This window comes from Triticum urartu, chromosome 3A, assembly GCF_056163025.1.
Source record: "Triticum urartu cultivar PI428250 chromosome 3A, HENAU_Tu73, whole genome shotgun sequence".
Classification (NCBI taxonomy): Eukaryota; Viridiplantae; Streptophyta; class Magnoliopsida; order Poales; family Poaceae; genus Triticum; species Triticum urartu.
Window position 1 is genome coordinate 428,807,485 of NC_141875.1, and position 71,614 is coordinate 428,879,098.

Below are 71,614 nucleotides of genomic sequence, written 5' to 3' on the forward strand. Positions count from 1 at the left end.
GGATGAAATTAGAAAGCACAACTTTCTGTACCCTCCTTTTACTTTCTGTTATTTATATTAAATAAAGTAAAATAGTATTTTCTGTCTGTTTTTCTGAATTATCCTTGCAATAAAAAATACCCCAAAAATAAAAGTTCTCCAAATGCCCTGAAAATGAAATATGTTTTTTCCAGAATATGTGAGAATATCTCGCACTGAGAACACACCAAGGGGACCCACCACATGCCCACGAGGGTGGAGGGCGTGCCCCCCTGCCTCGTGGACCCCACGTGGGTCCCCTCCACTTATTCCAGCACCCACACTCTCCTTCTTCATCCAGAAAAAATCACTAGCCAGCTCAAACCCGAGTTCTAGCTCATCTTGCCGCCATTTTTGACCTCCTTGCTCAAAGCTCCATTCGCAAAACTGCTTTGGGGGATTGTTCTTCAATATGTGACTCCTCCAATGGTCCAATTAGTTTTTGTTCTAGTGCTTTATTTATTGCAAATTTTTGCTACTTAGGTGACCCTGTTCTTGAGATTGCATGTCAAATTTATGTGATCAAAAGTAGTTTTAATGCATGATATGGCCTCTAGGCACTTATGGGAGTAGTAGCTATCAATTTTGTTGAGTTTGGTTCACTTTATTTTTGAGTTACTAAAAATTTCAGAAATTTTCAGAAAAAGATGAAGAGATTCTTGAGGGGCTCATCGAGCCGAAGCTCTAAGGATAAGCAAAGTGAAGAGAATAAGAAGCCCAAGTATAATCTTCCTCGTACTGCGGAGGTTCGGCCATGTGAATGGCCTTGTGATGAGTTTTTGAAAGAGGTCGGGATTTATGAAGATCTTTATTATTTGGCTGAGAATGCAGGCATCACCGACTTCCTCCACGACCAGCGCGAATAGTATCTCTTACTCACCAATATTTTTGTGTAAAATTTTCATTTCCATGCTAGGAGATCACCACCTTTGATGGAATTTTATTTATATGATGAGCATAAGGAGATGTGACTTTATGATTTTTGCCGGGTTTGTAGGATACCCTTTGAGGGCAGCATAGAGGAACCACATCGTAATGATGTGGAGGGATTCATTGATGCAATTGATGTAGGGGAAACGAGGAAAGTTTCCGATGCAAGAATCACTAGCATACATTTTCCTGTTCTACGCAACTTTGCAATATTTGGTAGTAGATGCTTAATTGGTCGCGGGAACTATGGAAATCTTAGTGCCCCTGATATTGTTATTTTGCACCATGCTTTGTTTCGTGATACCACTTTCAGTTTAGGCGCTATTGTTGCTAAACGGTTAAATCTGAACCATACAAAGGGTCCCGTCTTGGGAGGCATCTTCGCCTCGCGCCTTGCTGCACACTTTAACATACCTATTAGGCATTATGAGAAGGAGGAAAAGTTGTTGCCTCATATTTTGCTAGATTATAAGAGCATGGTAGCACATGATTTTATTGTTAAGCATAAGAATAAGATGCTTAATTATAGATTTATATTTGATAAGAAAAACTTTCAGACTATTACCTTGCCTGCTCCCTCTTTGTTCAACATATTTTCAGGCACGTACCTTGTTTTGCCGAAGGCCGTTCAGGCATACCAGAGCCTGACATCAGCTCCAGAGCCGGAGCCACAATCTGATCCTCACCGTTAGTCTGTTTATCAGTGGGATCCGAAGGAGATCGCCAACCAGTGGCACACCGAAGACCCTCCTCAGTACACCGGAGAGGGCAGTTTTGATCCGTGGGCATAGACCAACTTAGGACAAAAGCCTAAGCTTGGGGGAGTACATATTTCTCACCGACATTACATTCATGTTCACACACTCATGCCAATTGTCGGTGCTCATACTTTTTCATTGTATCATCCATGCTAGTTTATTTTCTATTTTTAAGCTTTCTTCTTGTGCGTTTAAGCTTTCTTCTTGTGCGTTTAAGCTTTCTTCTTGTGCGTTTGAAAAACCTTAAGAAAAAACCAAAAAAAATTAGTTGTAGCTTTTAGCTAGTTTACTTTTCATGCCTGTAGCAGCAGTAATTAAAAACAAAACCGAAAAAGATTTCTCGTTCTTCTTTTGCTTGTTGGGAGCTTTCCCGTGTAAATAGTTTTGTTTCTTTTCTTTGGGGGTCGAGAGGAGAAGACCATAATGAAAATGTTGAGTGGCTCTCCTATGCATTATTGTTGATATAACCAAGATCCCATATTACCTTGTCTTCTCCTGTGTATTGAATGCTTGCAGATTCCAGCTTAGTCCAATGCACGTGCACTATTATTATTATCCACAATATTCGGTCGTGCAAGTGAAAGGCAATAATGACGATATATGATGTACTGATTGAGATGAGAGAAGCTGGTATGAATTCGACCTCTCTTGTTTTTGTAAATATGATTAGTTCATCGTTCCTGATTCAGCCTATTATGTATGAAACATGTTTGCAATGACAATTAGAGATTATGGTTGCTCATGTCATGCTTAATTTGCTAGGAGTTTATAATGGTTTACCTTGCGTGCCAACATGCTATTAAAATGGTTGTGATGTGGTATGATAGGATGGTATCCTCCTTTGAATGATTCGAGTGGCTTGACTTGGCACATGTTCACGCATGTAGTTGAAACAAAATCAACATAGCCTCCACGATGTTTATGTTCATGGTGAATTATATCCTACTCATGCTTGCATTCAGTGTTGATTAATTTTAATGCATGTTCATGACTGTTATCGCTCTCTAGCTGATCGCTTCCCAGTCTCTTTCTAGCCTTCACTTGTACTAAGCGGGAATACTGCTTGTGCATGCAACTCCATAAACCCCAAAATTTATTCCATATGAGTCCACCATACCTTCCTATATACGGTATCTACCTGCCGTTCCAAGTAAATTTGTATATGTCGGTGACACTGCTTCCTCCGGCTCCCCCATACTGGGCCTAGTGGCCACAGATAGTCCGGCGGGTTTGGAAATCCCGTCTTCGGTACTAGCGAGGCGCTCCGGCTCTAAGGCCAGAGCGGAGGTTGGGATCGTGAATCCTTGGAAGACCAAGTCTCCTCGGATATCAGCGACATAATCCAAGTTTTCAAAATTAATCTGGTGACCTGGGGCGTAGCTGTCGATCTGCTCCAGATGGCCAAGCGAGTTGGCCCGTAGTGCGAAGCCGCTGAATATGAAGATCTGGCCGGGGAGAAAACCTCCCCTGGGGCAGCATCATTGCAGATGATGGATGAAGCCATCGAACCTTCTGACGATGACACAGTGGAATTCTCAATGAAAGCACCAATGTCGGTGCCAAAACCGGCGGATCTCGGGTAGGGGGTCCCGAACTGTGCGTCTGAGGTTGATGGTAACAGGAGACAAGGGACACAAAGTTTTACCCAGGTTCGGGCCCTCTCGATGGAGGTAATACCCTACATCCTCCTTGATTAATATTGATGAGTATGGGGGTTACAAGATTTGATCTACCACGAGATCGTAATGGCTAAAAACCCTAGAAGTCTAGCCTATATGATTATGATTGCCTCTACGGACTAAACCCTCCGGTTTATATAGACACCGGAGGGGACTAGGGTTGTAAAAAGTCGGTTACAGAGAAAGGAATCTTCATATACGAACGCCAAGCTTGCCATCTGATGACCCACAAGTATAGGGGATCTATCGTAGTCCTTTCGATAAGTAAGAGTGTCGAACCCAACGAGGAGCAGAAGGAAATGATAAGCGGTTTTCAGCAAGGTATTCTCTGCAAGCACTCAAATTATATGTAACAGATAATTTTGTGATAAGATAATTGGTAACGAGCAACAAGTAACAAAAGTAAATAAAGTGCAGCAAGGTGGCTCAATCCTTTTTGTAGCAAAGGACAAGCGTGGACAAACTCTTATATGATGTAAAGCGCTCCCGAGGACACATGGGAATTATCGTCAAGCTAGTTTTCATCACGATCATATGATTCGCGTTCGGTACATTGATAATTTGGTATGTGGGTGGACCGGTGCTTGGGTACTATCCTTACTTGGACAAGTATCCCACTTATGATTAACCTCTATTGCAAGCATCCGCAACTACAACAAAAGTATTAAGGTAAATCTAACCATAGCATGAAACATATGGATCCAAATCAGCCCCTTACGAAGCAACGCATAAACTAGGGTTTAAGCTTCTGTCACTCTAGCAACCCATCATCTACTTATTACTTCCCAATGCCTTCCTCTAGGCCCAAATAATGGTGAAGTGTCATGTAGTCGACATTCACATAACACCACTAGAGGAGAGACAACATACATCTCATCAAAATATCAAACGAATACCAAATTCACATGACTACTAATAGCAACACTTCTCCCACGTCCTCAGGAACAAACGTAACTACTCACAAAGCATATTCATGTTCATAATCAGAGGGCTATTAATATGCATATAGGATCTGAACATATGATCTTCCACAAAATAAACCAACTAGCATCAACTACAAGGAGTAATTAACACTACTAGCAACCCACAGGTACCAATCTCAGACTTGGAGACAAGAATTGGATACAAGAGATGAACTAGGGTTTTGAGAGGAGATGGTGCTGGTGAAGATGTTGATGGAGATTGACCCCCTCCCGATGAGAGGATCGTTGGTGATGACGATGGCGATGATTTCCCCCTCCCGGAGGGATGTTTCCCCGGCAGAATAGCTCCGCCAGAGCCCTAGATTGGTTCCGCCAAGGTTCCGCCTCATGGCGGCGGAGTCTCGTCCGGAAAGATGGCTTATGATTTTTTCCTCATCGAAAGACTCCATATAGCAGAAGATGGGAATCGGAGGGCCACCAGGGGCCCACGAGGTAGGGGGCGCGCCCCCATCCTCGTGGGCAGGGTGTGGCCCCCCTGGTGAACTTATTGTGCTCGGTATTTTTTATATATTCTGAAAATGACTTCTGTGAAGTTTCAGGACTTTTTGAGCTGTGCAGAATAGGTCTCTAATATTTGCTCCTTTTCTAGCCCGGAATCCCAGCTGCCGGCATTCTCCCTCTTTATGTAAACCTTGTAAAATAAGAGAGAATAGGCATAAGTATTGTGGCATAATGTGTAATAACAGCCCATAATGCAATAAATATTGATATAAAAGCATGATGCAAAATGGATGTATCACCATCCACGCCAAGGAGAGTCCCATCCGGACACATGTGAGAGAATCTTTAGTCTTGTATCTTCATGGCCCAACAATCTGGCCCATGTCCAACAGGCCGGACGCCCGAGGACCCCTTAGTCCAGGATTCCCTCGGCGATAGAGACGCGGAGGGCCAGAGAACTTCTTCAGACAGCACTAGCTCAACAGGCGGCTTATTCGTACAGTTGTGAAACGATTCACTCAACCCCTCGTCCAAGCCGGAGTTATTGTAGACATATTGACTCGCCATCAGTTTCAAGTAGTGAGCAACACCATAACCAGCCTCGTAGGCACGACCCGGCACACGGTGGTGTCGATGCTCAGACTTTGGTGGATCAGGGCAGGGCACGTTAGGAGGTTGAGCTGGTGGCTCAGCTAGCGGCTCAACAACAATCTCTGGTTTATCCATCAGCATCTCTGGAGGCAGGAGTGACCTCTAGAACCTTGGGAGTGCCATGTTTAGTGCCGGCTCTACGCAACGAGCGTTTGCCTAAGGATTTCAATGGCCCTCGTAAGGTGCCTAGTCACACAGCGGATCAGCCCCCAGAGGATTGGATTGAGAGCTATGAGATGGCTATGGAGATGTTGGATGTTAGTGATGTTGCATGTGCTAAGTATTTCATCATGATGTTGGATGGGCTGGCTCGTACTTGGTTAAAAGGGTTGTCCGCTAACTCCATTAGGTCATGGGCGGAGTTGAAAAAGTGTTTTATCCAAAAATTTAAAGACACATGCAAGCAACCTATGTCGATTCTGGATTTAGACTCTCGTGTCCAAGGTGAGGGCAATTCAACACCAATTGGGCGCGCCGGATCTCAACGTTATACACTCATTGGATAGTATCAACGCCGGTTCAGCAGTCCTAATGTTGGAGAAGAATTGTCATTTCGTTCCTCTTAAGCAGAAACCGGGGTGGCTTAAACGCCACTGCAATGACATGGGGGAGCTTATGGTGGCTCTCGTCAAATACGCCGACTCTGATAGTACCAAAGAACCTGAGTCTGATGAGGAGAAGGCTGGTAAGGGGAAGAAGAGCGGCAATGCGAAAGGACAACAACATAATACGGCAGGTCAAAGTGGAAACGGTAAGCGCAAAGCTGATGGCGGTTTAGACTTTGTAGCTAACACCAATACACAGAACAATAATCAGCGTCGTAGAGGAAAGCCACCCCAGTTGGAGGGCCAAAGTTTAACATTGAGGTGATGATGAATCAGCCTTGTCCAAAGCATGGTTCGCAAGAGAAGCCGTCCAAATATATGTGCAAGGATTGCTTCATCATGAGGGAGTATAGGAATTCCAATTTTTTCCAGAATAATCATGGCCCGAATGGCAGCTCAGGATCCGGCTCTCACGGGCCTGGCTTTGGTGGTGGCGGCTCAAACTCTGGTTTCCAGGGCCAAGGCGATCAAGGGCGATTTCAATCAACAATCTGGTCAAGGGAATCAGCAGCAGCAGTCTGGTTATCAGAGTAATCCAAAGCAATTGAATAGTGGTTAGCACAATGTGTTTACCATAAGTTTATGTAAATGGGACCATAAGGTTCATAAGAGGGCAGTCAACGCGGTTGAGCCGGCGATCCCTTGATACTTGTGATGGTCCGAACATGCTATTGTGTGGAGCCGTGAGGATCACCCGCCCTGGGTTGACAATCCGAGTCACTTGGCTTTGATGGTTGCGCCTTAGGTTGGAGATTACAAGTTCACTGAAGTGCTCATGGATGGAGCAGCAGCATCAATATCCTTTATTATGATACTTCCCGTCGTATGAATTTAACTAATAAGGATCTTATGTCGTCCTCTACTGCTTTTCATGGAGTGGTACTCGGTAAGTCGGCGTATCCAGTGGGTAAGATAGCTTTGGAAGTGGCCTTTGGAGATGATAATGATTTCAGAGCTGAGACGCTGACTTTTGAAGTGGTCTAGATCAGAAGCCCTTACCATGCCCTGTTTGGACGACCGGCTTATGCTAAATTTATGGCATGACCTTGTTACATTTATCTGTAGCTTAAGATGTCGGGTCATAAGGGTACCATCATTGTGCATGGCAACAGGAAGATAGCTTTGGAGTGTGAAGAGGGCGATGCTGCTTATGCTGAGATTGCATGTGCAACAGAGGAGTTGAAGTTTTACAAAGATAATGTTGACCCGACAAATATGACGCCTTTGAAGAAGCCAACCACAGAGCATGACCCTCTGTTGAAATTTAAGTCGGCAGATGACTCTAAGCTGGTTGACTTTGTTCCTGGCGAATCATCATAGCAGTTCAGTATCAGTGCTAATATGGATCCAAAATAGGAAAGCGCGCTCATCGAGTTCATCCATGAGAACCCGGACATCTTTGCATTTAAACCTTCTGACATGCCAGGTGTACCGAGGGAACTCGCTGAGCACACTCTTAATGTTGATCCAAAGTTTAAACCGGTCAAGCAATTTCTTCGTCATTTTAATGAAGAGAGGCGCAAGGCCATTGGTGAAGAAGTGGCCTGGCTCTTGGCGGGCAGGGTTTATCATTGAAGTTTTTCATCCTGAGTGGTTGGCTAACTCGGTGCTAGTGCTTAAGAAGAACGACACTTGGCGGATGTGTGTGGATTACACAGACCTTAACAAAGCCTATACGGCTGATCCTTTCACTCTCCCTCATATTGATCAGATCATTGATGCTACGGCAAGTTGTGAGCGTTTGAGTTTTTGGATGCTTACTCCGCTTATCATCAGATCAAGATGGCAGTTAAGGACCAGGAGAAGACGGCTTTTGTCACCCCCTTTGGAGCCTTATATTATGTGTCTATGCCTTTTGGGCTCAAAAGTGCCCAGGCGACTTATCGGTTGTGTGTCCAGAATTGCCTCCATGACCAGATTGGACGTAATGTTCATGCTTATGTAGATGATATTGTTGTGAAATCCGGGAAGAAGGAAACCTTGATAGATGATTTGAAAGAGACCTTTGACAATCTTCGGTTCTACAAAACGATGCTTAACCCAACCAAGTGTGTCTTTGGGGTGCCAGCAGGCAAGCTCTTGGGTTTTTTAGTTTCTGAAAGGGGCCTTGAAGCTAACCCAGAGAAAATAAAGGCTATCACTTCATTGGCAAAGCCGGCGTGTATTAATGATGTTCAGCGTCTGGCGGGTCATATTACGACCTTAAGCTGATTCATAAGCCGACTGGGCGAGAAGGCTACCCCTCTGTATCAGATGATGAAGAAAACAGATCACTTTGTCTGGAGTGATGCTGCTATTCAGGCGTTTGAGGCCTTGAAAAAATAGTTAGCTGAGCCGCCAATCCTTGCTGCTCCTATTGATAAGGAGCCCTTGTTGTTATATGTGGCTACTAATAGTCGAGCAATCAGTGTGGCAATTGTTGTGGAAAGAAAGGAAACGGGAAAGGAGTATCCGGTTCAGCGGTCGGTTTATTATGTCGGTGAGGTACTCATTGAATCCAAGCAGAGATACCCACATTGGCAAAAGCTGGTTTATGGGGTGTTCATGGCTAGTCGTAAATTGAAGCAGTATTTCTTTGTTCATCCCATCACTATGGTTAATTCTGCTCCCTTGGGGGATATTATTAAAAATAGAGAAGCCACAGGTTGGGTAGCCAAATGGGCCATTGAGCTTGGACCCCATGGTTTGAAGTATATGCCTCGGACAGCTATCAACTCTCAAGCACTTGTGAATTTTATTAATGACTGGACTGAGTTGCAGATGCCTGAGGAGAAGCCGGATAGCACATATTGGACTATTCACTTTGATGGATTCAGGCAGTTGGAAGGCTCGGAGGTTGGAGTTATCTTGACTTCCCCACAAGGTGATAAATTTTGTTATGTTTTGAGGTTGATGTTCCCTTATACTAATAATGCAGCTAAGTATGAGGCCTTGCTCCATGGTCTTCGGATGGCTAAAGATATGAATCTAAGTCGGGTGAGGTGTTTTAGCGACACAGATTTGGTGGCTCGGCAAGTTTCAGGCACTTGGGATTCTAAAGATCCACTTATGGCGGCTTATCGCCGCGAGGTTGATACTATTGCTGGTCATTTCAAAGGTTATCAAGTGGAACATGTTGATCGCAGGACAAATGAGGCGGCCGATGCTTTAAGCCGGCTAGGGTCTCAGTGTAAGCCGGTACCACCTAATGTTTTCCTTGATATTCTGCATAAGCCTTTAGTAAAAATTCCTACGGAGGAAGATCTTGCTGTTCCTGACCCAGAGGCGCAGTTGGTGGCGTCTCTTCATGCTATTCCTGATTGGACAGTTCCATATTTGGCTTATATGACCTGGGGCGAGTAGCCTTGAGATGAAACTTTGGCTAGGCAGATAACCCAGCGGTCTAAGTCAATGACTATTGTCAATGGAGAGTTGCACCGATGCAGTTTCATAGGGGTGTTTCAATGTTGTGTTTTTCCTGAGGAAGGTCGTGAGATTCTCCGAGAGATTCATGAAGGAGATTGTGGTCATCATGCCGGCTCTAAGTCTCTCGTGGCCAAGGCTTTTCTTCATGGGTTTTACTGGCTGACGGTTAATGCTGATGCAGAGGATTTGGTCAATAAATGTGATGGTCGTCAGAAATTTTCAAGACGAGCTCATGTGCCGGCTCAAGAATTGAGGATGATTCCAATTACTTGGCAGTTTGCAGTCTGGGGGCTGGATATGGTTGGACCTTTTAAAAGATCCAAGGATAAAAAGACCCACCTCTTGGTAGCGGTTGACAAATTTACAAAGTGGGTTGATGAAGAGCCGGTCAGTAAGTGTGATGCGGCGACGGTGATTCAATCATCAAAAAGGTGATTTTCCGTTTTGGCTACCCTCACAGCATTATAACTGGTAATGGCACTAATCTTTCTAAAGGTGCTATCAAAGAATTCTGTCAACGAGAGTATATTCGTCTTGATGTGTCATCAGTCGCTCACCCCCAGTCCAATGGTCAAGCTGAAAGAGCCAATCAAGAAATTTTGAGAGGCATAGATCCCTAGCTTATGGTCCCTTTGCAGAGGACACCGGATTGTTGGGTGGAGGAGTTGCCTTCAGTGCTATGGAGTATCAATACTACCCCCAACAGATCTGCGGGTTACACGCCTTTCTTCATGGTTTACGGAGCAGAGGTCGTTCTCCCTAGTGACATCAGTCACGACTCGTCCCGTGTGGCGGCTTATGTTGAAGTTGATAATGAAAAAGCACATCAGGATGCTCTTGACCTATTGGATGAGGAGCGTGACCTTGCAGCGGCTCGTTCGGCGATTTACCAGCAAGATCTGCGTCGTTATCATAGCTGTCGGGTTAAAATTGGGACTTTTCAAGAAGGAGATTTGGTGCTCCGGTTCATCTAGGATCAAGCTGACATGCACAAGCTATCCCCACCTTGGGAAGGGCCCTTTATGGTCAGCAAAAATTTGAACAACGGGTCATACTACCTTATCGATATTCGAGACCACAAGGACTCAGGCACGTCGGAGGAGGAGACCTGTCGGCCGTGGAATATTGCTCATCTTCGGCCTTATTACACCTGAGCCACCGGCTCTTGTGATGTACATATTTCTACCAATGTATATATTTATAACTAGTGTAATAAAGCCGGCATCCTGATATTTTAGGGCCTTTGTCGTTTCATTTCTGAGAATCTCAGTCTTTATTGTCTCTTCATAAGATCACTTGGGGGCTTCCTGCTCATTGAGCATAGCTATGACTACCCTCTTGATCTAGATTTATGCCTTGGTTGCAAAATGCTTGGGGGATTCCTGCTCATTGAGCATAGCTATGACTACCCTATTGATCCGGCTTATACACCTGGAATGAAATATTACTTGGGGGCTCCTTGTTAATGAACAGAGCTTTGTTGTCCCTTGTAATAAATATTGTCATTATTGCCTTTCACTTGCACGACCGAACAATATGAAAATAATAATAGTGCAAGAGTGTCGTGGACTGAGCTGGAATCTGCAAACATTTTATTCAACGGGAGAAGACAAGATAATATGGGCTCTTTGTTAGATCAACAATTATGCATATGAGAGCCACTCAACATTTTCATCGTGGTCTTCTCCTCGGTATGACTCAATAAAAAGAAAAGAAATTCAGAGAAACACACTGAAATATTTTTGAAGTTTTTGGTTTTTTTGAACAAGCAAATGAAAGGGAAAAGCAAAAAACAAGAAAAATTGTTTACACGGGAAAGCTCCCAACAAGCAAAAGAAGAACAAGGAAATATTTTTGGATTTTATTTTTAGTGCTACAACTAACTATTCTACAAAGAAAAATAAAAAAGAAGCAGGAAATATTTTTGTATTTTCTCAAGGTTTTTCAAACACACAAGAAGAAAGCGAGAAAACAAATTTAACATGGATAATACAATGAAAAAGTATGGACACCGACAACTGGAATGAAATGTGTAAACATGAATGTGATGTTGGTGGGAATATGTACTCCCCCAAGCTTAGGCTTTTGGCCTAACTTGGTAATCAGTCAGTAGTCAAAGAAACCATGGGGTCCCATGTCGAACTGCTGAGGAGCGGGCAAGTGTGGATCCCACTGCTGAGGCTCCTCCTATGCTGCAGCCTGGTTGTTCCGGTAGGCGATGATATCCGCAGGCATAATCCTGTATCCACCCCTGGCAATAGGATCAGACAAAGCAGGTGTAGGCAATGGAATAATATCATGAGTTCTCACACTGAAAACCAGCTTATACGGAATAGGGATGTTAGGGTAATCGGCAGAAATAAACTAGTGGTGTTCCATGGCCGTGCGATCTGGGTAAAACTTGGGCAAAGGATAACCATGCAAGCGTATCTGAACGTTAAAGCGAGCCGCCAAACGAGTGGCATAAATACCACCATGTATTTTACCCTTGGATTTATTAATGTGAAGGCGACGTGCCACAGTAACCCCCAAGCTATCAGTGTTGTCGCCTTGAAGTGCACGGCATAAAACAGCAAGGTCTGGGGCACTGAGTGCACCCACCTTCTCTCTAGAAAGCAAGCATTTTGCAATGAAAAGAGTAAAATAATGAACAACAGGAAAATCCAAGCCAACGACGGTGATACTCGACACCCCTCTCTCATCACCCATTGTCAGATTACGATAAAAGCCTTCAAACTCCGTAGGCCTAGGTTCTACCAAACCACCATCAGAAGGAAGCAAGCATATTTCACAGAACTCAGTAAGCGGTATCTGATGGGGTTCAACGTATAAATTAAACTGCACCTCAGGAGGATTATTCCTAGGAAGGAAATTAAAACTTTGCACAAAAGTGTTTGTGAGGAGATGATACTGTTCACATTCATCTGCGATGAAGTCGGTGAGGCCGGCATTAGCAGCATATTGTGCAAACTCTTGAAGGATTCCGTCCCCTTCCATGAACGGAGTATGCGGCCATTCGTACGGCCGTACTTCTGCCAATCCCCGGGTATGGAGATCACTGTCAGACGACTCCCCAATAACTCCCTTGGAGTTTTTCTTGGAAGGAAACTTCCTAAAGATACTCATCTTTTTCCTATGAAAAAAATTCTGAAATTTTTAGTCCACAAAATTTTCTCAACAAAATTGGTAGCAACTACTCATAGGGATACATAGAGGCCATATCAAGCATTGAAACTACTTAGAACTCTAAGAATTAAACATGCAAGCTCATCTACAACAGCACCAAGAGTAGCTAATTATTCAAAATATAAACCACTAAAGCCAAAACTAATTGGACAAACGGAGGAGTCACATACCAAGCAACAATCCCCCGAAACAGTTTCGGAAATGGAGCTTCGAGCAAAGAGATCGAAATCCGCGGGTTTGAGAGCAAGAACGCGAGTGAGAGAGAGAGGGAGAGAGAGAGAGAGAGCAATGGTGATTTTTTCTGGAGGTAGGTGGTGAAGTGGTATGAAGAGATAAGTGAGGAGGCCCACGTGGGGACCACAACCCACCAGGGCGCGCCTAGGGATCCTGGCGGGCCCAGGTGGGTTATGCCCACCTAGTGCACCTCCCTCTGATATTATTTGCACCAGAAATCCTTAAATATTAAGAAAAAATGTATTAGAGTTTTATAGCATTCTGAGAACTTTTATTTTTGGGTCATTTTTTTACTGCGTGGGAAATTCAGAAAATAGACAAAACATGGCATTTTATTTTATTTAACTAATAAAAATAGAAAACAAAAGGTAGGGACAGAAGGTAGTGCTTACTAAATTCATCAACTTCATACCTCTCAAAAATGATCCATTAATAAGGTTGATCAAGTCTTATTAGCAACCACTTTAGATTAGCATGAAACCGAAGAACTTTTGTAAATCACTAAGTTACCTCAACAGGGATATGAATGTCCCCAACAATAAGCATTTCATATTTCTTTTTAACAGTAGGTAGAGGTAGTTGAAAACTTCCAATAGTGATTGTCGGAGATTTTGCAATAACATTAATACCATTCACTTGGAATTGTTTCTTCAGAAAATGCACCGTATGCTCATTGCCATTGATATGAAAAGTGACATTGCTTATTACAATCAATAACAGCCCCTGCAGTATTTAAGAATGGTCTACCAAGGATAATCGACATGTTGTCGTCCTCGAGCATCTCAAGTATAACAAAGTCAGTCAAAATAGTAACATTAGCAACAACAACGGGCACATCCTCACAGATACTAATGGGTATGATAGTTGATTTATCAGTCATTTGCAAAGATATTTCAGTAGGTGTGAGTTTATTCAAATCAAGTCTTTTATATAAAGATAAAGGCATAACACTAACACCAGCTCCCAAATCACATAAAGCAGTTTTCACATAATTTCTTTTGATGGAGCAAGGTATAGTTGGTATTCCCGGATCTCCAAGTTTTTTAGGTACTCCATCTTTAAAAGTATAATTAGCAAGCATGGTGGAGATTTCAGCTTCCGGTATTTTTCTCTTATTGGTGATGATGTCTTTCATGTACTTTGCATAAGCAGTTATTTAAAGGATATCAGTCAAGCGAGTACGCAAAAAGACTGGCCTCAGCATTTCAGCAAAGCGTTCAAATTCTTCATCATCTTTCTTTTTAGTTGACTTAGGTGGAAAGGGCATAGGTTTTTGAACCCACTGTTCTTTTTCTTTACCGTGTTTTCTAGCAATAAAGTCTCTTTTATCATATCGTGTATTCTTGGGTTGTCGGTTATCAAGATCAACTAGTGGTTCTATCTCAACATCATTTTCTAGTTCTTTACTATTTTTTTGGGTATTTTCATGAACCTCGTCGTTATATCAGAAGGTGAGTGTTCATTACTAGACTGAGTTTCAGCATCAGAGATAGAAATTTCATTATCATTATCAGGAGGTTTTTCTACTTCAGGTTCACTAGGGGCATGCAAAGTCATATCATTTTTCTTCTTCTTTTTGTTTTTAGAAGGACTACGTGCATCAGTGTTAACTCTTTGAGAGTCTTGTTCAATTCTTTTTGGGTGTCCCTCAGGATAAAGTGGTTCCTGAGTCATTTTACCTCCTCTAGTTACTACTCTAACAGCAAAGTCACATATATTATTATTCATTTCATCTAACAACTCTCTTTGAGATTTAGCAACTTGTTCTAACTGAGTTTGAACCATAGAAGCATGCTTCCCCACACCTCTAACATCATTTGAGATTCTAAATAACAAGTCACTTAAGCGAGCAATCATATCAGAATTGTATTTCAATTGTTTCATAACATTTGCATTGAAGTGATCTTGCTTTCTAATGTAATTTTCAAACTCATAAAGGCATTGGCTAGGGTGCATATTGTGAGGATTGTCATTATTATTGAACTTCATTAGAGAATTTACCTCTACCACCTTAGGTGGTGGCGGTGTATCAAGCCCATGTATTTCTTCGATAGGAGGTAAATTTTTGACATCCTCAGCTTTAATACCTTTTCCTTCATAGATTTCTTTGCCTCTTGCATATCTTCTTCAGAGTGGGTTTAGGCGGTGGTTCAAGAAGAGTCCAATCATCATAATTTTTCAATATGTTATTCAATAATTCTTCAGCTTTCCTAATAGTTCGTTCCCTGAAAACACAACCAGCACAATTATCTAGGAAATCCCTAGAAGCATCGATTAGTCCATTATAGAAGATATCAAGTATTTCATTTTTCTTAAGAGGATGATCAGGCAAAGCATTAAGCAATTGGCAAAGCCTCCCCCAAGCTTGTGGGAGACTCTCTTCTTCAATTTGCACAAAGTTAAATATTTCCTGTAAGGCAGCTTGTTTCTTATGAGGAGGAAAATATTTTTCAAAGAAGTAATAAATCATATCCTGGAGACTACGCACACAACCCGGAGCAAGAGTATCGTACCAAGCTTTAGCATCACCCTTTAATGAGAATAGAAATAATTTGAGAATATAGTAATAGCGAGTTTTCTTATCATGAGTAAAAGGGGTGGCTATGTCATTCAACTTAGTAAGATGTGCGACAACGGTTTCAGTTTCATAACCATGGAAATGATCAGATTCAACCAAAGTAATTAACTCTGGGTCGACAGAGAATTCATAATGCTTATCATCAATAAAGATAGGTGAAGTAGCAAACTTAGGATCATATTGCATTTTAGCATTCAAGGATTTTTATTTATACTTGCATAATAATTTCTCTAGATCATCTCTACCTTTACAAGCAAGAATATCTCTAGTTGTCTCCTCATTCATAACATAACCTTCCGGTACCTTTGGCAATTCACATCTAGGAGGGCTAGTTCTAGTAGGTGTTTCAAGATTTTCAGTTTCAAGCTCATCGTCAGTTTCAACAATATCGTGTTGTCTTACTATAGCAATTTGTTCATCAAGAAAGTCACCTAGTGGCACATCATCATCATTAAGCAAGGTACTAACATCATCATAAGTATCATTCATAGCAGAAGTAGCATCGTCAATGACTTGCGACATATCAGGATTAATAGCATGTGGTGGTGTTGCAAGTTTACTTATAACAGAAGGTGAATCTAAAGCAGAGCTAGATGGTAGTTCCTTACCTCCCCTCGCCTTAGAGGGATACATCTTAGTCTTAGCATCCTTCAGATTCTTCATATTGATAAATTGATAATAATCCCAAGTGACTCAACAAATATAGCTATGCTCCACGGCAACGGGGCCAGAAAAAGGTCTTGATAACCCACAAGTATAGGGGATCGCACAGTTTTCGAGGGTAGATTATTCAACCCAAATTTATAGATTCGACACAAGGGGAGCCAAAGAATATTTGCAAGTATTAGCAGCTGAGTTGTCAATTCAACCACACATGGAGATTAATTATCTGCAACAAAGTGATCAGTATCAAAGTAATATGATAGTTTTGATAGTAGTAGTGACACCAATGGTAACGGTAACAGTGATAGCAGTAGTTTTGTAACAAGTGCAACACTAACGATAGCAGTGGTAACTTGGCAGAAAAAATATAAGAGAAATTCGTAGGCATTGGATCGGTAATTTATTGCATGATATTCATCATGTGACAGTCATAACCTAGGGCGATACAGCACTAGCTCCAGTTCATAAATATAATGTAGGCATGTATTTCCTAAATAGTCATACGTGCTTATGGAAAGAACTTGCATGACATCTTTTGTCCTACACTCCCGTGGCAGTGGGGTCCAATTGGAAACTAAGGGATATTAGGGCCTCCTTTTAATAGAGAACCGTAACAAAGCATTAACACACGGTGAATACATGAACTCCTCAAACTACGGTCATCACCGGGAGTGGTCCCGACTATTGTCACTCTAGGGTTGCCGGACCATAACACGTAGTAGGTGACTATAACTTGCAAGATCGGATCTAGAACATGGATATAATGGTGATAACATAAACGGTTCAGATCTAAAATCATGGCACCCGGGCCCAAAGTGACAAGCATTAAACATGGCAAAGTCATAGCAACATCAATCTCGGAACATAGTGGATACTAGGGATCAGGCCCTAACAAAACTAACTAGATTACATGATGAATATCATCCAACTCCTTACCGACCAGCGAGCCTATGAAGGAATTACTCACTCCCGATGGGGAGCATCATGGAATTAGCGATGGAGAAGGGTTGGTGGTGACGAAGATCGAAGATCCCCCTCTCCGGAGCCCCAAACGGACTCTAGATCTGGCCTCCAGATGAAGAATAGGAGGTGGCGGCGGCTTCGTCTCGTGGAACGCGATAATTCTTTCTCCTTAATTTTTTCTGTAAAAATAAGATTTTATAGCGTTGGTTTTAGGGTCTGCGGGGCCACCAGGTGGGGACAACCCACCTGGGCATGCCTGGGGGGGCGCAGGCGTGCCCTGGTGGGTTGTGCCCACCCAGGTGCCCCCCTTTGATGGTTCTTGGCTCTAGAAATTCTCTTTTATTATGTAAAAAATCCTCACAAAGTTTCGTTCCATTCCGAGAACTTTTATTTCTGCACAAAAACAACACCATGATAGTTCTGCTGAAAACAACGTCAGTCCGGGGTTAGTTTTATTCAAATCATGCAAATTAGAGTCCAAAATAAGAGGAAAAACATTAGGAAAAATATATACGTTGAAGACGTATCAGGGTGTTGCCAATCTTCAATCCTCCACACCCAACAACCTTGCAACTTCGCTAGTTGAACGGAATGCAATGACAGCCATGATAAGAGACCATCTGTTGAGAGCTCCACAATGGATGAAGACCCTAGAAGACAAACATCGATCTGAACATGTGTTTCAAGCAGGCGACTGGGTCTTTCTAAAGCTCTAACCGTACATGCAACAATTGGTGGCCCGACGTACCAATCACAAATTGGGGTTCAAGTATTTTGGGCATTTTCAGGTCTTGGAACAGGTGAGAGAGGTTGCCTATCATCTACAACTTCTTAAATCTATATTATCTCAGCATCTCAGGAAGAGTTAAAATATGCTCAAAAGCTGGTACACTCGACTAAACACGCTCAAGTGCTGGAACCATGACTGGTCAAATTTGGAGGGCGCACTCGCAAGTAGTACAAGATCGTGTGGAGGGGTCTTCCCATATCCATGACAACATGGGAATGGTCTAGCATGCTCTCTGAAAACCCTACAACTTGAGGCCAAGCTGCATTTCATGGAGAGGGGAGTGCTATGCTCCTATCTTCTATTGGGTCATCTGCTGGTCTAGTTGTACTCAAGCCGAGCGTCGTAGCTTATATAGTTATTAGCTGTGTTTGTGCAGCGCATTCAAGATCATTTGTATCCACTAAACTCTTATACTCCTCCCATAGAGCTTCTTCCTCAAGCTAACTCTCCCCCTTCCTCTGTGTCACTCATGTACATTGTTGATTCCATGAGTTCAAAGATCCACACCCTGGCAATTGTGGGGAATGCTATCAGGTGTGTAGCATTTGGTATATCTAGAGTGGCCGAGACAGTGCGAGGCAAGGGAAAAAGATGGGGAAAGCGAGTCAATGACATGTATACACCTAGGTAAGGACATGTGAGGGGATCTAAATCGAAATGACAAAATGAATCAGTAGCCTCAATCGCTTCCTAGGAGTTTTATCCCTAGGGAGCTTAGTGATTTAGAAGATTTTGTTCGTCTCTTTACATCAGTTCAGATTTTTGATGAACTTACAAATTTTCCTCCCCGTGAAAAAAACTTTCGGCCTTTAAAAGAGAACTGTTAACTTCTGAGAAGGCACGCCCTGAACTCGGATACATATGAATCCGGTTTAAAAAATGCATTTTAAGCATGTTTTAAAATGTAAAAAAAGTCAAAATGAAATTTCACGTGAACATGTTCACAAAATATGTGTGCAGCACAACGTTCTTCGGAAAAATATCTTTTTATTTTGCCTCTATAAAAAAGACAAATTTTAGTGCTTCTAAATAAAGTTCAACGACACACTCTTTTTGTATGTTTTTTGCACAGGCCAAACGAGAAGTTGTTTTTTCGCGAAACTTTCTGACCGTACATAGAACATGAAAATGTACGTGCGCAACTTTTTTTTAGAATTTTTTGTGTTTAGAAATGTGTTTTTTTAAGTGGGTTCATATGTTTCTGGATTCATCCATGTATTTTCCTTTAACTTGTATCCTTCAAATAACACAGATATGTGTCAGGTATATATGACAACCCACACCACCGACAGTTTTCTACCGAAGCCACTGCTGTCCACCGATCCAAGGCTTGGTCATGAAGCGGGCTGCTTCGGAAGCCACTGCTGTCCATCGATCCAGGCCTTGGTCATGAAGGGGGCTGCTTCGGTTGGCGAGAGGTTGCGAGCCCACTTAACCCTGCCATCAGTTTTCGCCCCTTGGCCGTAGCATTGGTACTGCCCGTAGAACGCCGTCCTGCATGCAATGCAAAGTTGCAAACCCAGGCCAAAGCGCGTTATATATTGGTCTTCCTTTGGCGGGAAAATGGCAGCGGAGCAAGACTAAGGGCTCCTTTGATTCAAAAGAATTGTATAGGATTTTTTAAGGATTTAAACTCTTAGGAATTTTTTTTGTGATGCTCGTTTGATTTATGGATTGGCATTCTTAGGAATTTTTCCATATAATCCATTTGTACTACATTTTGGAGGAAAATTTCCATCCACTCAAACCTCTTTATAGAATTCCTTTGTTTTTTTAATGCTATCAAAAATTCTTTCAAATCCTGTAGGATACTATGGGACATGTCACCCTATTCCGGCATTTTTCCTATTCTTTCATTTTGAAAATCATGTGAATCAAAGAGGCCCTAAGTTTACCTCTGGTTGGCGGTGTGGTTCCAGTCATTCCAGCCTCGAGGGCTCACCGCTGCGGACATGTAGGTGAGAGCGAACACGACGCGGGAGTAGGGCTCCCATGGACGCCCCAGGATGGAGGTGCTGACCCCGACGCCGGTCAGCTTGCACCCGACGAAGCTGTATCCCGTGTAGTTTGACTCGGACGCCCGCTTCTGCGCCGTGAAGGCGCCGCCCGTGAGCGAGGTGGAGTGCAGGTGGCATTTCTGCACACGAACTATATATTGTTAGCTGATCTTGGCAGCAAAGCAACCTCTCGTGCGTTTTTTTTTTCTTTTTTTCAAAAAGAGGATTTACCCCAGCCTCTGCATCAGAAAGATGCATACGGCTCATATTATTAAAATTATAATCCAGTAACAAAGTCGCTAAGTATCAAGGTGCGAAAATAAACAATAAGCTCGAAAGAGCTAAAACTCAAAGCCACAACCGGCTGGCAAACACAATAGGAGCACTACATGTCTATCCTATTACATAACCGTCATTCAAACCTCTCTCGTGCGTACGGAGTAAGTACGTATGATCTATCTATGCGCACGGGTTTGCTGGTGAGAACGGTGAACATGTAGTACTTACTTCAAAGAGAGCCCGGCCGTTCCCGCATATGAAGTCGGTGCCACCTTCGATGTAGCACCCGCAGTAGTAATGGCGCCCGTTGTCGTCGAGGAGCGTGTCTTGGAACGACGAGAAGCTGCACCCGTAGAACGCCGCCCTGTCTCCGGCGACTCTCACCGCGATGGCCTGCTTGCTGGTCCCGAACGTGTTCTAAAACCCCGAGAAAATCAGCAAGAAACAGTCAACACGCGCACCTCGCTCTCTGTGTGCAAGCACGAACCATGGATGGCAGACTTACCCGGAACGTTAAGCGGCTGGCGACGAAGTCGGAGGCCCGAACGGTCACGGTAGGGGAAGTGTCGGTCGAGAGCCAGGGCTCGTTCCAGGTGATGACGGTCGTGTTGGCGCTGGTGCCGAAAAGTGTTATGTTGGGCTTGTCCACGGGGACGACGATCTTCTCCCTGCAACGAAAGATTACAGGCGATCAGGCATGCACCACACCACGTACTGTCTACTAGTACTCCCGTATCAGAATTCAGAAGGAAACTTACTTGTAGACTCCGGGCTTGATGAGGATGACAGTGCGGGCGGAGCTGTTCACCGGGGCGGCGGCGATCGCCTCGTGGATCTTCCTGTAATCGCCTTTGCCGGATTGGTCGACCGTGAGGAGATTACCCGGACCCGGCATCGCCATGCCACTCGCACCGGCACAGGCCGCGTCGTCGGGGAAAGAGTAGGAAGAGGTGGCAGAGCAAAAGCAGAGCAGAGCCAGCAGTATGGCGACCCTGGCCGCCGAGTTGACGCGATCTAACATCTCCCGATGATTCAACATCCCGATCGATTTCGCGCCATTCGGTGCAGGCGGGATGGGATTTATATAGTGGAGTGGAGGGTGCGTCAACGGATCGGTGCAAGCTCACTCTCATGTGATCCTTTTTGTGGTCTTTCAGTAACTTTGGAACAAAGAAAACCCATCCATCACGAGAAATTGGCTCGTGAATGTCTCACAAGTAGACATGCACATAAACAGTTGTCCTAAATGTAAAGGGTGTGTATAATGTGGTTGGTGGCTTTAACCTTATCTTCAGAAAAGAAATCACGTAAGATAATTGCTAATTGCTGACCTGGAAGAGAAGAAAAGGGTGTTTGCTTTCTCCTATACATTGCTCAGATGGCACATTGTTTTCCATAACCATCGACACATGTGAAGGACAGCTCCAAGAGCTCAAGAAATCCATACAAGGAAAGCTAACAAACTATCTGACCAGTTTCAAACTGCCCCTAGGGTGTGTATCGTTCATGCACTCCATCTGATCATGGTGTATGGGAAATAAATTTGACGATGGATTGAACTTTGGATATCTCATGCTTGATGATCTTAGTAATCTTGTTATATGCTGCACTGCACTGTTAGATTGAACGGGACGGGAGATGGTCGGTGAGATTCGCCTTTTATTTGCCACTTTGCCAGGTCTGGAATTTAGTTTTCTTCTTCATTTTTTTGAGGGTCCAACCAATAGAGATCCAACGTCTCACACAGAGAACAAACACTCTCGGTTACTACGCTAGGCTGCTTACAAGTTGATGCCTGACTGCTCGTCGACGATCGGCTGTCACCGTGCTTCCCCTGACAAAATGACTGCTGAGAGGCCACATAATTTACTCTTAATTATTGTTCATCACCATAAGCGAAGACCCAAAAACATATTAAGAAATCCATCGAGGGAGGGAAAGATGACAAAGCTTTCTGACGAAGGCTTTCCGGTTTGAGACTGCACTACCGTGCCACCTTCATGCACTGCGCGCACTTGTACAATCTTTGTTGTTTATCACAAGCAGGGAAAGGCTGGCAGCTGGCAGTGGACGTCTGGGCAGCAAAGCTGCAAACTTATAGTATATCAAGCAAACCATATTTTATTTTTCGTCAAAATTGAGATAATCCCACTGCCTCAGCAAGGATTGGTGCACGCATCAATATTTGTCTTCAAACTATATTGGCTACCAACAGCCGAAAATGAATGCGGGTGGTGGTCTAGCAATAAGGCAACTTAATTTGAGAGGAACCGTTTCGCCTGAGATTAAGATATTTGTAAGGGTTCGGGTTCATGTGACATGAGTACTTAAATTTATTTCTGGTTTCCATAGTTGATTTGTCTATGAGGTTTCACTTTTTTACTTTATTGTATTATTTATATTTATATTTTATTTGTGACAGTGGAAGTAATTATGTTGTGATTGCTTTGTTCTCTAGCCAAAAGAAAAAAGATAGCACAAATTGCTTTGTTTATAGGAATATATAGCAAATATCACCCTCGGTATCAGATATGGCCCCCTTTTTACAAGCCACGAAACGTTTCCTCGTTGCTCCTCCCATGAGCAACACCCACGCTAGAGTCCCCCCCCCTTCTGGCGCTGCCCCGATTTGCCTCGTATCATGTGTCCTTAGGGTCATGAAGACGTGGTGGATCCCGGCTCTTGCCGGTGTGAGAGCTCCGGCTTTGTTATTAGGTGTTTTTTTAGTTCATTTAGAGTTTGTGTCTTGCTTAGCAAGACGAGGCGGCGGTTGCTCCCTGAAGATGGAATAAGATTCTTCATGCCTATCCTCCGTCCCGGCAATGCGTCAAGCGTCGCCGGAGGGCGTGAGGAGGTGTCTCTGACGAATCTCGCGGGATTCACTCGATGTTTCTCTTCGGTAGAACTGCTTGGATCGGGTTTTTGTTCGTTTGTGTTCGCGTGTTACAAGTTGGGTCCTTTCGTTCTACACTTTTCTTCATCGGCGACGGTTGTTGTTTTGGTTTGCTGGTTCCTTGGGGCCCGAGCATGACGATTTTCTGACTGTCTATTACAATAAGGTTTGCCATGTTCTGATGAGGGAGGAGTGATGGCGACAGCATGCCTTTGGCTCGCCCAGTGCGTGTAATCATCGCTAGATGGTCTACAAACAAAGATGTGATCTTTATTGCTTCTCAGGGCAACTCCAACACTAACCTGCAAACCAGATATTGCATCCATCCACGGACCGAGGTGGTGTCCCTGGATATTGATGCGGAAGTCAGCCATGTAACCGTTGCCGAAAATGTCCGCCGCTATTAACATCTTCCGCGAAATATGTATGACTCGCTATGGTACCAATCCATGGATTAGTAGGCTCCACCAAGCACGAAGAAAGGCTTTCGCCAAAACATGTGTAATTACTGAGTAGCTTCCGCCAAAGGTCAAATACTTGCATGCATGGATTAAAGTTTGCTTACGCGAAACAATTGGATGATTAAGTTTGCTTACACGAGGGGCAGGGAGCCCCCTTCAGAGGTGGAGGAGGGCGACATCGACTGCCAAAGCCCATGGAGCTGACAACGGAGCTCCTCCAACTAATGTTTGTTTCTTCCTCAAGCTTTGTTGGTGCCCTGCGTCGTGTTCTGCTCGCTGTGGAGGGCTTCTTCGACTTCTAGCTGGACTTGTGTTTTAGTTTCCATATTTTTGCTAGTAGTTTGTAGTAGCCTAATAGCTTTTATACAGCACCATGTATCGGCTTGCTGTTTTGTTCTTTGTTTCCTTTGTTTGTTCGATGTAATCCTGACCGGTTGATGGCTTTATTAATTTAAAACCGGATTTTTCTTGAGCCTTCGTTCTAATAAAAAAATACTTTCAGCACCAAATTAGTGAACCTTCCGCCAAATGCATGCTTTGATAGGCAAACCTTTTGTTAAATGCAATACTAATTAGTAGCTTACCAAACGCCAATGCTAATTGCCAGCCTTCCATCATCGGAACGGAGAGAGAAGGGTGTGTGGTGGCATTTGATTGGATACGAGGATATCCGGACTCTTGCAAAGTTTTCTTGGTTTGGTTTCAGTTTGCTGAAAAACGGATGTTTAGACCGCTCTGTGGATTGATGGGTACTGTGTTGGATGGCAAACTGTGCCCGAACAGCATGTTGCAGACGGATGCGGGTGATTTGAGGGTCCGCTTTGGAGATGTCCTTATCTTCTTTGTACTGCAATGATGTTATGAATAGATTGATTTTTTTTTTCAAAAGAAGCTTTTTTACAAGATGCATTTCATTGCATCTATCTATTCTACTCCCTTCATTCCACAATGTAATGCTTCCTCTATCCACGTGCTTCAACTTTGACTGTAAATTTAACTATCAAGACCGATTGTGGTGGGAGCAAAAATTATATCAGTGAATTTGTATTCGAATAAAGTTTTCAATTATATAATTTTTTCTCTCGCCGCAGTTGGTCTCGTTGGTTAAATTTATGGTCAAAGATGAACCTCGGGAAGCGCGGACGCATTATATTTTGGAATGAAGAGAGTACTTATTAGGCCAACTTCAACAGGCGACCCCGTTTCGTCCGTCTCAATCCGTTTGGGTCAAAACGATAAATGGGACGGCCCAACGAGCGAGAGCAAGACCAAATCTTGTCCGCATTGTGTCCATCTCGACCCAAATCTAGAGAAAATCTAGGATGGATTTGTGCCAAACCGGATAATGAATGGGCGCGCACGCGGCTTCTCATTGTCCGCCTCGGTCCCGCATGCTGCCACCCAACCACTTCCCACCACCCACATTTAAGCTGCACGCACGGGGTGGGACCGCCTATCGGACACCAAGGCTCCCACAAACGTCCTTTTTAAGGCCGAAGCCGTAGAACGGCCGTCCACATCCTCTTCCCCACGAGCTGAGCGCCCCCCCCCCCCCCCCCGCCCCAACTTTATGTAGGTTTTCTTCTACCACGGCATTGAAAATCTTTTGAGAACTAATAAATTCTTTAATGTTGTTTTCAGGTTCAGTAGGTACCCCATCATTATCATAGGAATTACCATAATTATTAGAGGAATTTCTGGGATACAGTCTAGCATTGAAATTCCCTCTATAAGCATTGTTGTTGAAATTATTTCTAGCGACAAAATTCACACCAATAGCATCATTATTTTGCTCAATAAAAGTAGATAGTGGCACATCATTAGGATCAACTTGAGCATTTTTGCTAATAAGCATATTCATAAGAGCATCCATTTTATCACTGAAAGTAGTAGTTTCTTTGACAGAGTTTACCTTCTTACCAGTTGGAGCTTGTTTGGTATGTCATTGAGAATAATTTTTCATCATATTATCAAGAAGCTTTGTAGCCTCTCCCAATGTAATTCTCATAAAAGTACCTCCTGCAGCAGAGTCTAGAAGATTTCTCGGAACAAAGTTTAGCTCCGCATAGAAATTTTGCATAATGATCCATAAGCTTAAACCATGAGTGGGGCAATTCTTAATCATTAGTTTCATTATCTCTCAAGATTGTGCAACATGTTCTTGCTCAAGTTGCTTAAAATTCATGATTTGATTTCTAATAGAAATAATCTTAGTGGGAGGAAAATACTTGGCAATAAAAGCATCCTTATATTTATCCCATGAATCATTATAAATTTGAGGCAAGGATAAAAACCAAGTTTTAGAACGGTCTCTTAGTGAGAAAAGAAATAATTTCAACTTAATAATATCATTATTCACATCTTTTTTTCTTTTGCATATCACATAATTCAGTGAAGATATTAAGATGGGATGCAACATCTTCATTGTGATTTTCAGAAAATTATTCTTTTATAACAAGATTTAGCAAAGCAACATTAATATCATATGACTTCGTACTAGTGGCGGGGGGTGCAATTGGAGTACTAATAAAATCATTATTATTAGTATCTGAAAATCACACAACTTAGTGTTCTCTTGAGACATAGTGACCAAGCAAGCAAACGAGCAAACAAAAATATTTTTTGTGTTTTTCGATTTTTAGAGAAGTGGAGAGAGATGAAAATGAGAGACAAAGGCAAATAAAAAGTAGAGCAAGTAGATGATAGTTTGAGTGAAGGTACGTAGTGATTTGATGATGTCTCCCCGGCAACGACGCCAGAAATTATTTCTGCTACTTGTGAGCTGCAATGAGATTTTCCTCGAAGAAGAAGGGTGAAGCAATATAGTAGCTGATAAGTATTTTCCTCAATGAGAACCGAGATTTATCAAACTAATAAGAGAATCACACAAACCCTAATGAACAACACTTGCACACACAAAAGCAAACACTTGCACTCATCGTTGGCAAGAGGGTTGTCAATCCCCTTAAACTTGTTACTTGCAAGGATTAAATCATGTAGTACTAGATAGATAAATTGCAAAACAAAAAAAGTAAATAAATTACAACAAGGTATTTTTGGTTTTTTATAATATGATTAAGTAGACTCGGGGCCATAGTTGTCACTAGAGGCTTCTCTGTCGAAACAATATCATATGATGGGTAGACAAATTATTGTTGGGCAACTGATAAAAATGCGCATAGTTATGATGTTATTTATGACAATGATCATGTATATAAGCATCACGTCCGTGAAAAGTAGACCGACTCCTGCTACTACTATTACTCCACCAATCGACCGATATCCAGCATGCATTTATGGTATTAAGTTCATGACAAATATAGTAACGTTGTAAGCAAGATGCCATGATATAGATAAAGTAAACACAAGCAATATGAATAAACTCCATCGTTTTACCCTTAATTGCAACAACACAAATACGTGTCTCGCTACCCTTTCTATCACCGAGTGAGGACACCGTAAGATTGAAGCCATCACAAAGCACCTATCCCGTTGAAGATAAATCAGTCTAGTTGGCCAAACCAAACGGATAGGTCGGAGAGAAATACAAAGTTATAACAATCATGCATAATAAATTTCATAAAATACTCAATTACTTTCAATGAATAATCTGATCATAAACCCACAATTCATCGGATCCCAACAAACACACCACAAAATAAGATTACATCGGATAGAACTCCAAGAAGATCGATGAGAACATGGTATTGTAGATCAAAGAGAGAGAAGAAGTCATCTACTCCCCCCGTTCCTAAATATTTGTCTTTTTAGAGATTTCAAATGGACTACCACATACAGATGTATATAGACATATTTTAGAGTGTAGATTCGCTTATTTTGCTCCGTATGTAGCCACTTGTTGAAATCTCTAGAAAGACAAATATTTAGGAACAGAGGGAGTGGCTACTAGCTATGGACCCATAGGTTGGTCATGAACTACTCACGCATCATCGGTAGGGAAACAAGGTTGATGTAGTGGCCCTCCGTGATCAATTCCCCCTCCAGCAGAGTACCGAAAAAGGCCTCCAGATGGGATCACGGAAGAATAGAAGCTTGCAGCGGTGACAAAAGTGTTTCAGGTGTCTCTCTGCTGATTTGGGAATATTTGGGAATTTATAGAGGTGAAATTAGGTTAAACGGAGTTGTGTGAGAGTCACGAGCTCAAAGGGCACGCCTGGTGAGCTCATGGCTCTCCCGTAAGTCTTTTGGCCTCCTCTGAAACCTTCTAGGGTCCCTTCTGGTCCAAAATCACCATAAAGTTTCATCGTGTTTGGACTTCGTTTGGTATTGATTTTCTGAAAAGTTAAAAATAAGCAAATAACAGGAACTAGCACTAGGCGCTGAGTTAATAGGTTAGTCCCAAAATAATAATATAAAATAGCATATAAAGCATCCAAGATTGATAATATAATAGCATGAAACAATTAAAATTATAGATGCGCTCGAGACGTATCACGCCACCGTCTTCACCATTGCCCTGCGCAACGCAACGACGTGGATTTGCCTGTGCGTGAAGGGGGGGGGTGTGCCAGCACTACTAGGACACTTCCACCCGATGCAGTGGTCGGACGCCCACCTACAGACTGGCTGGCATATGAGCCCAGATCGGGTGCCAATGCCTACCATTCCGGAGAGCGGTTGCGCATGGCTTCTCGAGATCAACCGTCGTCGGGCCTCGTTGCAGCCGGACCTCATCAATGATCCCAAGTACGCCGTCACGTCATCGCTTTGGGACACTTGGTTCCGGGATGAGCACGACGTGCGCCGGCAGACATTTTTTGCTGGTCGTGCTAGCCCGGCATCGACGTGATCTAGGGCACCGCGTCCTCCAAGACCTCCCCGCCCGCGCTCTAGAGACAAGTGAGCAGACGTACACCCTCGCCGCCCCTGCCACCACCAGATCCACATCAGCCCATGATGGCCGAAGAGGAGGAGGAGCTGGTGAGGAAGGTGATGGTGGACTCGGCGATGGAGTTCGTATGCCCAGTTGGACGGCCTGGAGGTGCAGATGGCACTTTCGGCCGCCAGGGACGTGGCCATCCTCGAGCTCGAGGGAGTGGAGGATCTAGATGATGCGGAGCCCCGATGGAACATGGCGGCTGTGGGCCAGTCCTGGTGGTGGACTTCGACCCTGTCGTGTATGTCGGAGTTGGTGTCTACGATGGCCTTGTGGGTTGGCGCCGATACATGGTCACCACTGTTGGAAATATGCCCTAGAGGCAATAATAAATTGATTATTATTATATTTCCTTGTTCATGATAATCGTTTATTATCCATGCTATAATTGTATTGATAGGAAACTCAGATACATGTGTGGATACATAGACAACGCCATGTCCCTAGTAAGCCTCTAGTTGACTAGCTCGTTGATCAATAGATGGTTACGGTTTCCTGACCATGGACATTGGATGTCGTTGATAACGGGATCACATCATTAGGAGAATGATGTGATGGACAAGACCCAATCCTGAGCCTAGCACAAAGGTCGTGTAGTTCGTATGCTAAAGCTTTTCTAATGTCAAGTATCATTTCCTTAGACCATGAGATTGTGCAACTCCCGGATACCGTAGGAATGCTTTGGGTGTATCAAACGTCACAACGTAACTGGGTGACTATAAAGGTGCATTACAGGTATCTCCGAAAGTGTCTGTTGGGTTGGCACGAATCGAGACTGGGATTTGTCACTCCGTGTAAGCGGAGAGGTATCTCTGGGCCCACTCGGTAGGACATCATCATATGCGCAATGTGACCAAAGAGTTGATCATGGGATGATGTGTTACGGAACGAGTAAAGAGACTTGCCGGTAACGAGATTGAACTAGGTATTGGATTCCGACGATCGAATCTCGGGCAAGTAACATACCGATAGACAAAGGGAATTGTAGACGGGATTGATTGAGTCCTTGACATCGTGGTTCATCCGATGAGATCATCGTGGAACATGTGGGAGCCAACATGGGTATCCAGATCCCGCTGTTGGTTATTGACCGGAGAACGTCTCGGTCATGTCTGCATGTCTCCCGAACCCGTAGGGTCTACACACTTAAGGTTCGATGACGCTAGGGTTATAAAGGAAGCTTGTATGTGGTTACTGAATGTTGTTCGGAGTCCCGGATGAGATCCCGGACGTCACGAGGAGTTCCGGAATGGTCCGGAGGTAAAGATTTATATATAGGAAGTCCTGTTTCGGCCATCGGGACAAGTTTCGGGGTCATCGGTATTGTACCGGGACCACCGGAAGGGTCCCGGGGGCCCACCGGGTGGGGCCACCTACCCCGGGGGGCACATGGGCTGTAGGGGGTGCGCCTTGGCCTACATGGGCCAAGGGCACCAGCCCCAAGAGGCCCATGCGCCTGGGAAAACCCTAAAGGAAGAGTCCCAGCAGGGGAAGGCACCTCCTAGGTGCCTTGGGGGGGAAGGACTCCTCCCCTGGCCGCCGCCCCCTTGGAGATTGGATCTCCTAGGGGCTGGCGCACCCCCCCCCCTTGGGATCCCTATATATAGTGGGGTAGGAGGGCCTCTCAAACACACCTTTTGCCTTTGGTGCAGCCCCTCCCTCTCCCCCAAGTTCTTCTCCTCTTCTGCGGTGCTTGGCGAAGCCCTGCAGGATTGCCACGCTCATCCATCACCACCACGCCGTTGTGCTGCTGCTGGATGGAGTCTTCCTCAACCTCTCCCTCTCTCCTTGCTGGATCAAGGCATGGGAGACATCACCGGGCTGTACGTGTGTTGAACGCGGAGGTGTTGTCCGTTCGGCACTAGGATCATCGGTGATTTGAATCACGACGAGTACGACTCCATCAACCCCGTTCACTTGAACGCTTCCGCTTAGCGATCTACAAGGGTATGTAGATGCACTCTCCTTCCCCTCGTTGCTGGTTTCTCCATAGATAGATCTTGGTGACACGTAGGAAAATTTTGAATTTATGCTACGTTCCCCAACAGTGGCATCATGAGCTAGGTCTATTGCGTAGATTCTATGCACGAGTAGAACACAAAGTAGTTGTGGACGTTGATTTTGTTCAATATGCTTGCCGTTACTAGTCTTATCTTGATTCGGCGGCATCGTGGGATGAAGCGGCCCGGACCGACCTTACACGTACTCTTATGTGAGACTGGTTCCACCGACTGACATGCACTAGATGCATAAGGTGGCTAGCGGGTGTCTGTCTCTCCTACTTTAGTCGGATCGGATTCGATGAAAAGGGTCCTTATGAAGGGTAAATAGCAATTGGCATATCACGTTGTGGTTTTTGCGTAGGTAAGAAACGTTCTTGCTAGAAACCCATAGCAGCCACGTAAAACATGCAAACAACAATTAGAGGACGTCTAACTTGTTTTTGCAGGGTATGCTATGTGATGTGATATGGCCAAAAGGATGTGATGAATGATATATGTGATGTATGAGATTGATCATGTTCTTGTCAAGGGAATCACGACTTGCATGTCAATGACGAGACAACTTCAAGGAGATCATGATGATGGAGATCATGGTGTCGTGCCGGTGACGATGATGATCATGGAGCCCCGAAGATGGAGATCAAAAGGAGCAATATGATATTGGCCATATCATGTCACTATTATTTGATTGCATATGATGTTTATCATGTTTATACATCTTATTTGCTTAGAACGACGGTAGTAAATAAGATGATCCCTCATTAAAATTTCAAGAAGTGTTCTCCCCTAACTGTGCACCGTTGCTACAGTTCGTCGTTTCTAAGCACCACGTGTTAATCGGGTGTGATGGATCCTTACGTTCACATACAACGGGTGTAAGACAGTTTTACACATGCAAAAACACTTAGGGTTAACTTGACGAGCCTAGCATGTACAGACATGGCCTCGGAACACAGAAGACCGAAAGGTCGAGCATGAGTCGTATAGAAGATACGATCAACATGAAGATGTTCACCGACGTTGACTAGTCCGTCTCACGCACAGATCGGACACGGCCTAGTTGACTCGGATCATGTAATCACTTAGATGACTAGAGGGATGTCTATCTGAGTGGGAGTTCATAAGATGAACTTAATTATCCTGAACATAGTCAAAAAGGATTTTGCAAATTATGTCGTAGCTCGCGTTTCAGTTCTACTGTTTAGATATGTTCCTAGAGAAAAATTAGTTGAAAGTTGATAGTAGCAATTATGCGGACTAGGTCCGTAAACTGAGGATTGTCCTCATTGCTTCTTAGAAGGCTTATGTTCTTAATGCACCGCTCAGTGTGCTAAACCTCGAACGTTGTCTGTGGATGTTGCGAACATCTGACATACACGTTTTGATAACTACATGATAGTTCAGTTAAACGGTTTAGAGTTGAGGCACCAAAGACGTTTTTGAAACGTCACGAAACATATGAGATGTTTTGAGGGCTGAAATTGGAATTTCAGGCTCGTGCCCACGTCAAGAGGTATAAGACCTCCGACGATTTTCTTAACCTGCAAACTAAGGAGAAAAGCTCAATTGTTGAGCTTGTGCTCAGATTGTCTGAGTACAACAATCATTTGAATCAAGTGGGATTTGATCTTCCAGATAAGATAGTGATGTTTCTCTGAAGTCATTACCACCAAGCTGCTAGAGCTTCGTGATGAACTATAATATATCGGGGACATGTATGATGATCTTTGAGATATTCGTGATGTTTGACACCACAAAAGTAGAAATCAAGAAGGAGCATCAATTGTTGATGGTTGGTGAAACCACTAGTTTCAAGAAGGGCAAGGGCACGAAGGGATACTTCATAAAACGGCAATTCAGCTGCTGCTCTAGTGAAGAAACCCAAGGTTGAACCCAAACCCGAGACTAAGTGCTTCTGTAATAAAGGGAACAGCCACTGGAGCAGAATTACCCTAGATACTTGGTAGATTAGAAGGCTGGCAAGGTCGATAGAAGTATATTGGATATACATTATGTTAATGTGTACTTTACTAGTACTCCTAGTAGCACCAGGGTATTAGATACCGGTTCGGTTGCTAAGTGTTAGTAACTCGAAATAAAAGCTACGGAATAAACGGAGACTAGCTAAAGGTGAGCTGACGATATGTGTTGGAAGTGTTTCCAATGTTGATATGATCAAGCATCGCAAGCTCCCTCTACCATCGAGATTGGTGTTTGCGTTGAGCATAGACATGATTGGATTATGTCTATCGCAATACGGTTATTCATTTAAGGAGAATAATGGTTACTCTGTTTATTTGAATAATACCTTCAATGGTCTTACACCTAAAATGAATGGTTTATTGAATCTCGATCGTAGTGATACACATGTTCATGCCAAAAGATAGTAATTATAGTACCACCTACTTGTGGCACTGCCACATAAGTCATATCGGTATAAAACGCATGAAGAAGCTCCATGTTGATGGATCTTTGGGCTCACTCGTTTTGAAAAGTTTGAGACATGCGAACCATGTTTGTTGGTAGATATGCATGAAGAAACTCTATACAGATGGATCGTTTGGACTCACTTGATTTTGAATCACTTGAGACATGCAAATCATACCACATGGGCAAGATGACTGAAAGCCTCGTTTGCAGTAAAATGGAACTAGAAAGCAACTTGTTGGAAGTAATACATTTTGATGTGTGCAGTCCAATGAGTGCTGAGGCATGTAGTGGATATCGTTATGTTCTTACTTCACAGATGATTTGAGTAGATGTTGAGTATATTTACTTGATGAATCACGAGTCTGAATTATTGAAAGGTTCAAGTAATTTCAGGGTGAAGTTGAAAGATCGTCGTGACAAGAGGATAAAATATCTATGATATGATCATAGAGATGAATATCTGAATTACGAGTTTGGCACAGAATTAAGACATTGTGGAAATTGTTTCACAACTGATACAGCCTGGAACACCATAGTGTGATGGTGTGTCCGAACATCATAACTGCACCCTATTGGATATGATGCATACCATGATGTCTCTTATCAAATTACCACAATAGTTTATGGGTTAGGCATTAAAGACAACCACATTCACTTTAAATAGGGCACCACGTAATCCCGATGAGATGACACCGTATGTACTATGGTTTAGAGAAACCTAAGCTGTCATTTCTTAAAAGTTTGGGGCTGCGACGCTTATGTGAAAAAGTTTCAGGCTGATAAGCTCGAACCCAAAGCGGATAAATGCATCTTCATAGGACACCCAAAACAGTTGGGTATACCTCCTGTCTCAGATTCGAAAGCAATAAGGGATTGTTTCTAGAATCGGGTTCTTTCTCGAGGAAAAGTTTCTCTCGAAAGAATTGAGTGGGAGGATGGTGGAGACTTGATGAGGTTATTGAACCGTCTCTTCAATTAGTGTGTGGCAGGGCACTGGAAGTTGTTCCTGTGGCACCTACACCAATTGAAGTGGAAGCTTATGACAGTGATCATGAAACTTCAGATCAAGTCACTACCAAACATCGTAGGATGACAAGGATGCGTACTACTTCAGAGTGGTACGTAACCTGTCTTGGAAGTCATGTTGCTAGACAACAATGAACCTACGAGCTATGGAGAAGCGATGGTGGGCCTGGATTCCGATAAATGGCTCGAGGCCATAAAATCCCGAGAGAGGATCCATGTATGAAAACAAAGTGTAGACTTTGGCAGTATGGCTCGATGGTCGTAAGGCTGTTGAGTACAGATGGATTTTAAAAGGAAGACGGACAATGATGGTAAATGTCACCATTAAGAAAGCTCGACTTGTCGTTAAGATGTTTTCCGACAAGTTCAAAGAGTTGACTACGATGAGACTTTCTCACTTGTAGCGATGCTAAGAGTCTGTTGGAATTATATCAGCGATTACTGCATTATTTATGAAATCTTGCAGATAGGATGTCAAAACATTGTTTCCTCGACGATTTTCTTGAGGAAAGGTTGTATGTGATACAACCGGAAGGTTTTGTCAATCCTGGAAGATGCTAATAAGTATGCAAAGCTCCAGCAATCCTTCTAAGGACTGGAGTAAGCATCTCGGAGTTGGAATGTATGCTTTGATGAGATGGTCAAAGATTTTGGGTTTATACAAAGTTTATGAGAAACTTGTATTTCCAAAGAAGTGAGTGGGAGCACTATAGAATTTCCGATGAGTATGTGTTGTTAACATGTTGTTGATCGGAAATGATGTAGAATTTCTAGAAAGCATGTAGGGTTATTTGGAAAGTGTTTTTCAATGGAAAGCCTGGATTAAGCTACTTGAACATTGAGCATCAAGATCTATAAGGATAGATCAAAACGCTTAATAGTACTTCCAAATGAGCACATACCTTGACATGATCTTGAAGGTGTTCAATATGGATCAGTCAAAGAAGGAGTTCTTGCCTGAGTTATAAGGTATGAAGTTAAGACTTAAAGCTCGACCACGGCAGAATAGAGAGAAAAGACGAAGGTCGTCCCCTATGCTTAAGACGTAGGCTCTACAGTATGCTATGTTGTGTACCGCACCTGAAGTGTGCCTTGCCATGAGTCGGTCAAGGGGTCCAAGAGTGATCCATGAATGGATCACAGGACAGCGATCAAAGTTATCGTTAGTAACTGGTGGACTAAGGAAGTTTCTCGGTTATGGAGGTGGTAAAAAGAGTTCGTCGTAAAGGGTTACGTCGATGCAAGCTTAACACCTATCCGGATAGCTCTGAGTAGAGATATCGGATGCATATAATGGAGCAACAATTTAGAATAGCTCCAAGTAGAACAGTTATTTGGAATAGCTCCAAATAGAGCGTGGTAGCTGCATCTAGGAGATGACATAGAGATTTGTAAAGCACACACGGATCTGAAAGGTTCAGACCCGTTGACTAAAACCTCTCTCACAAGCAACATGATCAAACCTAGAACTCATTGAGTGTTAATCACATAGTGATGTGAGCTAGACTACTGACTCTAGTAAACTCTTGGGTGTTAGTCACATGGTGATGTGACCTGTGAATGTTAATCACATGGCGATGTGAACTAGATTATTGACTCTAGTGCAAGTGGGAGACTGTTGGAAATATGCCCTAGAGGCAATAATAAATTGATTATTATTATATTTCCTTGTTCATGATAATCGTTTATTATCCATGCTATAATTGTATTGATAGGAAACTCAGATACATGTGTGGATACATAGACAACGCCATGTCCCTAGTAAGCCTCTAGTTGACTAGCTCGTTGATCAATAGATGGTTACGGTTTCCTGACCATGGACATTGGATGTCGTTGATAACGGGATCACATCATTAGGAGAATGATGTGATGGACAAGACCCAATCCTGAGCCTAGCACAAAGGTCGTGTAGTTCGTATGCTAAAGCTTTTCTAATGTCAAATATCATTTCCTTAGACCATGAGATTGTGCAACTCCCGGATACCGTAGGAATGCTTTGGGTGTATCAAACGTCACAACGTAACTGGGTGACTATAAAGGTGCATTACAGGTATCTCCGAAAGTGTCTGTTGGGTTGGCACGAATCGAGACTGGGATTTGTCACTCCGTGTAAGCGGAGAGGTATCTCTGGGCCCACTCGGTAGGACATCATCATATGCGCAATGTGACCAAAGAGTTGATCACGGGATGATGTGTTACGGAACGAGTAAAGAAACTTGCCGGTAACGAGATTGAACTAGGTATTGGATTCCGACGATCGAATCTCGGGCAAGTAACATACCGATAGACAAAGGGAATTGTATACGGGATTGATTGAGTCCTTGACATCGTGGTTCATCCGATGAGATCATCGTGGAACATGTGGGAGCCAACATGGGTATCCAGATCCCGCTGTTGGTTATTGACCGGAGAACGTCTCGGTCATGTCTGCATGTCTCCCGAACCCGTAGGGTCTACACACTTAAGGTTCGATGACGCTAGGGTTATAAAGGAAGCTTGTATGTGGTACCGAATGTTGTTCGGAGTCCCGGATGAGATCCCGGACGTCACGAGGAGTTCCGGAATGGTCCGGAGGTAAAGATTTATATATAGGAAGTCCTGTTTCGGCCATCGGGACAAGTTTCGGGGTCATCGGTATTGTATGGGGACCACCGGAAGGGTCCCGGGGGCCCACCGGGTGGGGCCACCTACCCCGGGGGCCACATGGCTGTAGGGGGTGCGCCTTGGCCTACATGGGCCAAGGGCACCAGCCCCAAGAGGCCCATGCGCCTGGGGAAACCCTAAAGGAAGAGTCCCAGCAGGGGAAGGCACCTCCTAGGTGCCTTGGGGGGGAAGGACTCTTCCCCTGGCCGCCGCCCCCTTGGAGATTGAATCTCCTAGGGGCTGGCGCACCCCCCCTTGGGATCCCTATATATAGTGGGGTAGGAGGGCCTCTCAAACACACCTTTTGCCTTTGGTGCAGCCCCTCCCTCTCTCCCAAGTTCTTCTCCTCTTCTGCGGTGCTTGGCGAAGCCCTGCAGGATTGCCACGCTCATCCATCACCACCACGCCGTTGTGCTGCTGCTGGATGGAGTCTTCCTCAACCTCTCCCTCTCTCCTTGCTGGATCAAGGCATGGGAGACGTCACCGGGCTGTACGTGTGTTGAACGCGGAGGTGTTGTCCGTTCGGCACTAGGATCATCGGTGATTTGAATCACGACGAGTACGACTCCATCAACCCCGTTCACTTGAACGCTTCCGCTTAGCGATCTACAAGGGTATGTAGATGCACTCTCCTTCCCCTCGTTGCTGGTTTCTCCATAGATAGATCTTGGTGACACGTAGGAAAATTTTGAATTTATGCTATGTTCCCCAACAACCACCCCCCACCCCCACCCCCATGTAGCGTAGGCGCCACCAACCTACCCGTGGCAGCCGCCTCCCTTCGTCAACCTCGGGGCAGACGAGGAAGACGGCAATGATGGCATGTAGTGAAGACGCCGGCCATGACGGGGCGACGGCTTGTTTCCTTTTGATAAAAAGTTTTAAGTTTAAGTTTAATGCATGTTGAACGTTGGTCGTGACTTTTAGATGTTTAATGTAGCATGTAGTTATCTTTTAAATTACTTTTGATGTGTTTTTATTTGAATTTTAGTTAAATTTGTATGCTCTTGCCGATTGCGTCGGGCCGTTGGGTGCGACAACGCACGGACGACCACAAACGGGCACTCTTGTCCGTTTTATCAACCCAAACAGACAGAGTCTGAACAAAACGAACGTCCATTTACGATCATGCAATGGAGTTGGCCTTAACCATGATCACCGCAAGAGCTTTTTTTTTTGCGAATTACCACAAGAGAAACTTAATTTACCAAAGACCATTTTGTTTGGTGTCGATCCACTTGTTCAGTTAAAAAAGAAGCATGTGTACTTTGAATAAAAACTAATGTAGTGTCAAAAACGCTCTTATATTATGAAACAGAGTGATCAGTTATTGAGCCCAATAAACACTCGGACAAAATTAAATTAGGAATTATTTTGGAAAACGAAAAGATGCCACGAATTCACTTTACTGTGCTCCGATTATAAGCTTCTGATCTGACACCAGGATCTCATTTTCGCTAGTAGCGCTTGTTACACGATTATGAGTCCGCCAAACAAGTGCTTTTCTTTTGTTTCTCCTAAAGATTAACACCTCACTGTGAGATTATATTCAGCAAAAACTTACTCCACAGTGTAGACATGGGCTTTGCTACATGTACGTAGAGTTTGTATGTAAACCTACTTAAAAGCTGACTTGTCAAGATTTACGTAGGTGTAGGATTATTCGTGTACACACTAGCGATGAAATTCCCCATAATTTGATTATTACTTTCTCTCTCCCCGTCTCTCTTTTATTCTTCTCTCCTCGACGACTTCGCACGGGCGTCCATCCTCTACAAATACGCCCGGCCATTGCGCTGCGCGGACACTCGCGCCCACCTCGCTCGCTCGCTCCACCGGGACAAACTACAAAGTCAAGTAGTCAACCACAATGGCAACTCCGGCAGCCACCTCTTTGGCCCTCACCGTCGTCCTCCTCCTGGTGGCCTTCACGGCAGGCGCCGGCGCAGCCACCTTCAGCATCACCAACCGGTGCCCCTTCCCAGTGTGCGCGGCCGCGATGCCGGTGAGCGGCGGCGGCGGCGCGCAGCTGGCGCCCGGCGAGACGTGGACCCTGACGTTCGCGGCCGGCGGGACGGGCGGCAGGATCTGGCCGCGCACGGGCTGCGCCTTCGACCCCGCCACGGGCCGCGGGGGCTGCCAGACCGGCGACTGCGGCGGCGCCCTGCGCTGCGTGCTCTCGGGCAAGCCCCCCGCGACGCTGGCCGAGTTCAACCTCGCGAACGGCGGCGCCCCGGGCAGGTACGGCATATCGGTCGTCGACGGCTTCACCCTGCCCATGGACTTCTCCTGCAGCGGAGCTGGGGACGGCGGCGTGATCCGGTGCAGGGACCCCGGCTGCCCCGACGGAAACCACCGCCCCGGCGAGGGCAAGTACCGCGCCTGCCCGGCCTACAGCGACTACCAGGTCGTCTTCTGCCCATGATCGAGCTCCCACTCCCACGGATCTCTGCGTCCGTGCATGGGCATGGGATGCACCACGAACTCTTACCTCGTAGCCAACTGATCGTCGTTGTCACGTACTTAGTACGTATGGTTGTAAACATGGGAGAATAAACTGATGAACAGAAAGGTTGTGTTGGAGTATCAGCATGAGTGTTCTTGTGTTTGTTTGGCGTCTTGGAGCTCATGTTCCTTCTCATCGATGAGTTTCAGTTAATTTTTTCCTTCTTTTTGATTGATGGCTTAGAAGAGAACCAACGGCTCACGTACTAGTAGACTCATAGATCTCGATTACTTACTCCGTCCGTGCTTAAAAAGATTTGTTTTTACCACTCTAATTTTTGCCCACTTTACTTATGCCACTCTAAAATTTAATATTTCATTTTTGCCCCTCTTAGTTTTTGACAATATATCAATTTTGCCATTCAGTGGCAAAAGCAAAATTTTCAGAGTGGCAATTATGATACATTGCAAAACCTAAGAGTGGCAAAAGTGAAATGAAAAATTATCGTTTTTGCCACTAAATGGCATTTGTGATGTATTGTCAAAAGCTAAGAGTGGCATAAACAAAGTGGGCAAAAACTAGAGTGGCAAAAACAAAGTTTTCCCTAAAAAGAAGGTGCAAACTTCAACCAAGTTACTTGAACGGTTTGAATTTTTATTACAAAAAAAAACGGTTTGAATTCAGACAAAATTTATACACCTTATTTTCAAGCAGGGATGGAGGGTACTTACACTGTTCGATTTTGGTACACCGTCCACTGTTCAACCGTTTGAATCAAGTGTGACATCGATCAGCCAAATGTGAATGGCAGGTCTAAAGAACAGATGAAGAATTCCATGGAAGGGAAGTTAACAAACTTTCTGAAGAAGGCTTTTCCAGCTTCAGACAGTAGGCCGGCCCTATACCCTACTGCGTCTCTGCCCATTCCTGCACTCCAGTTGTACAACCTTGGTGTTGTCTATCAAAAGCAGGAAAGAACGGCAAATGGAGGAAAACCAAATGGTTCGCTCAAAACTAGCAAAACTTACAAAATTATACTGGCCTCAAATGAACGACGCTGGTGCTACATTAGGCTATGTTGGCGATGCGTCAAGGACGTGACAAAAGCGCCCTCCAGTGACATCTCCGATCAATTGTTCGTCCGTTGAATCCGTCCATCATCAGCAATGGACAATCTAAGTCCTATCTATCTTTGTTTGGCGAATGCGGCCCCCGCGTCACCTAGGGTAGGCGATTCGGGCGGCAGCCCCCAACCGCGCCGCCGCCGGGCCCCCCTTCTCCAGCTAATCCCCTCGCCGCCGCCGGAGGCCACAACCGGGCGAAGCCCGCGTCGTGGCGGCGGCGGCGGGGTCTTCCCCCGTGGCGCGGCTCTCCTCTCCCGCGGGGCCCTGCGGCTGGCGGCCTGCCTGCGGCTCGGATCCATGGCGGCGGCCATGGCTGGTGGCACGCGGCGCTGCTTGGCGGCGGGCGGTGCCGGCGTGGTCAGGTGGGCCACTTTCCTGGCTATGTGGATGACGGGGAGGTGGTGAGCTTCGGCTGCGGCTGCGGTTCCTCGCTGGATGTTGGTGGCCATGGTGATGTTCGTCCTCGACCCCGATCTACTTCGATCTGCAGCAGATCCGGCCCTTGGTGGCTTCGGTCACCGTTCTTGGGTGTTGGCCTTGCAGATCCGGTGGCTGGAAGGGTTCCGGGGGAATCTCTTGGTCGGCGTGGCGGCCACTCCGATGGCAGTGCCTTTGGGTGTTGCTTCCCTCGTTGGAGGCTTCGGAGAGGATCTCCTTCCTTCCACCCCTCCCAGGAGCTCAGGTGAAAACCTCAGACCTCCCCTGTTCCAAGCGACGACGACACCACGATGGCGTGCTCCTTCCTGAAGGCGTTGCTCGGGGGCTGCTCAAGCGGCGGTGGAAGTGGCGGCGGTTCGGTGTCGACACATGCATTCTGGTCAGCTTCATCTTGGAGGCTGCGGCGACGTAGGCGACGCTCGTCTAGTGGAGCTACTGTCGATGGTCGAGGCATCGTTGGCAGTCTGCGCCATCAAGTTCGGGGTGCTCAGGGGGAAACCCCAGATCTGGGTCTTCCGGATCGGATGATGATGGCGTTCTATCGCTTTCCCTTTTGGGGGCATCGTTTTGGAGCAAGTGCTGGCTGGAGGGATGGTGGAGCGGTGTTTCATCCCAAACTTTGATGGCGGCGGAGATCGATGGCATGGCGCTGTGGAGACTCGGCGTCCGACGTGCGGAGATGGGCTCGCGCAGGAGGAGGTTGTTGTCTGGCGTCATGGTGACGTCGATGGCAGAGTGGCCAGACAAGGTAGAAGGCTCAATATAATCTGAAGACCCGTGGAAGATGGCAGCGACGACACACGAGTGCGTCTGACCGGATTGTGCCCCAGACCCGGTATGTGGCTCGGCTGGGGCTTCCGAATGAGTTTCAGCTTTCAGCTTTTGATGTTAGGCTTAGGTGAGTGGTTTGGGTAGTGGCCCAGCTAGCACCCCTTCATCATTTTGGATAGAAGTAGCGGCATATGTTGCCAAGATGGTGAATTCAGGCACATTATTGTAATACTTTGTAAGGTCCTCGAAAATAATCAATAAAGTGACCGTATGCATCTCCCAGATGCAGCGGCCAGGGATCATCCTTCTTTTCTAAAAAAAAAAGTAATACTGTAGTAGTCTTCATTTACCTTCGGGTAAGACAGCCGAGGTCAGTAGAAGAATGGAATGTAGTGTGAGGAAGTAGAAACATTGAAATTGTGTGAGACTGACCTTGATATACATCATTGCAAGGCAGTAGATGCGGTACAACTCAAGTTCTTTTATTGGTGGTTTTTGTTGAAGGCACGTAGTCCCATGGGACAGAAGTTGTTCATGAAGTTTCATGCAGTAGCCAACGTAACCAAATTCAAGGCTTATGCATGGACATAGAGAGAACAAAAACATTTTTTTTGAAAAATAAATGCAAAAATTAAGACTTGAAACACGTCAGGAATGGTGGATCTCGTAGTGAAGGACTTGACAAAATTCCAGAACTAGATGGAGAGAGCAGAAGAACATCATTAAAAAATAATACTGTATGGTAAAAAATGAAAAGTTTAATACAGGTATTTTATATAAAAGCCAAAAAATGTAGAACAAATAAATGACACAAAGTACTCTCTTCGTCCCAAAATATAAGAACGTTTCTAACACTAGTATAGTGTCAAAAACGTTCTTATATTCTGGGACAGAGGAAGTACATTCAAATCCATCCATGACAATCAATCAGAAAAAAAAAATCCATCCAAGACAAGATAAACCCAACCAGTGGCGGAGCCAGGAATATTTTTTAGGTGTGGCAGAGTTTGTGAGGGGAAAAAACAATGTAGTAACATATAACTATGTGACTTTCCTGCTTGCTGCCTCTCTTGACGGTGGTTGCTGCCATGCCCACCACGCTGACTAAAGATCGCGTGGTTGCTCTGTAATCGCTGCCTCTATTGCATGCCTTAGGGGTTAGCCGACTAGGGGTCGGTCGGTCGGTCGGCAGTAGGGACAAATATCACAACAAGACATACATTGTCATGAGTTTGGAGGAGTAGCTGTTGCTCCTAGTTGTATATTGTAATACCTCAAGACGATTTGAGTCCAATTAGATCTAGTTTCTTCACCGGAGAGACGGAAAGCGGTGAGGCTCTGGGTTTCGCGGAGTTGGCACTGCTCATCACACAGCTAGAGACAAGCTTGAGCGGCGGCTGCAAGGCGATTCCTGATCAACCGTGCTTGAACGAAACAGCTCCTGTATCTCCAATCAACTAGTACATTTTTTTAGCATGTCCAATCAACTGGAGTACATGTGAATTGATTTGCAATTGACTGCCAATGGTGTCCTCGTTTAGAAGATGGGCTTGTGGGTCATGGGCTTATGTGATGCAAGTCACCTATTGCTTAATTCTCTCCTTCAGCGGCAGTTAGGCCTCTAATGAGGCAGAAACACGTAGGTAACACACAACTACCTGGCGAAATACATTCGAGGCCATGAGTTGCCTGCCCCCTGCGAGTATTCATCCTCCAAATTGACGAAACTGACCAAAAATCCATTGACTCAGCTCAAAGCTTCATACATACAGTATATATATACAATACTTTTGCCAAATTTTAGGTATGGCAGCTGCCAAACCTCGCCATATAGCTGGATCCGCCCCTGAACCCAACTATGCATGGACATGGCCGGTTGCGCACCTAAGCGGGAGGGGTGCCTAGGACGCATTTGCTTTTTTTTTTTTGAGAAGAGGACGCATTTGCGAGACGGAATTGGAGCTCGCCTACGCGAGCCCATTCGTGCAGCCCAATCAAGTGGCCGCAGGGGTGGAGTTGCCCGGTTTATTTTCCCGTTTTCCATACGATACGAGATCACTCCTACTGTACCAGTATGTCAGGAGGTCCCCTAAAAAAGCTAGTATGCCAGGAATTTTTTTGGCTTTTCTGTTTTGCTTTTTCTGTTTCACTTTTTTTCTGTTCTTCATCGTGTTTAAAAAACCGTAGTGTACTTAAATATTCAGAATGTGTTCTAAAAATGATCATCGCGTATTTTGGAGAAAAACGTCTGGTGCATGCTTAAAAGTATTCATCATGCATTAAAAACTTTGATTGAATTTGAAAAATTATACTTCTTTTATTTACAATGTTCATGTATCTTATAAATGCATATTTTTTAAAATTTTATAAATGCATATATGGATTTTCAAAATATATATATATATATATAAACTAATTATTCATATATATAATATATGTTTCATATTTTCGTAAATGTTCACAGGTATGAAAGAGGTGTTCATGTATTACGTGTAAATTCAAAAACAAACAACAACAAAAACCAAAAAACTGGTGTAGATTTTTTTAGAGACACCCAGAATGGCATCTTATATTTGTTATTTATCAAGAAAGAAAAAAAACACAATGGAAAGACAATTGGACGTAGATCGACCAGTACAAAATGAAATTACATTGCAAAATATACTAGGCTTCTTCTTCCCCTGATTGTACACTTCATCCAATTGAAGGGCAACAAATTTTATGGTGCTCATGAGAATGTCACTGGCCGGCCCGTGAGTGGCATTGGCATCAAAGACATGGTATATGCTTCCTTCCCTTGTTCATATGAGCATATATCGTGCTCCTATGCACGTAAATCTATCTTGTTGGTTTTCATCTCTATATGTAGGCGTTTCAAGCTTTGGATTCCTTCAAGGTCCAAAATGCGGGGAAGCCATTCACCTTCAGTCATTGTTGAAGGAAAATTCACAATTGCCAAAAGTATAAGGAGCAACATGCGGCACAAAAAAGAGGTGGGGGCCTAGTCGTCGACCCAAGTGAAAGTGAGAAGGGGCCAAGGAGGAAGTGGAGATCATGGCGGCCGACATGAGCAAAAGTTCATCCAAGACCGAGATGTGTGGTCATCTTTTAGTTGCTTCTCTTTTCATGAACTATGACTGTAACACATGAACTATAGTTATGGCGATCCTTTTGGTGCACTGTAGTACATGCTACGTGATGATGAAAATATATTTGTTGAAAATAAACGACCGAGACGGAACGAATGGGTCAGGCTGATGCACTGCCAGATTGGCGTGGACAAGGGGGTGGATGCCGGCCAAACTGACGACCTAATCGGAAAAAAAAAATATTGCGTGTCCATTTGACTCGGTCGGTTCGAGTTGGTCTCAGCCCAATCCCAAGCCCAAACTCTTCTCCCCAAAGCGTCAACCCAACGCGACCACCTGCTGGTCTGGGACTTTTGGCGTCCATCCGACGCGATTTTGCCCTTAGATAAAAGCAAAACCCTCCCCACAAACCGCAAACCCCGCCCCGCCCCTTCCCTCCCTCCCCCAAATTCGCCCAACACCTTCGGAAACCCAATGGCGAGCTTTAACGCCGCCGGCGCCGGCGCCGCCAACCCCAACCCTAACAAATCCCTCGAGGTGCGTGCGCTTGGCGAATACTGTTGCCCTTGATCTAAATGGCTAAAACCTAATGTATGTGTCGATTCGACCGGGGACTGCCTTCGTTTCGTGCAGGTGAATCCGTCGCCCGGGGACTCGGTTTCCAGCCTCAGCTTCAGCCCCAAGGCGAACCACCTGATTGCCACCTCCTGGGACAACCAGGTGAGCTCACCGCGGCCGTCCGAGGCCTAATGTGTGCGGATAATCGTTTTCTGTTTTGGTGAATCGGTGAGTGAAATACTGAGATGCGATTGGGCTGTTTGGTTTTGGACGCAGGTTCGGTGCTGGGAGGTTCAGCCTGGCGGCCAATGCCAGGCGAAGGCGTCTATTTCGCACGATCAGCCAGTACTTTGCCCTTCTTATCATTTCCTTATATTAGCTCAGCATGGATCTTCAATTTTAGCCTTTGTGGACTGCTAGGTCGCTCTGTCCATGTCTAAATTATCTGTGACCACTAAGCTAGGTTGTTTGGTGTAGGTCCTGTGCTCTGCCTGGAAGGATGACGGGACTACTGTTTTTTCGGGAGGTTGTGACAAAGTGGTGAAGATGTGGCCGCTGCTGTCTGGCGGCCAGGCCACGGCCTTCTCAGGGCACGAGGCGCCGGTCAAAGAACTCGCCTGGATACCACAGATGAGCCTTCTTGTCAGTGGGTCTTGGGATAAGACTCTGAGGTGATCAAATGTGCACAAACCTCAAGTTACATTGATTCCTTTAGAATTAGCTGCGACTCAAATATTTGGTGTTTTCTGTCCAATTTCACATGATATGTTGCATCATAACAGTGGATGCAGTGTCCAGTTAGATAGTTTGTAAAGGACCATGCTACATTATCTTCAAGCACCATGCTGATATACGTACAAACACAATGGACCTACAAAGTTGACTTTGTTAACATGATTGCTGATCATTTTGTTCGGTCCAACCTTATGTCTATCAAGGTACTGGGACATTCGACAACCTAATCCAGCGCACGTTCAGCAACTTCCGGAGCGCTGCTATGCACTCTCACTTAGTTATCCTCTAATGGCGGTCGGTACTGCTGATCGCAACGTAGTTATCTTCAATCTGCAGAACCCACAGGTAAATTATTTCTCTTTACGTTGTATATCTGGTTGTTTACATGGATGCAGTGGAGTTGTACACACTTTATTTTTAATCCATCGTTCTTGTACAGCATTTACACATGTTCTGTTTCTCAACTCAATTGCTAGCTACCATTGTTTAGTGTCCAAGTACGTAGTTTATGGCTTTCCGTAACGCCTACTTCCACTGTTTCCCCCCCAATGATATTTTCACTGTTTTTCAGTGCTATTACAACGAAGTCTTACTCTAGCGGGCAGATATCCATTATAGCGATTGCCCTAGAGGGAAGATATCATTGTGAAATTGACATTTTTCATTGTGTGAAGTGTTTTCAGTGGTATGCTAAATGGTGTTAGCAAATAGCTTGCCTCTCTTAGTTGTTAAAATTTTCAAGGTTTGGAAAAAAAATAGCTTGCCTCTCTTAGTTGTTAAAATTTTCAAGGTTTGGAAAAAAAATAGCTTGCCTCTCTTAGTTGTTTAAAGGTTAAAATTCAAACTGCGATAATTCCCCTAATGTGGTTGAGATTTTAAAATTTCTCAACCATCGCGGTGTTGGCTTATTCCTGGCCTGATGAACATTTAGTTGGAGTTAAGTCTTTGAAGGTGAAAAATCGTCAAGGTGGCAATTTCTTTCCTCAACCTGTAGCAAGAGTAAATAAGCAATGATTTGCTGTGGGTTGAGAGAGGCAAGCTATTTGCTAACAGCATTCAAAATTTCTCAACCATCGTGGTGTTGGCTTATTCCTGGCCTGATGAACATTTAGTTGGAGTAAAGTGTTTGAAGGTGAAAAATCATCAAGGTGACAATTTCTTTCCTCAACCTGTAGCAAGAGTAAATAAGCAATGATTTGCTGTGGGTTGTCCTGTCCAACTGAATTTCCACATGTTTGCTACTGGAATAATAGTGTACATATGTTTTTTAGATGCTCTAAGTCTTACTTGCATATTTGACAATCTCATACTTTTAACAGGCTGAATTCAAGAGGATCGTGTCACCTTTGAAATTCCAGACAAGGTGTATCGCCGCCTTCCCTGATCAACAAGGATTCTTGGTAGTGCCACTTCTTGTGTTTCATCCAAATGTGTGGCCCAGTTTGCTGGGTTCTTCCAGTGAATTTAGCTCTTATTCATCATCTCTTTAATGACTTATGTGGCTAACTAGTTAACACACCTTCTATCCTGAGAAAAATAAACAAACCCTAACTAGGTCTTCTGCACAAGTTTGGCCATTTGTGTCCTCCAACCTAATACATGATAAAACCCACTAAGCTGTAGAGTCCAAATTTAAAACTATATTTGGTGAGCATTCAGAAAAACAAGTAAACACTATAAGTATTTCGTTAGCATTTATTAGAATATAGAAATATCATGAATTGTTGAATGCTATGTTAATTGTGTCACCATTCAATTGTCCTGGATGCATCATCACTCAATTTCTCTGTTTCAAAATTTTATATCTGCAGAAATTCCGCACTTTAGGATTGTTGAAGAAAACGACCTTGTTATGAGAAATTAATGCTTATTTCTCCTTTTTTGTGACTGAATGCTTATTTCTCATTGTATGTTCCACCTTTCCTGGCAAAATCACTCCACCCAATGTTTTAAGTCCATGGATTTTGTTATTCTAAGTCCACTGTAAAAATTGTTCCCAGTTCTTGTAAAATTTCACCGTTTTGTCAACTGCTTATGTTTTGTGTTATAGTTAGGCAATACTGTTTTGAAGCCATTGTACTGGAGGTAGCAGATAAACGGTTTACTGTTTTTATTTTTCATGAGCATTTGATTAACCTATGGCTTGTTCCGAAGGTTGGATCAATAGAGGGACGCGTTGGTGTTCATCATGTGGATGATTCTAATCAAAGCAAGAATTTCACATTCAAATGTCACCGTGAGGGCAGTGATATATTCTCTGTTAACTCGCTGAACTTTCATCCTGTAAGATAATTTCTTCATACCATTTGAATTATTTTGTTGTCTATTTCCTGAGATTGTAGGACGATATTTTTTAAAAAATTTGGAGAAGAAAATTGCTTTCACTCACTATGAACATTCATTCGAATTCAAATATCTGAATACCTGCTGATTGTCCTATGATCAGCAATTATCAGGAACTGTCTTGAACTAAGCAATTCAAATTGCTGTGCTTTGCATTCCTTTCAGGTGCACCATACATTTGCTACTGCAGGCTCTGATGGAGGTTTCAACTTTTGGGACAAGGACAGTAAACAAAGACTGAAGGTCACCCCCCCCCCCCTCTAATTATTTAAGTGATTCTCCCATTGTCTATTGGTGCAGAGTAATTAATGCTGTGATTTCTAATGTGTATTTTCAACTAGATTAGTTATGGTAAACAGAATTAGGACAAATTGTAATGCAACAGCTGGAAAATGTTGTTAGGGCATGTACAATGGTGCTATCTTAGGAGTGCCACCTAGGATAAATGATGAGGTGGAGGAGAGAGAATTCATAAGAAAAGGCTTGTCTTCTCTTATTTAAGAGAAGACAAGAGATGATCTCTTAGCACAATATGTCTCACCACGTTTTTAGGAGATGCTAGTTATTGAAGATAAGGCTAAGAGATTACCCATTGTAGACAATTTTGTTTGTCATCTCTAAATTACAGGCAAGACTTAAGATAAGACCGTCTTATCAACCATTGTACATGCCCTTATATTTCTTTGTGAAATATTAGTTTCTCAAAGAGAAATCATCATTTCCTCGTTTTCCAAAGAATTTGTTTATTGATCACATTTGCTTACGTAGTAAGAGTCCAAACTTCTTGAGTTGAGGATGCATGATCCGCATGAAACCTTCAGTGTCCTTATGTAACCCCGGCACTGGTAGTGACAAGTTTACCATGAGTTATATGTCTTCTATCAATGTTTTTAAGGCGGTAAGGCGACCTAAGGCGAGCACCCACCACCCTGACGCCTAAGCGCCTGCGCCTAAAATGGGCATAATTGCAAGGCGCTGCCAGCATGCCTTGCCGCCTAAGCGTCCAAGACGGGATGCCTTAAAAACAATGCTTATCATTAAAAAGATTCATACAGTGGTGTTTCCTTGCAAACAGAGAGACTTGGATGATTTACAGGAATTCAATTTACCAAATTGTTTAGGACTTCAGTATAAGATTTTTCATTTGTGCCGTTTAAAGATTTATCTTTGATGTATTATTCTTCCTTTACAGGCTTTTAGTAAGTGCCCATCACCCATCACATGCAGCACATTCAATCAGGATGGCTCAATCTTTGCTTATGCGGTAGGCCATCTCTTGTTGCTATCTGCACCAGAATAAGTTGTTAAATATGCATTTCCTGCTTTTGACAATTTTGCTAGATTTATTTGCTCTCTATTGTAATAGAGCTCAACAGATAACATTCAAACACTAGTAGCCAACAGTGAGAGTGGGAGTGCTTAAGTTGCAGGGTCAGAGTTTATTACATGTGATGATACTGGTTTGTATATTTTCTATCCTAATTGTAACAAATTTGTAGATGGTAAAACTGAGAAGGCTTTGATTAACTGGTAGTATGGCACTTTCAATGTCAAAAAGCAGTAGTCATTGACTAGTTGGTGTGGCGGGGACAAAATTGCCTACTCTGTTCAAGTTATTAAGTCCGTATTCTGACTGTCATGTACTGATGTACTGTATTCTGTTCTCCTTTGCTGAGGCATATACACTCTGGTGTTCAAATTGCTAATGTTGCCTAAATTGGTTAGGTATGCTATGATTGGAGCAAGGGCGCCGAGAAGCATAATCCTTCTACTGCAAAGACAAATATCTTTCTGCATAGCGTGCAGGTTTGTGCTTCTTATGATGTATATAGCATATTTAAGTCTTCGATTGATTTCAAAATTCCTTGCAAAGACACAATAAACTTTTACATAGGCACCCCCCTATATATATGCATTTCCTATATATAGGCACCCCCCTTTGAAAGATCACATAACATCGTCACAGTATCCTTTTATGATGCCTGATATCTTTTGCTTAGTTCTTCTCTGACAATCGTTCTGTCATATAGGAATCTGATGTCAAAGGAAAGCCCCGTACTGGAAAAAAGTAGAGACTTGGTAATGACAAGCTGCAGATCTGTGCTCCGAACCTGATGAGTTCACCATCGCCTGATGATAATTACCTGCACGAGTGTTTTAGATGTTGACTCTGTAGGGCATTCCTTCATCTCTGAGACTGCAAGCATATCTTCTATAAAAAGCAGTTGCATTTCTTCCCATGTAAATGGCAGGTCGTAATTTGTTGCTGTAGTTCAGCTGTTTTTCTGCAAGTTGGACGTCGGAGTTTCTTAGGAACAAAGAGTTGAAGGACTACTTGGCTTTAAATCCGTTGATTTGCTGACATGGGAGTTACGGAGCGAATGGGAGAACAGGATTTTTTGGAACCTGGTTTCACGCGCCTGTTAGAACATTATAATTAAGAAACAATACTAGGAAAAAAATCTGAAATTTTTGGGTACCAAATTGATCGTCCATTCTAGTGATTTCTGCTCATGTGATGTTTCATCAAGAAAAAAAGGTCAAAATCAAAGCTATTAAAACACACACTGTTCCGTTAAGAATACCATGGGCGTCATTTCTAAATGAAACTTCACAGGTGAGTAGAATGGTCACCAAGTTTGACACCCCAAAATTTCAGTTTTCCTATTTTTCCTAGTATTTTATTTTATTTTACTTTTCATGTGGCTGCACCCAGAACCATGTTCATCCGTGTATTTTCACGGTCTAGTGTATTTGTGTATTTTTAGTGGCGGGAAGGCAAATGAGGGTATCAGGGGAAATACAAACAAAAGCCCTCCATTTCTATGTGTACGTGTTCGCGGACAATTGGTTGGTGTCTGGTTATCTAACACTGGAACAAACACGAATGAAGTATCCATGTGCTCGCATTATTTCAGAATTTCTGTCGATGTGCTTTCAGTGAGAGAAGATGTTCCCGTTAACGACGATGCGCCTGCGGTAAATTCGTAAATATCAAGATGATATGCTGGTTCATTCTCTCGAAGATGCTCATAGAGGTAGGGTGTGTATGTGTGCGTTCATACGAGTGAGTATATGCGCGTATGTATGAGCGCTTGCGTTTGTAATATGTTCGAATAAAAACACTAGCACCAACAGTCCCCTACCTATTAACTCCGACAACTAATTGGTGTGCACATGTTTTGTCAGCAGAAGTGTCAGCTCTAAAATTTGGCTTATTACTTACACATAAAGCGGGATGTAATCGTTTTATTAACTCCAACAATATGGAAGTAATTGACACAATAAAAAATAAAGGATATTCCGTGGCAGCGGTGGTGATAGTGTCTCAAGATTGCTATTTATGGCGTGCAATTTTTCTCTTACTAGATTTAAACATTATATTAGAGAAGCAAATAAGGTTGCTCTAGGTTAGCGAAATTTTCCATGACAAGGAATTGGTTTGAGCCCTATGGATGATATGTATCTTTCCTTATTGACGACGCAACTATAATTTCCAATTAATAAAATTGATATTTTATTTATTAAAAAGACAGTCCCCTACCTATTTGTCCCTCCTTTTTGCGAAGTCAAATTTCATAAATTTGCAACAATCAAAAGCAATTCAACCATACATGTATCACTTCCAAAAAATTTAAAGATAAATTGCTCATGACAAGCAATTCAAGCTTTCCATAACCCAGATTCAACAATTTCAAACAAAAGCAACTGAACAAATAATTGCCCATCACCATTATCAAAGTGTGCAATCACACCACTACACATATGGTGAACCCACATCGCATCACGACGCAACGAGCAGGAGGAGCTATCTCGCTCGCGCGCGCCACCTCATCGACCTATCATGCCTTTGCTGGTGCGCCAGTCTTAGTGTTTGATGCTCATTGGATTCGGCCCGATGGCGGCACCTCAAAGATGTTCGATAGGGTAAGGTCCATGGGCCGGAAGAGATCCATTGTGGCGGCGGCATCCAATGGAGGTGGTGTTGCAGCGATGGCAACAACGTCTAAGGTGGATTTGGCGACGACCTTGGGGTCCCAGAGCGAGAAGGAGAGTTGAGCGTGGGATGGGGATGAGACCAGGTAGGGTTTTTGTGTGGACGAGGATGGACGCACAGCTAGACTCCCCTCGATTTGGGGCCGGGCCGGGGGATTTCAGACCATCGGAGCCCAAAATGGAGGAGCCGATGGATGCTAAATATGGTTCGGATAGTCCAATCTGAATAAATTGGGCGGAATGGGTTTCTGCCTTTGAGATAACCGTATGTGGGCGAACTCTCGTATATCTCTTCATTTGCACCTAGTAATTCAACAGAAGATACGGAATTGATACCATGACAACTCTAATGTTGGTTTATAAAACTCGCATGTATATCAAGAACTTTGATTATTAATTTGGTCAATAAAATATTAGTTATAATCACACAAAATGTATTCGTAGATTCACGTTTCAGAAAAAAATATAGTATAATATTTATGGCACATCACTCAAATCTTGTCAATCATATCACTAATACACAATGGGACTTGTGCAAGATGGGGACGGACTGTGTGCAATGACAACACCATAAACAGTAGGAAAATAAACTTGTGTGCCCAGAAACTGAACGTGGGCGATCGGTTGTCTATCGTGCACAGGCGATAAGTGTATGAGTATCTCACACATTGTATAAGGGAACTTGTGTGCACATGATAGCAAAGGGTGATGGCATGACGAACCCCTTCCAGAGGCTGGGGTTCTTCAATCTGATAGATTCTCTGGCCCCTCTGGGTATCATACCCGCATCCGAAGATATGGGTAATATAGTCTATCAGGGAGAGGCGGCTATAACGGATTCCCCTATGATAAGATCCTACTGGTATGAGCGCCGACGTTCATACTAGACGCCATCTTCTCTGGATCCCTCTGTGCAACTGGTTTTCTTTCTGTTTGCTCGTGGCTTCATATGGTAGGTTCTTATCACATAAATTGACGTGATTTTTTACCCCATATTCTTGTACTTTCCTCCTAATGCCTCGAAACTTCATATGGTTGGAATCCGTGCAAAAACAGACAAAAAGACGTGTGCAAACGTGATAAAATTTAGACAAAACCGGCGTCTACAACACAAAAAACTAATAAAAAGTGGTAATAAATAGGACACATCACCGCCCAAAACCAAACTCGAAGACTCCCTGATGCAAACCTGAAAAAATATCACTCATGCTGCTACACGACAGGTCCGGATCTGATGTCGAGCTCGCCACCATTCAGGACTATGCACCGACTCCCTGTTCTCCAGTGACCTAGGCCGTCTGGGCGTCGTAGAAGATCACTATGTTAGATCACCAAAAGTGCGGAGCTACCAAAAATTGTTGGGCGGGCTAGATAGTGCAAATAGTACTACTAAATTAAAAATAAATGCATTATTGTTGCATAAACTCCATGTAAAACTCCTTTTTGCTCCAGCCAAGGGCGGGCCAAGGCCCTTTGAGCCTTGCCATAGCTCCGCCGGTGATCACCAACGCCGCCGTCGAGCATCGCCTGACAAAGACCGCCACTCGAGTACACATCTCCTTCACCATCCCGCAACAACCCTCCAACTCCTCCATGGACAGGCCGTCCCTGGTTAGGACCTCTCCGCCGCTGCTGCAACACGGGCTTTGCCACATGACGTGCTTTGGCGACCACGAGAAGGGGAGTAGATGGGGCGGCGGCTAGGGTTTCGGTCGCAACCTTGGAGTCTGTAACACCTTCTCCTTATAATTAATGAATTGGGCAAGTCTTTTGTCTCTGATTTTTTTTAATCAATGATCGAAGGCAATCTCCAAAATGTATTATGCTAGATATATTTATATGGAGGGAGTACCTTGTTCTTATGGTCGACTGCGAATTTCTGATAGCACTTTCTATTCGGATTCAATTTCGTGCTCATATTAACGGCCGCCACTCTGTTAGGGCCGTTACATTTTAAACCAGTTATGATTTAATGTCCAAATCTTCACTTATATGCTCGTATAGCTCAATCCACATTTATAAGACTAGTGGCTATCTGTCCTTTTCACCTCATGAAGATTCGAGTGGAACTCTTCTCAAGAATTTATAAGCTGCGAATGGTGCAAGATCTCAAGATGTTGAAGTTTCTTTCCTTTTTGCTTGCCTGTTATCTTGAGGGGTATCCAACCCATGGCATCCTTGTCAACCTTTCCTCCCTCGCACCATGGTCCTCACAATTCCTTCAAACAAAATCCTTGTAATCCAACTCAAAGATAACAGATGCGGACACAACAGGCAATGCGATTACCTGTCCCGCGTGGAAATCTAACCGTCCACTTGTATTAAGCCTGGTATAATCCAGCTGCTGTCTGGCCATGGCCATGCCTCGGCAAGCCATTCTAATTCGGTAAACGCAAAATCAACCATCCAATAGAAACTCTTTCACATCGGTTGCGATTATCAGAATGAGTGTGCTCATGGTTTCTTTAATTTTAAGGGCACTAGTATATGAATTAAGGCTTATAATACAGCGTAGTTCACCAACTCGAAACTAAAATATAAAATGAAATACAGCGTACTACATTGTGTAGACAGTATTTTTCTTTATAGTAAAAAAAATGTATACAGAAAAATAACCAAAAGAAATATCCCAATCCAATCCAATCCAACCAATGCTCCTACCAGGAATGATCGTGCACTGATATGACAGAGAAGCAACAGTGATCAGCCCAATTAGAAGATAGTGAAAAAGAACAGAAGAACTTTCCAACAGTTAAAAACTTTACAAGGGCGCGAGGAGTGTTGCCTCCTACTACTATGGAACCCGTCTTCTGCCATGGCTACTGCTGCTGCTGCTCTTGTCTATGCTCCTGAAGCTGCTGCTTCTCCTGCTGCTGCCTCCTACCGCTGCTACTCTGCTTGTTGTTGTGCATCCAGACCTTGAGCGCCTGCCTCCGGACCCCGGCCTGCGCGCAGAAATGCCCCACCATCGCCTCGTCCTGCCGCTGCAGCCTCCACCCGACGCGCTCCGCGAACGCCAGCATCTGCTCCTTCTGCTCCCGCGTGAACGTCGTCCTGGAACGCTTCCGTGGCGCCGGCGACGCCCCACGCCGCTCCTCGCTGGAGGACTCGGTCGTCGTGCCGGTGCCGCCGCTGGCCGCGAGGCCGTAGGGGAACGGCAAGCGCTGGTGCGGGTGCTTGCTCGCCGCCGGCGGGAGCAGCAATGGTGCGCGCGCGCTGGCAGCCAGCAGCGGCAAGTGGGCGCGCCTCGGCGAGGGGTCGCGGCGGTGGAAGCTGCGGTGGCAGCCGCAGGCCGCGCATGCGAGTGGGTCTTCGGGAGAGGCCGGCATGAACTCGCAGCATCCGTCCAGGACGTGCCCGCCCGCGGCCGCCGCGTGGTTACGGAGGCACTCGTGGTACTGCCGCCTCGCCTCCGCTTGCATGTTGTCTGCCGGCCCGTTTGCGGTGGCGCTGCGGTGAGGTGCCGCGGGCGGGGCGCCGTCGCCCACGTCGCTGCCGTCCCCGTGCTCCTCTCCCCGGAATTCCATTGCGCGTATAGAAATAGAGCGCGCGCGTGCGCGTGTGCTTGTCAAACTGCAGCACGCCAAGGCTGACGATTACGTCTTTGGTGGGGAATAGTGCGTCAACGTTGTGCTCGCGGTTGCGGTCATGTCTGGGATATTTCTGGGAACCGTCACGCTAGGTTGGGTCGGGCGCGTCTATATGTCGCCCTCAGCGAGCCGGAGATAGAGTCTGCCTCTGCATTACACTGCTGATTTTCCTACCATTTTTATTTGGTACGGTCTCATCGACTCGTCTGCCTTCTTTTTCTTACCATTTTTATTTGACCTTTCGACTTCATCAGTTTATATATATATTTAAAATTTAAAAAATATTTAGGAAACTATTTTTTATTTTACTTATCTATAGAAACCGATCACAATGTATTTAAGAAAAAACGATTGTCATGTGTTTAAAACAATGTTCATCGTATATTTAAAAAATGTTCACCATATCTTCACAAAAATTTGACCTATGCCTTAAAAAAGTTCAACATATTATTGTCCACCATGTATTAATAGAAATAGTCACCATATGTTAAGAAAAGATCATTGTGTATTTAAAAAAAATGTTTCACTGTGTATTTAAGAAATGTTTATGTGTATTTTACGACTATGCACAGGCATACCGCCCATTTTTGGCTGAGGAATCAGCCATAACTTTCATGATTATTCACTGATTTGTCCAGGTTTGTTCCTATGAGTCCTTAGAAACCAAGGAAGATATTGGGTGAGGATTGGGCTCCTCTAAAATCCTTGGATCAAAGGGGAGAAGTCACATCCATAGAGAAGACCTGTGGAGGCCTCCTATCTATACGCCTCCAACGCTAGTCGCCGACATCCATCTCCAATCTATCTTCCACGAGTCGTTACACCTCCATTGCTGCGGCAAGACCATATCCACCATGGAGGAAGGCCAAGACAAGGAAGAAGGAAGGAGAGGCTTCGCCAACACCCCACAACGGCTGAACGGCCGCTGCCATATCCACCGATGCTCCATGCCTTTCTCCTTCCCCAACTCAACGTTGGATTGTAACTTGTCTCTCCCCTCTATGTTAATCCCCCACATGTTTAACTAATTGTATTAGTTTTAATTAGCATGCTTACATTTTTAGGGATGGTACAAACAATTTAACTTAGCGAGTCGTTCCCTTTTCCCCAACCCTAGCAGGCATCTAATGTCCATCCACACCACAACCTCGACATCTCCTTTCTATCGCGTTTGACGGCCTTGTCGTTAGTTAGAGTATTGGGGACCTGCCAGTTTCATTTAGTTCTAGTAGATCCTTATTTGACTTAGGTTTTTGTTCCTTAACGGAATCGACGAGGCGTTGGCGTTGATGGCGCGTCAGAATAATGTCTCTCCGGCCTCTCCCTACCTCGACGACGTAGATCCGACACCTATGAAGGGCCTATAAGGGTAGGCGCTGCTAGTTTTGTTGTCCCTCTTTGGATCTTGGTGTTGGTGTGCAATCAAGGGAAGTAGTTAGCTCGATTTTGGCGTGATGACATCAATGTGATAGTCTAGCTTAATAGAGATGATAAACTACTCATATCAATAAAGAATTTCTTCTTTTCCGGAAGCCAATTCAGAAAGAACTCCAAAGTTAAGCGTGCTCAGCTTGAAGCAATTTCAGTCCCAGTTGCGCATGAGTGATCATAAAGTGAACATGAAAGACTAGTATTGATTTATGGGGCCGGTCTAGATCCTGCCAGGAGCAACGGCTAATAACCGGCGGGTGTGTCCAAGGCGTTACAAGTTGGTATCAAAGCTCATATGTGCCAAGAGGGAACGTTCCCGTGGCCCGACGTGGACGTCGGTTCCTTTGAGTGGGGGGTGTATGTGATAGCCTGGCTTAATAGGATGATAGACTACTGATATCAATAAGGAATTCCTTCTTTTCCGGGAGCCTATTCGAAAAGAACTTCAAAGTTAAGCGTGCTCATCTTGAAGCAATTTCAGGATATGTGACCGACTAGGAAGTTGGTCCCAAGTGTGCACGAGTGAGGACAAAGTGCACAGGAAAGACTAGTATTGATCTATGGGACCAGTCTAGATCCGTCAGGTGCAATGGCCAGTAACCGGTGCGTGTGTTCGAGGCATTACAATCAACCTCTTCTTTCGACTTTTTGTGTGTGGCATGGTCTGTTTTCTCCAACTCTCTTGACAGGTGATGAAGGATTGCAAGTTTGGATTACGCGAGGTGATGCCTCAATCGATGTTTCTTATGTTTCTTCGTGGGTTACTAGATCTCATTTTTAGCGGCAAGTACCTTTTTTTACCTTCAAAGCCTTGTTTGACGAGGTCGTTTGTGTTGGAAATATGCTATAGAGGCAATAATAAAGTGATTATTATTATATTTCCTTATTCATGATAAAGGTTTATTATTCATGCTAGAATTGTATTAACCGAAAACTTAAATACATGTGTGGATACATAAACAAATACCGTGTCCCTAGTAAGCCTCTACTAGACTAGCTCGTTGATCAAGATATGGTTAAGGTTTCCTAACCATAGACATGTGTTGTCACTTGATAACGGGATCACATCATTAGGAGAATGATGTGATGGACAAGACCCATCCATTAGCTTAGCATATGATCGTTCAGTTTATTGCTACTACTTTCTTAATGTCAAATACATATTCCTTCGACCTGAGATCATGCAAATCCCGGATACCGGAGGAATACCTTGTGTGCTATCAAACGTCACAATGTAACTGGGTGATCATAAAGATGATCTACAAGTATCTCCGAAGGTGTCTGTTGAGTTGGCATGGATCGAGATTGGGATTTGTCACTCAGTGTATCGAAGAGGTATCTCTGCGCCCTCTCGTTAATACAGCATCACAAGAAGCTTGCAAGCAAAGTGACTAAGGAGTTAGTTACGTGATGATGTATTACGGAATGAGTAAAGAGACTTACCGATAACGAGATTGAACTAGGTATGAAGATACCGACGATCAAATCTCGGGCAAGTAACATACCGATGGACAAAAGAAATTACGTATGTTGTCATAAAGGTTCGACCGATAAAGATCTTCGTAGAATATGTAGAAACCAATATGGGCATCCAGGTCCCGCTATTGGTTATTGACTGGAGAAGTGTCTCAGTCATGTCTACATCATTCTCGAACCCGTAGGGTCCGCACGCTTAACGTTCGTTGACGATATAGTATTATATGAGTTATGTATTGAAAGTGCGTCATATCGATTAGGGGGGGGGGTGAATAGGCGATTTTTATGGAAGTCTTCAAAACGTGGAAGTTATGAAGACAAACAGTAGAGATATGCCTATTACTATGCAGCGGAAGTTAGACTACACTAGGCAAGCCATGGTCAAGTATCAACAGAGTGAAAGCACAGTGACAAATAGCTGTAGTGTAATTAGGATCAGGTAGGAAGATACTATGAAGCCAAACAGATCATACACTCGCGTTGTGAAGACAAAAGATAGAACAGGCACACAATGACTTCACAATGAGTGATCAGTAAGTAAAAGGAAGTGAAGATGAAACCAGTGACTCGTTGAAGACAATGATGTGTTGGACCAGTTCCAGTTGCTACGACAACTGTACGTTTGGTTGGAGCGGCTAGGTATTTAAACCTTAGGACACACAGTCCCGGACACCCAGTCCTGAACACGCAGCTCAGGACACCAAGTCCTCATCGTATTCTCCTTGAGCTAAGGTCACATAGTCCTCGCCCAATCACTCTGGTAAGTCTTCAAGGTAGACTCCCAAACCTTCACAGACTTCGTTCACTGGCAATCCACAATGTCTCTTGGATGCTCTGAACGCGACGCCTAACCGTCTGGGGATGCACAGTCCTCAAGTGTAATAAGTCTTCAGATCACACAGACAAGAAGACCTAAGTGATGCCCAATTTACTCTGGCTCTGGGTGGTTAGGGCTTTCTCCTCGCTAGGAATTTTCTCTCAAAGGCTTCGAGGTGGGTTGCTCTCAAACGACAAAAGCCGTGCACTGAAATCTGAGCAGCCAACCGTTTATGGTTGTAGGGGGTGGGCTATTTATAGCCACTTGGCAACCCGACCTGATTTGTCCAAAATGACCCTGGGTCACTAAGGAACTGACACGTGTCTCAACGGTCAGATTTCAAACTCTCATGGCAACTTTACTTGGGCTACAAGCAAAGCTGACTTGTCCGGCTCTGGACAAGATTCGCTCTCATTGTCTTCACTCGAAGACATAGGTTTTTTGGTTTAGGCATCACTTCAGTCATTCTGACTGGTTCTCCTGGACCCCACTTAACAGTACGGTGGTTCCTATGACTCAACACAAAAGAAAAAGAACTACGAAAGATCTACGTCTTCAAGCTCCATAGGCTTCATAACGTGTCTTCTTTTGTCATAGTCTTCAATATGAATATCTTCATATACCACCTTTGACTTCAATGTCTTCATACATTTTTAGGGGTCATCTTTGGTAGTAAAACCAAATCAATGAGGGACTTCTACCTGTGTTATCCTGCAATTCTCACAAACACATTAGTCCCTCAACTAGGTTTGTCGTCAATACTCCAAAACCAACTAGGGGTGGCACTAGATGCACTTACAATCTCCCCCTTTTTGGTGATTGATGACAAACTAGTTGAAGTTTTCAACGGGGAATATAATCTGTGAAATTTGTAAAGGATAGGGAATTGTCTTCATAAGTTGCAAGGGCTCCCCCTGAAGATGTGCATATAAGTAATTTGCCTTTGGAATGCAAATGCACATGGCAGGTTGTACTTGTGGAGATCCACTTCAACTTATGATGACAATCCACTATGCATGTGAAGGTATATGAAGATAATGACATGCATAATGAAAAATGGACGTCTGCAGAATGAGATAAGTGCGGAATTTATCGTCGCACATGCGGAATTTATCTTCGCAAAACGGGGTGGCAAACAAGTAGCAGACGACCATCTGGTTTAGTGTTACAACTCAAGGAACCAAATGAAGCAAAAACGAGAGTTGTAAGCACGAAGCAAAATATAGCTAAACATAAAGCACCCGCCCATATGGACCCGCTTGAAGACTATCAACCCATATGCTCCTCCCCCCTTTGTCAGTAAGGACCAAAAAGGTTTGAAGACATAGAGTGTCTACTCGTTCCCAGGAGCAGCAGGGTCGTTGGAGGTGTTTGGCGGTGCAGAAGAGGGTGGTGGTGAAGTTGCATCGTCTTCATCCTCGATGACTCGTGCAGTTACTGTTGCAGCAGATGAAGAGAACTCAGAGTCTTCAAGTGATGGTGTGCTTCGCATCACATCCCTTCTAGGAGGTGTGGTGTCAAACTTGAATCGTTCAGTGAAGCCATCCTCTTCAAGTTCAGCTTTAGTACACATCATTGATAGCCCTTTCCATGTACGACGACAGGTTTCATGGGTAACGAAAGAATTCTTGGTGGCAAGATTTCGAAGACGATTAACATCCACCAAGAGGCTTTTCATCTGACGCTTTAGCCAGTCATGATGCCTATCTTGTTTTTGATGAAGGGCCACAAGAAGCTCTCGGTTATTGAGAACACGAGCGCGCTTCTTGGGTCTTGAAGCAGTTGCACTGTCAGTGGCTTCAGTTGAAGCAGGGTGTGGTGCACGTGTAGTGCCAGCCAAAGGATACACCCTGGAGATGGCTTCAACACCTTCAACATTTTGAGTGAAGCTCTGGTGTTCTGCATTATGAAGACTCAAAGGTTGCTTGGCAGGCTCAGGATATATAGCTTCAGCAGAGGCATCCACATCTGGCAAGAAAATCCGATGGTTGCGGGCTGAGGGCTGATATGAGATCGCAGAGTGAAGCTGGATCAGTCTCATTACCCAAGGAGCATAGAACTTTAAACCAAACAGATCTGAGCCTGATGCAGCTAGTTGGCGTATGAAGAAATCCTGTGCGTTGAAGCATTTGCCATGAAGGATACAAAACAGCAGAGTCTTCATTGCACCCTCGATCTTGGCATTTGGAGAGTGCCCTTTGATAGGCCAGAGAGTCCGCCGGATAATGTGATAGATGGTTCTGGGCAGGTACTCAAAGTCTTCAACGAAGAACTCTGTTGGATAAGGAGCATCGTGGGGCAATGGCTTCATCATGGAAAGCATCTGACTCATATTCGGTTCAGGCCTCTGGAATATGCTCTTAAGAGCTTCAGTGTGTAGTGGACAGCCTTCCTCGAAGAATTCGCCAGGAGTGGGCAGGCCGGTGAGCTCAATGATATCAAATGCATTGGCTTCGTGATGGACATTGCCGGTCATCCACTCCAGGGCCCAAGTCTTCGGATCTCTGTTGTATCCTTTGATGTGGAGGGTGGCATAGAATTGCAGCAGAAGCTCTTCATTCCAGTGCTCTTCATCAGTTACAAATTGCAGCAGACCCACTTGCTTGAAGCAATCCAACGCTTCCTCTAGACAGGGCAGACCAGCAATAGCTTCAACATCAAGGCGCTTGTGTGGGAAGATGCGACCTTGGTTGTATAGGATGCATGAATAGTAGCTGCGCTGAGGATAGCTCCAGAACCTATCTGATGAAATCCTTTCCCTTGAATAGGGGTTCTTGGAGCTGTTGAAGAACGTATTATCTGCCTTGAAGCTATTGATGTTAAAGGAGCCAGGTGCTGATGCAGGACCTGGGAACCTCGGCAGCCTTGGGACTGGCTTCTGGACATGAGGCCTGTGCTCAACATGGTAATCAAATTGAGGACCTGCAGCAGACTCAGGAACAGAAGTGTCTGGATCAGTAGCTTCGCTGTCTTCTGAAGCTTTTGGTGGGGAGGGCTCCACATTGGCTTCAGTGTTGGTTGTGGCAGCCTCAATATTTTCAGGCTCCGCTTGACTAGCTGGAGGGTCGGTCACAAGCACGTTCTCCTGGAGAACTGCTTCTTGGTGGAGCGTAGGAGTGGGCTCTTGTGGTGCTTCTTCTGCGGCTGATGCAGCTGGAATGTCTTCAGCATAGACTTGAGGCCTTGGACCTTTGCGAAGCCTGCGGAATGCAGACGACGCCTGTGGGGTTGGAGTGGGCTGGGCCTCATTATCTTCTTCCTCTTGAGGGCGATCCGCCCATGATGCATCTTGTGCAATTGGCGTCAGAGGACGACCAATGCTGATGAGTTCGTTGTGTTCATACTGAGGAAGGGCTGCATCATCTTGTACATTGTCCTGATGACCAATGTCTTCAGCAGCGATGGGGTCGGCTGCTGGTATGTCTTCAGCTTCAGGAGCCTCTATGGAAGCAGGCTCATGAACTGTCAGTTGTCGTTCTGCGTCAGGATAGACGACAGAAAGGGGTTCAACCATCAAGGGCTCTGTGGGAGCAGCCCGAGCTTTCTTGATCTTTCGCTTCTTCTGAGTGGGGGCAGAAGGAGAGGCTTCAGAGTGTTTCCGCTTCCTGGCTTCAGCCTCTGCAGTTCGCGTCTTCTTGAGCTCTGAAGCGGTTGACCGGCTCTTTGGCTTCGAGCCGGTCGTTGCAGTTTGGAAGACAATTGGAACTGCTTCTTGCCTTGGTGCCTCTGGTTCAGCCATAGCAGGCTTCTTCTTCTTCTTCGCGGCCATCTTGGGGTCGATGCCAGGACGCCCAAGTGCCTTGCGCTTCTCGGCCTCATTGTAGGCCTGCACACATCTGTCTGCCATAGTCTTCATTCGCTCCCGCGAACCTTGAGCTTCTGCACGCTTCTTCAGAAAGTTTTCCTTTAGTTCGTGCAACATGATCTTGAAGCTCTTCACTTCTTGCACGCTGAGCTTGGCCATATGCTTCTTGAACTGAGCCTTTTCATGATCAATTTTCTGCTTCAGTTCAACAATGCGCTGGGCAATTGCAAGTTCTGAAGCAATAGCGCCTTGGAAGGCGATGCTGAGGCCAACGGGCAGCTGCAGATCTTCGAAGTTGATGTTTGGTGTGGCAAACCATTCGTCGATGAAGTTGTGGATGATGGCGACATCAAAGAGAGGCAAATTGTTGAAGATTTCAGCTTCTTCTTTGCTCTTGATGAGCTGCTCGAGAGCGTCATCTCCAAGATCTTCATCACTTGACAGTTCAATGGCTTCGCTGCGCAGAATGTCAGCAGCTGTGAGCTCTTTACCGGTGTGTGGCTGAGGCATCTTGGCCTTCTGGGGCTTGGAGACGTGGGATACGTCTTCAGACTGCACACTGTCTTCAGGAGGTGCAGTTGCCAATGGCTTCGCCCTTGAGATATTTGATGAAGGGGCCGTCTTTGAAGCTTTTGGCTTCTTCGACTGCTTTGGCTTCGGTACAGCAGGAGCTTCATCAGACTCAGAGTCAGCTGGAGGGTCATTCACGGCAGTCCCTTGGACTAAGATGCGGGTGATGAGGCCCTCAAGGTTGGCATACGGACCGATGATATTGGGTTCTGCGTCGCGTGTGCCATCTGCCCTTGGTGCGGAGGGACCAGGGTTGAAGTCTAACCCAAATTTCTTCTTGTTCTGCTTCGCTGATTGTTGGGCAATTTGGAAGTTGCGCTTGAACAGATTGTCGTCACGACATCAGAGTAGTGACGACGGATGTGCATCATCAGGCTGTGGCCCACGAACCATGCATGGATAGAAGCTTTGGGCAATAGCTTCATCTCTGGACCTGGGTACAAGGTTCTTGTATAAGATGTCTCCCCATAGTCTTTTGATGGCACTTTTCTCAGCATACTCTTGGGTTGTGAAGCGGTATTTGAACCATTGTTCTGCCCAGTAGCGTCGAATCCATTGGATTCGGGTCTTGCGCTGCCCATAATTCTCTTCAGGATCTGTTTTATACATTTCTGCCAGGTCTTCAGGCAGATCTTTGGAAGTTCCTCCACGTCGCTGTCTGCCCCCCTTCCTTGCTGCTGCTTCTGAAGCCATAAACTTTAACTTGAAAGGCTTCAAAACTTTCAAAGGCTTCAAAGGCTTTCTTTTGCTGGACCAACAGGAACTGGCTTCAGGAGAATTTATGTGATGCTGTAGGAATTCTGCAAATGAATGCAGACTATGAGAACCGAAGGATTCTCCCACGGACATGTACCTGTGACAGCATTAAGGTGCGAGGGAAGGGGAAGAGGTCATATGCATTCTCAGAAGGTTTTGAAGATTAATCAGTTTAGAAGACATTGACCTCATCGTGCGAAGACATTCACTCATAGATAAGAAGTTGGTTCCAGATTTGTACGAACCCACAGATCAGTACAAGTGAGGAATCTAACTACTTCATGAAGCACAAGTGAATATACTAGGCATGTTATGAGATGCAGATTGAGAGATCTAACTTGTGTGAAGAGAAACTTCTTATGGTAGAAAGTGTCAGAACCATGAGATCAAAAGGGGCTGTAAAAAGAAGTTTTATTTACCACACTTGGAACTGCTAGACGGAGTGGGAGATGATGCCGAGCAGTTCAATCCTCCGTGCCCTAACTTGGCGATGGAAGACACCTACGGCGACGACGGAGAGGACGATGTCCGCGATCGGCGTGAAGACGGCATCGGAGAGGTTGCGGCAGCGAAGCGCTTCGTCGCCGGCGTCGTCGAGAGCTAGCGGTGGCGCTAGGGTTCGTGCGAGGGTGGAAGAAGGAGATAATGACCGCGGTAAGTGTGAATTTATAGGCACAGGGGCGGCACTGTGCTATTACACAGGTGCCCCTGGCGATTCGCATCTGAGGAATGCGTGGCCAGTTTGCGAAAGTTTGGGGTTTGTTCCATGTCCCACGCACGCCTGGATTGTCGGGCGGTCGTTCCTGCTTCTCCGGATTTTATGTGGAGGAATGAGCATTGAAAACGGACTTTATGGTTGTCTCTATATCTTCTGCTGACAAGGACGCAGTGAAGACATTCGACAGTTTCAATAGAATGCATATGACTTGGAGAGATAGAATTTTGAGATAGAGAGCATAGAGAGGTTAGGGTCCGATCACATTCACTTAGTTCAAAAGATTCAAACAAGAAGACATAGCTATAAGTGAATGCTGTAGAGGACAGAACACTAGTATATATATATCTACATAATCAACGTAGTGAAGATAATCATGAAAATATGTTGAGTTCGAAGCCAAACCAAATGTGAAGACATTGCAAGATAACGCCATGAGTGAAACACTTCAAAATAGAACATTTGGTGGTGGCGTTACCCACCGTATAGGAAGTATTAGACCCAGACACGACGCACAATTATCGTGGCGCTCTGAAGTCAAATTCCACGTTAACGTATTCACACTTAGAATGTATGTCTTCATTGATTGAAGATATACTTTACTTTGTGTGTTGCACATCTAAGTCATCATATGCATAAGTGTTAGGATGTGTGCCTGATCACAGGACATTTGAGGATTCCAGGATATTTAGCTCATACCGTAACTTGCAAAACCTCTTCTCATCCAAGGGCTTGGTGAAGATATCTGCCAATTGCTCTTCAGTGTTGACGTGTATGATATCAATGTCTTCCTTCACAACATGATCTCTGAGAAAGTGATGACGAATTTCAATGTGCTTTGTCTTCGAGTGCTGAATTGGGTTGTTGGCAATCTTGATGGCGCTTTCGTTGTCGCAGTAAAGTGGCACTTGCTTCAGATGAATGCCATAGCCCTTGAGTGTTTGCTTCATCCACAGAAGCTGAGCGCAGCAAGATCCAGCAGCAATGTATTCAGATTCAGCAGTGGAGAGAGATACACAGTTCTGCTTCTTTGAAGACCAACATACAAGTGATCATCCTAGAAAGTGACATGTGCCTGATGTAGACTTGCGATCAACTTTGTCACCAGCATAATCAGCATCCGAAAATCCAACCAAATCAAACTCTGAGCCCTTTGGATACCATAATCCTAGAGTTGGGGTGTGAGCCAAATATCGAAGAATTCGCTTCACAGCTAAGTGATGCGACTCCTTTGGTGCCGCTTGAAATCGAGCACACATGCAAACACTAAGCATAATATCTGGCCTAGATGCACATAGATAAAGTAAAGAACCAATCATGGAGCGGTATACCTTTTGATCGAACTCTTTACCATTGTCGTCAGGACCCAGATGATGTTTGGCTGGCATTGGTGTTGTGAAGCCTTTGCAGTCTTGCATACCGAACTTCTTCAGGCAATCTTTGAGATACTTCTCTTGAGATATGAAGATGCCATTGCGTTGTTGTCGTATTTGAAGACCAAGGAAGAACTTCAGCTCCCCCATCATGGACATCTGATATTGCTCTTGCATCATATATCCAAACTCTTCACTGTACTTCTGATTGGTGCAGCCGAAGATAATGTCATCCACATATATTTGGCACACAAACAGTTCACCATCATATGTCTTCGTGAAAAGAGTGGGATCTAGGGAACCAGGTATGAAGCCTTTGCTCTTCAGGAAGTATTTGAGTGTGTCATACCAGGCCCTAGGGGCTTGTTTGAGGCCATACAGCGCCTTGTTGAGCTTGTATACCATGTCAGGATGTTTTGGATTTTCAAAGCCAGGCGGTTGTGCAACATACACTTCTTCTTCAATCTTGCCATTGAGAAAGGCACTCTTCACATCCATTTGATATAGAAGTATGTTATGATGATTTTCATAGGCCAACAGTATGCGTATGGCTTCAAGCCTAGCCACAGGAGCAAATGTTTCATCGAAGTCAATGCCTTCCACTTGAGTATATCCTTGAGCAACGAGACGAGCTTTGCTTCTGACAACTTGACCATGCTCATCTTGCTTGTTGCGGTATATCCATTTGGTGCCTATTATATTGTGCTTCCGTGGATCAGGACGCTTAACCAGTTCCCATACATTATTTAGCTCAAACTGTTGAAGCTCTTCTTGCATAGCTTGAATCCATTCAGGTTCCATGAAGGCTTCTTCAACTTTCTTGGGTTCTGATATTGAGACGAATGCGAAGTGCCCACAGAAATTTGCTAGCTGAGTTGCCCTTGAACGAGTGAGTGGACCTGGTGCATTGATGCTGTCAATTATTCTGTCAATCTGCACTTCGTTGGCAACACGAGGATGTACAGGGCTAAGACTTTGCTCTTGCTGATCTGTGTTGTTGTTGGGAGGAATGTCTTCAGGCTGAGCATTGTCTTCATGTTGATCAGGTGCTGAGATGATAAGTTCTTCTTCAGGATGAGCTTCAGAAGGTATAATCTCTCCAGTTCCCATTAGCTTGATTGATTCACTAGCTGGAATTTCATCTAGCACATTTGGCAGTTGCTCTCTTTGTGAACCATTTGTCTCATCGAACCGCACATCCACTGTTTCACCACTTTGTAATGAAAGAGATTGAAGACTCTGTAGGAGTGCAAATCCTTTCCATATCCAAGCATAAAACCCTCATGTGCTTTTGGTGCAAACTTTGAGGTGTGGTGTGGGTCCTTGATCCAGCACCTTGCGCCAAATACTCTGAAGTAACTGACATTTGGCTTCTTGCCAGTTAGGAGTTCATAAGATGTCTTGTTCAGAAGCTTGTGAAGATAAACACGATTGATTGTATGGCATGCAGTGTCAATGGCTTCAGTCCAGAATTTTCTTGGAGTCTTGTATTCATCTAGCATCGTTCTGGCCATCTCAATGAGTGTTCTGTTCTTGCGTTCGACGATGCCATTCTGCTGTGGCATGTACGGAGCTGAGAATTCATGTGTGATGCCCAAGGTATCAAGATATGTATCAAGGCCAGTGTTCTTGAATTCAGTGCCATTGTCACTTCTGATGTGCTTTATCTTGGCGCCAAAATTGTTCATAGCACGATTGGCGAAGCGTCTGAAGACATCCTGCACTTCAGTCTTGTAAAGAATTATGTGCACCCAAGTATATCTAGAATAATCATCAACAATAACGAAGCCATAGAGGCAAGCAGTAGTAGTAAAAGTTGAGTAGTGAGTGGGACCAAAAAGATCCATGTGAAGCAGTTCGAAGGGTCGAGTAGTGGTCATGATTGTCTTCGAGGGATGTTTTGCCCTCGTCATCTTCCCTGCTTCACAGGCACCGCATAAGTGATCTTTCTTGAACTTGACGCCCTCGATGCCTATGACATGTTTCTTCTTCGCAAGGGTGTGGAGGTTCCTCATGCCAGCATGCCCAAGCCTCCGATGCCAAAGCCAGCATTCTGAAGCTTTTGCAAGAAGGCATACTGCAAGTTGTGGCCCTGCTGAGAAATCTACCACGTACAAATCATCTTTTCGATACCCTTCAAACACTATAGACTTGTCAGATTCCAGTAGTACAAGACAACGATATTTTCCAAACATTACGATCATGTTCAAATCGCAGAGCATTGAGACAGACATTAAGTTGAAGCCAAGGGATTCAACAAGCATGACTTTATCCATGTGTTGATCCCTTGAGATTGCAACTCTACCTAGACCCAATACCTTACTTTTACCAGTGTTAGCAAATGTGATGTGACTCTTGTCGGATGGACGTAAGGTTGAGTCCATAAGAAGACTTCTTTTGCCAGTCATGTGATTTGTACACCCACTTTCAATAATCCATTCTGAAGACTTTGAAGACGCTGGTGTCGTACCCTACAGTGCAGTTAGGGGGATAGGCTTCACGAAGAGAATTGTGAAGCAAAAACATTTGACGAACCAGTGGGTTATGAAAACTTAGATCCAGATTAGGACTAATAGGGAGAGTAGCATGCGATTTAGGAATGGAGTACATAATGATGCCATTCGGGCATTTCATCTTGCGCCCTACAAGATTTTTAAGGTCCCCAGTAATAGCGTCAGAAGATTTTGTTTTTCTGCTGGAGACCTTTCCCTGCAAAAGAGAGTTAAGCTTTCTTAACCACCCACATCTTCAAGGGTGGCTTAGAAGCAATAAGTCTAAGTGCAGCATCTGAGAATTTTGGCTTTGAAGCCTTAGCAAACAGTCTTGCAGGTGGACAATAGTACTCATAAGAATAAGCAGAATAATTTTTGGTCATATGAACATGACGGTTTGATGAACCGCTCTCATATTCATATGCCTGAGTATGGTTTCCCTGCAAAACATTTGCGTTAGTGTGACTCAGATGAGTCCTCTGTTTGTATGAAGCCTTTGGACCGTATGAAGCATTTGGTCTGAGGTTTGTCTTCTTCAAGTGAGGTGTCATGAAGACATTCACAGGAAGATTTTCCAGACACTTTTTCGGAACCCAGATCTTCTTCATAGGCGGTCCATTCCTGCAGTTAGTACCAATGTACCTGGCAAACACTTCACCACTCTGATTCTTAAACAGTATATAGTTTGCATCAAAGGATTCATCAATGATAATGGGGTTAGCACAAGTGAAGCCAGATAAATTGGATGGATCTGCTGAAGGTTCCTTTGCAGCAACCCACTTGGTTTTGGGGTACTGCTCAGGTTTCCAGTAAGAGCCATCTGCATTTATTTTCCTTATGAACCCAACACCCTCTTTCCTAGGGTTTCGGTTCAGAATCTGCTTCTTGAGGACATCACATAATGTCTGATGTCCTTTAAGACTTTTGTACATCCCTGTTTCAAGCAATGTCTTCAACCTAGCATTCTCATCAGCAATAGCAGTGGTATCCTCAGCAGAGGGGTTAGTTACCACATAAACAGTTGAAGATATTGCAACAGCAGTAGCAGTGGAACATTCAGCAACAGAAGTAGCATTATCACGCTCAATGCATTTAAGACATGGTGGTTCAAATCCTTCCTGAGCGGAACTGATCTGTTCGGCGCGAAGTGACTCGTTTTCCTTTTTAAGATCTTCATGAGCCGCTCTCAATTTCTCAAGTTCTTGCTTCCTTTGAAGATAATCATAGGAAAGCTTTTCATGAGTTGTTGAGAGAGTATCAAGACGATCTTCAAGTTCCTGATACTTAACGTGAAGATTTTTTATGTCTTCAATTAATGATTCAGATCGAGTCATTTCAACACCCAACAGATCATCGCTTTTGTCTAACAGTTTTTGAATATGTTCCATAGCTTTCTGTTGTTCAGTTGTAATTTTAGCAAGTGTTTTGTAGCTGGGTTTTGAATCACAGTCAGATTCATCGTCACTAGATGTTTGATAGCGAGTAGTGCGTGTGTTTACCTTGGCACCGCGTGCCATGAAGCAGTAGGTAGGAGTGGAGTCGTTCTTGTCATTTGCATCGGTGTCGGTGATGAAGTCATTGTCTTCAGTGTTGAAGATGGACTTGGCGACGTATGCTGTAGCCAGACTCGCAATGCCAGAATCAGACTCCTCCTCAGACTCCACCTCTGCCTCCTCAGAAGCGGACTCCTCCTCTGAATCCATTTCCTTGCCAACAAACGCACGTGCCTTGCCAGATGAGCTCTTCTTGTGTGATGAAGACTTTGAGGAAGACTTGGAAGAAGACTTTGTGTATTTCTTCTTCTTCTTGTCGTCAGAGTCATATTCCTTGCTCTTCTTCTTCTTTCTGTTCTCATTGTCCCACTGTGGACACTCAGAGATGAAGTGTCCAGTTTTCTTGCACTTGTGGCATGTTTTCTTCTTGTAGTCATGAGCAGAAGCTTCATCATTCCTTGAGCTTGATCGTGAAGACTTTCTGAAGCCTTTTTTCTTGGTAAATTTTTGGAACTTCTTCACTAGCATTGCAAGTTCCCTTCCAATGTCTTCAGGATCATCAGAACTGCTGTCAGATTCTCCTTCAGATGAGGAAACAGCTTTTGCCTTCAAGGCACGAGTTCGCCCATAGTTTGGACCGTAGATATCTCTTTTCTCAGAAAGCTGAAACTCATGTGTGTTGAGCCTCTCAAGTATGTCAGATGGATTGAGTGTCTTGAAATCAGGACGTTCTTGAATCATCAGGGCTAGGATGTCAAACGAACTATCAAGTGATCTCAGCAGCGTCTTGACGACTTCATGTTTGGTGATCTCAGTAGCGCCGAGGGCTTGAAGCTCATTTGTGATTTCAGTGAGTCTGTCAAATGTGTGCTGGACATTCTCATTGTCATTTCGCTTGAAGCGGTTGAAAAGATTGCGAAGGACACTGATTCTTTGATCTCTCTAGGTTGAGATGCCTTCATTGACCTTGGAGAGCCAGTCCCAGACCAGCTTGGGTGTCTTCAAAGCACTCACACGGCCATACTGTCCTTTGGTCAGATGACCACAGATGATGTTCTTGGCAGTAGAGTCCAGTTGAACGAA

The 71,614-nt window shown here is 44.4% G+C and overlaps 4 protein-coding genes across 4 annotated transcripts; 2 read left to right on the top strand and 2 right to left on the bottom strand.

The window, feature by feature from the left end:
* Nucleotides 1-19,080: 19,080 nt before the first annotated feature.
* Nucleotides 19,081-21,249, bottom strand: LOC125548437 (putative pectinesterase 11). Its single transcript, XM_048712027.2, has 5 exons — nt 20,919-21,249; nt 20,666-20,828; nt 20,389-20,577; nt 19,780-20,021; nt 19,081-19,378 (listed from the first exon to the last, which is right to left on the bottom strand). The coding sequence occupies exons 1-5, from the start codon at nt 21,197-21,199 to the stop codon at nt 19,219-19,221; spliced, it is 1,035 nt and encodes a 344-aa protein (XP_048567984.1). The 5' UTR covers nt 21,200-21,249; the 3' UTR covers nt 19,081-19,218.
* Nucleotides 21,250-38,282: 17,033 nt separating this feature from the next.
* Nucleotides 38,283-39,102, top strand: LOC125548438 (thaumatin-like protein). Its single transcript, XM_048712028.2, has one exon. It carries the CDS (start codon nt 38,384-38,386, stop codon nt 38,936-38,938), a length of 555 nt encoding a protein of 184 aa, XP_048567985.1. The 5' UTR covers nt 38,283-38,383; the 3' UTR covers nt 38,939-39,102.
* Nucleotides 39,103-44,768: 5,666 nt separating this feature from the next.
* Nucleotides 44,769-50,379, top strand: LOC125544212 (protein RAE1). Its single transcript, XM_048707813.2, has 11 exons — nt 44,769-44,918; nt 45,015-45,101; nt 45,216-45,284; nt 45,417-45,610; nt 45,878-46,019; nt 46,994-47,074; nt 47,829-47,957; nt 48,183-48,260; nt 49,210-49,281; nt 49,743-49,823; nt 50,048-50,379. Exons 1-11 carry the CDS (start codon nt 44,856-44,858, stop codon nt 50,087-50,089), a joined length of 1,038 nt encoding a protein of 345 aa, XP_048563770.1. The 5' UTR covers nt 44,769-44,855; the 3' UTR covers nt 50,090-50,379.
* Nucleotides 50,380-54,619: 4,240 nt separating this feature from the next.
* On the bottom strand, nt 54,620-55,661 carry LOC125544213 (zinc-finger homeodomain protein 5-like). Its single transcript, XM_048707814.2, has one exon. It carries the CDS (start codon nt 55,538-55,540, stop codon nt 54,833-54,835), a length of 708 nt encoding a protein of 235 aa, XP_048563771.1. The 5' UTR covers nt 55,541-55,661; the 3' UTR covers nt 54,620-54,832.
* Between the last annotated feature and the right edge of the window lie 15,953 nt (nt 55,662-71,614).

What these genes read in the sequence shown, in the direction of transcription:
- LOC125544212 (XM_048707813.2), top strand. Translation starts at nt 44,856, where the DNA reads ATGGCGAGCTTTAACGCCGCCGGCGCCGGCGCCGCCAACCCCAACCCT. An exon ending in CCACCTCCTGGGACAACCAG is followed by an intron (nt 45,102 to 45,215) that starts GTGAGCTCACCG and finishes TTTTGGACGCAG; the next exon opens with GTTCGGTGCTGGGAGGTTCA. An exon ending in TCTTTCTGCATAGCGTGCAG is followed by an intron (nt 49,824 to 50,047) that starts GTTTGTGCTTCT and finishes TCTGTCATATAG; the next exon opens with GAATCTGATGTCAAAGGAAA.
- LOC125548437 (XM_048712027.2), bottom strand. Translation starts at nt 21,199, where the DNA reads ATGTTGAATCATCGGGAGATGTTAGATCGCGTCAACTCGGCGGCCAGG. An exon ending in CCAGCCGCTTAACGTTCCGG is followed by an intron (nt 20,578 to 20,665) that starts GTAAGTCTGCCA and finishes TCGGGGTTTTAG; the next exon opens with AACACGTTCGGGACCAGCAA. An exon ending in AACCACACCGCCAACCAGAG is followed by an intron (nt 19,379 to 19,779) that starts GTAAACTTAGGG and finishes CATTGCATGCAG; the next exon opens with GACGGCGTTCTACGGGCAGT.
- LOC125548438 (XM_048712028.2), top strand. Translation starts at nt 38,384, where the DNA reads ATGGCAACTCCGGCAGCCACCTCTTTGGCCCTCACCGTCGTCCTCCTC.
- LOC125544213 (XM_048707814.2), bottom strand. Translation starts at nt 55,540, where the DNA reads ATGGAATTCCGGGGAGAGGAGCACGGGGACGGCAGCGACGTGGGCGAC.